Raw genomic sequence first — 72,089 nt, forward strand, 5'->3', positions numbered from 1 at the left:
GTTGCTTTTTTGTTTTTTTTTTTGGCTCTGCGCACCTTGTGTCACTCCACCGGTCCTATGTTGGCAATAATATCAAGCGACAGGCCGGCTTTCCAGTCCAACAAGCCCATGTCCTTAAAACAGGGGACTAGAGAGGAAGGGATAAGCAGGCAGAGAGACAGAGAGGGAGGGAAATAGAGGGATGGGAAGAGAGGGGGAAATCAAAAAATAATGAGATGCCTGGATGGAGGGATGGTAGGTCAGGAGATGACGGAAGATAGGAAGAAACATCACAAAAAGTAATGACATCCAGCCTCCAAAAGCGCTGCCGTCATGGGCTCACCTCCTCCCTCCAGCAGCACAGAGGTCAGCTGTTCTGTGAGAGATCCAGTGACCTTTGAGAGCTGATCTTTGATGTTAACTTTGCATGATTTGTTTGGCTGCTCCACTGCGGTGGTGAAGAAAGAGACAGGATCGACAGAGAGAGAAAGAGAGAGAGAGCATGGACTGTATTCCTGAAACTAGGCCAGTCACTGTCTAGAAATGTGGACTCATGTTCCCGTTTCCAGCCATTCCCCGGAGGAGCTAGCCTGCCTGCTGCCTGCCTGCCTGCTCGGCCAGTTCACTGTCCGCGTCTTTTGTCTGTTTCCTGCTCCTCTGACATATGATATTATGTAGTGCAGAAACAATGATTTGACTGACTATTAATCAACAAAAATGTAGATGAATAACTAGTCCTTTAAAAACTGTTCCTTCCTTCCAATTAGGCGGATCCAGTCCCACAGACTGCACACTGTCCAGCTGCGGTAAACACACCAGATGTGTATTAATCCATGGCTACCCAACAAATGCACTATTTACTCCTGTTTGACTCAAGACTATGGTGCCAGCTGTAATTGCTGAGCTTTTGAAACAAAAACACACTTGTTACCCATTTGTAAAGGGGGACAGACAAACATATTGGTGGTTTTGGCCTTCTCACTGGTATATGCCGTCAGTAAGAGGAACATAACACAATGCCAGCCTCACTCTTTAGGTAATTTATCAAAACAAAAACATTTGATGGTTCCAGCTTTTGAAACAGGTTTCTCATTTTTCAAATCATTCAAAACTGTGTATGTTGGAATTTTTGGACTGTCAGACAATACAAGCAATTTGAAGTCACCTTGGGCTCTGGGAGCATGTGATGGACACTCTCAACTGTTTTAACACTTTATAGACTTTGAAAAAAATGCAGACTGCAGTCTACATGATAAGATAAGAGCAATCATAGCACAATAACTCAGGTGTGAGCCTGGTAAACAACAACAAAGCACTGCGTTGCATCACAGTGGCTCGCATTGTGTTTTGTTGAGTTGCATGTTTCACTGTGTTACATTCTTCTCTTATTTTGGCTGTTTTTCCTCTGTACTCTGGGGTCAGCTGCAACAAGCTTACAAAAATTGTATATCTGCGCTCAACTCCAGCTTCAGTGCTTTTACCTTCCTGCCTCTAGAGGGTGCAGACACAATAACAAGTAACATCTGTCCAGTATAATAAAAGGTAATCCAATACATCACCACAACAAACTATCTGAACACAGACTGAATCAGTACCTCGCTAACACAGTTTGTAACAACATCTGAGCATAATAAACTTCACAAAAGTCCTGTTGATTGCAGAGCTATTGCTTTTGCATTGTATTAGATTGTGCATGTGGTCGACGTGAACACCTTTTTTAGTACCTAGCAGCTAAGGTTACCCTAATGTTCTGGCAGTCTTTTTCCTTGTCTGACAATGAACATTTATTTTGTGTGTCAGGTGAGGCGGAGTAAAAAGTGTGTGTGCTAGAGTGAGAGAAAAAATATATGCATATATACAGAGAGAAGGACAAAACTCTGCACACTATTAGATCAAAAGGTTGATTTCAGGTGGTGTGGCCTGTTTCATAACCCCAGCTGGTGCTACCAAACCCTTTATGTCATTGCTCATCTGTTTGGGTAGAGTAAAGCTGGCTTGCAGAGGGACCGGGGAGCCGTGTGGAGGGAGGGGCCGGGCACAAACATAAAAGCCTCGTGTCGACATCTGCCAGCCTACCTATGCCTTCACTCTGCCTGGCACTGCCAGTCCATTAGCATCATGTAGCGTCTGGCACTAATCCAACCAGGACAGCGCGACCTTAATCTCTGGGCCTGTCACTGAGCTCCAAACACATCTGGCCATCTCCAGATGCAACAATCGCGTCTGCTCCTGCGTGCCCTGCGGTGGGCGTGATAATCCCTGACTGTTTTTACAGCCTCTTCCCAACATCACTATAGGTTAGCCCTTATTAAACTGCACTCCCTAATCAGCTCTGGCATAATGAGTGGCTCAGACTTGTTGTGGATTAGCATGGACACTCGGCACTGTTCCAACCTGATGATACTTTCTTCCTTGCCCGTCCCTAACTTGAGAATTGTAGTTGTAAAAAGGTGGGACTTCGCAGAGCTTATGCACAAGAACCTGCAAACAGCTCAGTGGACAGCAGACTGTCTGAGGGGCGGGGGCAGAAAAAATACAAAGGGCACCAGCTGTGGAGCACCAGCATGCACAAAGGTGTGAGGCATTTATGGTGAACTATTTTCTAGCATTGAGGGCAGCACTGGCATACATTTCCTCCACAAAGGCACCCTTTCTGAAGCCTAAGGGTACCCGAGCGGGCACCTGATCACGTTTTCTCCACCATAGACACCATAGACAACACACATATCGTCACACATTACTGCACATTTGGCCACCATAGAATAAATTCCTATCACTTGTCTAATTCCAGTGCCAATAACCTTGTTGGGAAGGTGAGTAATGTTATCATAGCAATCAATCTATTAGGAAATTAACTGTCCAATGGGGGAAGCTTTCATTTAGAGGCTAATTTGGAATATTTTACAGGTACAATGGTGTCCCGCCAGTTTTATACTTCATACTAATAAGATTGTGTGGCAAATCTGTGCTAACCTTGTATATTTATGTAACATATGTGTGTCTTTTCTTTTGAGAAATTTGATTTCAAAATAAAAAAAAAAAAAAAAAGTAGCTGCAGACAAGAAACTACACTTCCTCTTCCTCTTTCATCACTCCCCATAGACGGGCAGACAAACCGCACTCAGTGGCAGAGACAACAGGAAAAAGCTGGTGAATTAACTGAGGGCATTAGTAGTAGCATTGCCCTGGAGCGTGGTGTAAAAATAAGTCCCCAAAAGGGCAGACTTTTAACGTACGCTGAGCGAAAAACACGTGTTTTATGTTTGCTGTTATTTTGAAGAGAAACCACAGAGTGATGGGAGTTTACATTTGATGCCCACTTCTACAGAGATTTCCCATTTTTGTACAGACGAACGCTTTTAAAACCGTAGCGGTGTCAGGATATTGGTTCTGGTGTGCCATTGAAAAAGGAAATCTGTACTGTGGCTCATCCCTATTTTTAAAACCTCTGTCCTTTGACCCAGAGGCATGGCTGTGCGAGATTACTATCAACTGCTGTCCGTCTGTTATTTGATTTTTTTTTTGTTTTCCTTGCAGCGAGATCAAGGGAAGAAGTTTCCCTTCCCCGCCTCATTTGGATCAGATCAGCAGCAGGTTCCTCGTGGATCACGGGGGGACATTTGAGGATTATGGTCACTCCTCGCTGCCTGTTTCTGTCAGTCTCTGTGTGGCCGCTTGTAACCCTGGGAAAAGCAGCAGAAGTCACAGATGAGCAACATCTGATCCTGACTGATCATTATATCTGGGTATCATTTCCCATTTGCGTGCCTGTGTGCGATGAGTCATTGAGACAGTGAGTCAGAGTGCCAATATAGAGACTGAAACTAGTGACTGAACCGTCGACGCTTGTGTATTAATATAATTTTCTTAATATGTGAGTCACTTCATAACCTCACCGCTATATCTTCATCATCTATCAGTAATGTTGTAGCATTAATTTAGAAGTACTTTCTCGATTTACGGTGTTGAAAGTAAGCGATCTGATAAAATCCTCTCCAAAACTCCTTTGATCTTAAAAGGACGAATCTACAAAGTTCTCATCATCGAAACAGAGTTATTAGATTCCGCTCGTGACTCATTTGATGTTTTCATTCAGCAGATATCTCCTGGTGCTTTTGTACTTGCTCCTAAAAGTAACCTGACCTCTGTGTTTTCTTTAAACTGTGTGCAACTGCTCGTGCAAAGAGTCATCAAGGGCACACTGGCGTAATGGTGACTTACACAGGAAACCCGAAAAGAGATAGAACAGAGGATTCAGGTGGCGATAGAAGCCTAAACCGCAAACTTCCGTCGCCAAGCTCATGTTGTTTTTCTCTTTCACAAAGAAAGAAAGCATCTAGACTGGCAACTGAGGACAAGTCGACTTATCTGAGTAGCTCTCTTCTTTTTAATTATTATAGATTTTGCAATAAAGTCGACAATAAACCAAAAATGGTGACTCTTGCTTCTAAAACTTGATCCCTTTCTGTGAGCCAGTGCTGGGCTTGTTTTTAAAAGTCCCCTTTATTTACTCTCCAGCAGAGTTTACTTTATGCTCGCCCCCCTCCGACACAGTCTCCTGCTCAGCCATGCATTACGCCCCTCAGTTCTCATCACTTCCAGGTTTTCCTCCATTGTTTCCCCTGTTTTTTGTCACAGCATGACGTAGCAATCAATAAGCAATTAAAAAAGGCAACATAGCACAGGGCATTGCTTACTTAGTTCCAGTGTGTGCTTAGCCTTTGCGGGGATATGGTGCAGGGATGAGACCACTGGGGTGTGTTTGGGGCTTTACAGTCACATTGTCTGACACACACCCACTATGAAAAATAAAAACAGAGCTCACAGATTTCTTAAATGTAAGTATGTGACATTTCTAAAAGCTCACTGCACTGCTTTTAGCTTGTATGCGCTCACAGGTACGATCTGTGAGCATTTTTTATTGCCATTAGTGTGCTATTTGCCATTTTCCTGACATTTGAAGAAGTTGACTGTGCACGTTCCACGAACAACACTTAAATCTGCGGCTTGTCATCGGTCTTAAAGGAGAGGAAGACGAGCCAGCTCAAGGTCAGACGATACTCAGCAGTAATCTTAACCAGGAAGAGATGTTGAAGCCACCCATCCTGTGCGAAGGAAGAGCTGCTGATGGTTTACAAGGAATTCACACGCAGCGGCAGCACCAGTCACACTGTTTTCCAGCCTCTGATATTCTGCTGTCACTCTGCATCACAGCGACTGGAGGCCTTTACAGCATTATCTAACAGAGTTGCGCTGCATTGCATGACATGACCACTCATCCCCAATTACAGCCATGCTTGCTGTAATATACACATGGGCCTGATGAGCATATCAAAGGTGTCACTTGACAGTTTGCCGCCGTGCTGTCTGCTGGGTGGTGGGAGTAAGATGTGTTTACAGAGTGGGTTCTTTCTCTCCCTGCACCTTGTATGTTTTTTGTGCATGCATGTGTGTGGGCTGTTTTATCGTAATGCTGACACCTCGTTCTATAGTCTTTGACCCTGACAGACAGCCAGCCAGGGCAGATGTCTCCCATCAGCCGTGTCCAGTCCACCCCCAACACCTCTGATATGACAGACCTGCCTGCCTGTCGTCCTGCATGGCTGTTGGGAGAGGCTTCAGAGGGTGTAGGTGTTTGGGAAGTGAGTGTGTGTTTCTGAGTGTAGGAGGAAGGCAGAAAGAACAAGAGAAAGTGTGTGTGTGTGTGTGTGTGTGTGTGTGTGTGTGTGTGTGTGTGTGTGTGTGTGTGTGTGTGTGTGTGTGTGTGTGTGTGTGAGACGTTCAGTGTTTCCTGGTAATGCATAATAATATTTTATGCTTTTTAAGAGAGTTATTCTACATAAAAATAGAGTATGTGTGTGCTCCCTTGCATTAAATTGAGTAGCTCACCGTTTCTTTGTTTTTGCACGTTTTTTGTGCAAGCCAGGAAAAAGTATAAGCATGGTATGTTTTGCATTAATGCGAAGGATGAAAAAAGAGAAAGAAAAAATTCTGTTCAAGTCCAGAAACTTCCCCTCCTCTACCTCTCTTCCTCCTCTCCTCCTTTCTCTAACACTCTTCGTATTTTACAGGCTGCCATTTCCACTAAATTAGTGCCCAGGGTTTTAATTGCAGTTTATGAAGCTCATTTATTGGCGCGAGAGTCTGTGTTTGTGTGATCTGGCATCCAGCGAGGCAGGCCGGTCCTCTCCAAGCCTCCCTGCGGTTTTGCATTTCTTTTTTTCCGCTCTCTGTTGTTTTTTTCCTCCCCCCTTCCTTTCTTTTTAACACCAGAATGTTGCTGGGCTTAACCGTACATGCTGCTGTTTTTATAGAGAATTAGCACTTCTCTACCCAGCGCTGGCTGTGTGGCTCCGCGCTGGAAGTGTTGCCTTTAAATCAGCCCTCCCCTTTAAAACCGCCTAGGCACGTGCCAAGAGCCACACATTTAGCACACAGAAGCAAGCATTTCTTATGACTTTAATCAAAGCATCGAGAGCATTAAGTAATGTTATGATCTCCATGCATGATACTCAATAAATGTAGTATGTCTTTGTTATACATGAGGCAGGTTAAAGGGCGGACATTGTTTTCATCACCCATGACGATCTCACTTTCTCTAAATTTCTCTTTCACTTCCCCTCTCTCTTTCTCTCTCCCTCCACATCATCCCCTCCATGGCATTCCAGTGACACCCTGGAGGCTAATTAAGCCTTAATTACATTTGTTGGAATTGATTTGTGATTTAGTCTTTCCTCTGTTGTTCCAGCTCATTGGCCCCCATAGAAATGTCATTAATGCACCATTATTTTCACGGGCGGTCTAATTAAAGGGACATACTCTCTGGGTTTCTTCTGATGAGATGCTGGGAAGGGGAGCATGTTGGCGACTGGCACCCCGATGATCCAAAATGGAAGACGCGGTGGGGGGGGGGGGGGGGTGTAACATAACCTTATGTGCGGGTATAAAGGCGCTGTGCAGTTGGAGGCTGCCAGAGGGTTCATTTGGAAAGGATGTTCATTCATGTTGTGTGACATGACATTAGCACAAGACGTGAAGGTGGGAGATTATATTTATACAGCTCAGCCAGGTTTCAATTAATAGTTCAGAATTTTAAGAAAAGTGCAGATGCTGAGATTTAGACGAGAAGATTAATACCATTCTCATGTCCGTACAATAAATATGAAACTACAGACAGGACAAGGTTAGCTTAGCTTAGCATAAAAACGGGAGGCAACGGAAGGAAAACAGCTAGCCTGGCTGACTACAAAGTTCAGAAATCTGCTTACCAGTGACTCTAAAGCTCAGTTATTAGCTTGTGTTACTTGTTTAAACTGAAGTTAGTGTACCTGCTGGTTGTCTGGTAACCTCACAGTAACAACAACGGTGCGGATTATGTGCAGATTAAACAAGCACGAAAAATGTGTTAATTAATGACATTTCCAAAAATGTCAAACTCTGTCTTGAAACTAATTCCTGACCTTAAAGCCAAAGTGGTTGTGGTCTTTGTTTTGATATCTAGCACTTGGTGTCAAATGCTTCTTCGTGCATATTCCATACTCCTCTACCGGGAATGATAACAAAAGCGGATATTTGATGGGAAGAGGTGGAAATGAAACATACACAGATATGGCCCTATCGCACATTTACGCTAATCCTTTCTGGATCCCACGCCTAAAAACTTGTTCTTAACGGGTGACCTGAGTTACAGAGCATCGGCCTGCTTGCAACACAGCACGTCTAAGGAAGCAAAAGCACGCTTGATTCCCCTTCAGAAATAAAAAGCAGAATTTGGAGTTGGCAGTTGTTTGTGCTTCTTTTAAAACACTGGTCTTTCCTTAGGGAGGCTTGTGGGAGGGAGGCAGAAAAAGGGAGAGGGGGTTTTGCGGTGCATTCACATGTGGAAGCTCAAAGCAGTAACAATCTTTCCCAGCCTGCTCTGGCCTCATATGGCCTATGGTATCCTGCTAAGAGCCTCATAGCACAAGACTATTCCCTCTATCTCCCTTTCTCTGGCTGCTCCTCTATCTTTCTTTGCTTGCTCACCAGCTCGCTGCCAGAATGACTGCCTGCCACTCTCCTCTGCCCTCAATTTTAGTGCAATTCTATCAGTTGTCTGCATGTACCCTTTCTGTCTGTTATGATTGTGTATAATGGGAGTCAGTCCAACATGCTGGCTGGCAGTCTGACGGGCATGTTGGACAACTGCTTCACAGTTGGCTAGGCTGGTGAGAGAGAGGGAAGTATAGAGGGAAGGAGAGAGAGGGAAAGAAAGAGAGAAAAGGGCGGAGGGGAGGCGACGGCAGAGCTGAAGATAGAGAGGGAGAACAGGGAATGGGGTCACTTGAGTTTATTGCTCATAGGATATCAAGCGGCTCACTCTCTCCACCCCGTTTAGTAGTTTGGCTCTTCTGTTACCTCCCTCCCTATCTCATCAAAACCGCCATCTTTGGGAGTGTTACTACAACAACAATGTCCTTCATAAAGAGAACTCCGTTTTGAGCCCTGGCTTAATCATACCATGTAAACAATGACGATGAAGTTCATGCGAAGCATTAAGCAAGCTTAAGTCTTGCGTTTCTTTTAAATGACACTGGCAAAGCTCAGCAGACTATATTAAATGCCCTGAGAGATGTTGCTTTAGAGCTGATGCACGAGAAATGTTCTGCTTTGTTGCATGTTGCTTTGCAGGGGGAAAGAAAAGGCCAAGAAAACAATCTGCTGAGCAATGCAGAGAGAAGTTAACCATGTTGGGACTCTGAATTGTCCCTAATAAAGGTGTTTTCCTTAACTTTGCCAGGTCCCTGCAATTGCTGAGTCATCTGGAAAAAGCAGCGCTCTCACATTCTTTATTCTTGGGTAATGCAGCATAAGAGGACTTCCATTTTTAGCTTTACGGCAAATTACATTAAGCCACAGTTCAGTGAGCCCTAATGCTTTGAAAGTAACAAAAATCGACGGAGAGGGATAAAGCATTTTTGATATTGCTCAGACTCTCTGCCGGCAAGGCCTCCTTCATACCTCCTCCCTGCCGCTGAGCGGGAAAAGAATGGGTTAAACCTGTCTGCGGCCCACATCTGGGAATCATTTGAAACATTCCACAAGGCTTACCACATGTTTTCAGATGGACTAAATCCTGCAAAAGGCTCGGCTGTCAGAGGTTTGAAAAATCATCTTTTTTTTCGCCAGGAGGGGAAAAAATGAGAAAGAGAAAATTAAACTGTATAATGGCTTTTCTCTCTTGCAGGTGAGATTAGGTAGGGATGTGGGTGGGTGTGTAGGGCCGTCCCCGTGTGTGGCAGCAGCACTGGTGGTGCTGTGTGTGTGGAAGTGTGTGTTTCTGTGACGTCTTGCGTGTTGGTGGCATGTTATTTGAATGTGTGCTGAGTGAAAGCTGGTTCTTAACAGCCACTTGCAGTTCAAAGGAGGCTTTGGGTCTCGGCTAACTGTTTCCATGCGGCTGATACGATCTCATCTGCGCTCTCTTTCTTCCCCCTCGCTCATTTCTTCTTTATACTTCACAAGCTAGCGCCATAAAGTGAACCAATGTGAGAGCTATGCAGCTTTTCAGCACGCTTGTCCAGATACACTTGAAGACACGGGTGCCACATTCAGCTACTGGCGGGGTAGCTACTTTTGAGAATTCAAATGGTGTGATGTCTTTAACTTATTATGATATATCCAGAGAGGCTCTTTTATTCAGAACGATCATGCAGCCTTCAGCCTTGCCACGACACGCTTTCTATGGTTGCTGAATGACGGATGCAACATTGGACCTTTCCATGGATGACAAGCTAATAAAGGGGAGTCGCAGAGTGATGAATGGTTGGCTTCTGGGAGTTTCAAGTAAATATGTGGTTATAAGAAGGCAGCAGCAGGCTGGACGAATTAAAAGTCAAGGGACTCAGTGGATGGTGATTGACCACCAAGCCTTGGCACCAGGTCTCAGATCCTCTCCAAATGTATACCCAAGAAAGGCTGGTAGGCTGCCGGCCATTCTGACGCCAGGCTCTCATGTTGTCCCGTTGCGCACTGTAATTGTCCACTGACATTTGGGGAACTGGAAATATTTCCTTTGGGTGTGGGTGACACCGTATGCAGAGGAGGGGCCCCCTGCCTCCCTGTCACCCTCCCTTTTTTTCTGTGAACCAGACCGTGACATGTGGTATGTGACCCCATGCCGGGGGTGAAAGCATTGATCAGGCTGGCTAATGTTACCACACTTTGGAAATAGCTCTGGACTTTCACACTGGGCAGTAAATAGGCACCCGATGTTTAGAGGCGGAAAAGGAGCACCTGCTATGGGGCTCACCTGGTGCCTTGCACAGAGAAACATCACACTCCACTACAGTCGTGTAACAATGACCATATACAGGGACTATTTTATGTCATGGTTTTCATAAGAGGGGATCACAGGATTAAGGCAGCTCTGTGATGCCGCTGAGAATTCAGTAATGCAGTGGTTGCCAATCACTTTGGGTCTGCTGACAAACAAATAATAATGTGCTCATTAGTTAATCAATTAGTTAGCTTTAGTGGTACTGGCAGGTGGATTTTGTTCCAGTTGGATTGAGCCAGACTTGCTGTTTCCACCTGTTTCCAATCTTTATGCTAAGCTTAGATAATCAGCTCCCAGCTCAAGCTTCATACTTAATACAGACATGAGAGTGGTGTCAATTTTTTTCATCTAACCCTCAGCAAGAGATCAAATTTCTCATTTGAAACAAAGCAAAGTCTGCTTGTGACTCGTCATCACAGGTTACATATGGTTACAGGCCATAGCATCAAAAGAGTGATATTTTCACCTCACCCTATCCAATTCATTTAGAGGTCTTTCTAGAAAGGTTCATTCTAGAAAAATACGCAGTTTTTTTATGTTGTCTGTATCATATTTACCTATCCTGTAAATCACCTTGGGTCCCCTAAAAAAACGTTGTCATGGGAGATTCTGATCCTCAGCTTAGAAATAACTGGATGTATCAATGAAAGTATCAAGGAATCAATGGATATAGCTATTGTATCTCCATTTGAATAGAAACATCTCATCTGACCAAAAGCATAGAGTCATTCTGTATGTGCACTGTACGTAATCCTTCATGCCCATGACACGCCTCTTTGTCACTTATAGTTGCTCCTTTAAAGCCTTGAAAATTCAGCATTAGAAATCTTGGACCTTCAAAGCATGCCCAAACTCTGATTTTCTGACTCTGTACAGTAGCCAGAAACCAAGCTAATGCATGTGTCTTACAAGCCACTGTATCTGCATAGAGGGGGGCTATGTAACGCATTAAATGGAACATGGGTCACAAGGCTTTCCACTATGCTTGACATGTCAGTACGTACGCTGTACAGTACATTCTGAAATGCAGTCTATATCTGCATCCCATAGCAGAGGGGAGCTATACTAGACTGGAAAGCCATTAAGATTCAACTCCAGTGACTTCCAGTGTAAACCTGGCTACAAGTGGAGGATGCAGCTGGGCTAAGGAGACCCCAGAGGCCTTACTATCCAACCTAGAGACATGTAGAGGAAACACAACACAACATAATACAAATCCCCACACTGCAGCTGAGTGAACGAAGGCGTGCCCATCCAGTTCACATGAGCACATGCTAAATACATGCATGCTGGGCCCCAGGTCCACCTGTCAGAAGGCAATGTCATGTCTTCAACCACTCTGCTATGACAACGACTCCCTCCGTCCACAGCTACTCGCATGCCTGTGTGTCCCATGTCACAACTAACCCCCCCCCCCCCAGGATTGCATTCCTCACTTGTGTGGTGATGCGTGACAACTGACACAGCTTAGTGCCACTCACAGCTTTTGTATGAGAAAGCCTTAAAGGCAGCAGGGGAAACAAGGAGGATACTGTCGGTGGCAGTCCCGCTGTAGCAGTGTCAATGCTCCCAGGGAAAAAAAAAGATGAAAAGCAACTGAGAAGGTACTGTGGAGGCAAAGTATGTCGCTAGCTGTCTTGTGGCCTTTGTCCAATCATATGGGACAAGTGGTTTCACATCTACCACCTGTCACAAAACTTTGCTTTCTGGGGCGGAAAACTATTGAGTGTTGCAGTCATACTTGAGAGACAGAAGAGAAGCAGTGCTTTCCCATCCTACTCCTTCGCATGCTAACATCTTCACAGATGCACACACTTCTTCGCACCTACTGTATGAGCACGCTTACGTATACATGGAAACATCTAAACATGATGTCTCAAAAAATCCACAGCCATCAATCATCGTTTTATCAGTGGTGAAAAAACTACATGTTTTTCCATTTATATTAGAAATAAAAGTGAGAATTCATCATGTTTTTGAAGCTGTAGATGATTATCAAAATTTCCACCAATTACCTTACAGTTGATCGACGAGTAAATATGCTGGTCCATGTGTATGCGTCCACACAGAAACCTGACACCCTTATTGCTGGTAATGTCTTACATAATTGCTTACATATTTATTTTTAAGCGATTGATTGATTTATTTTAAATGAGCCATTTACAGTATCATGTAATCGCCTCAGCTGTTAAAACTCTCAGCAGGGTGAGAGTTTATTTTCACATGCAGTGTCTTTGCAGGCACAGTTAAAAACATGCACCCAGTTATGACATCCATCACAAAGAAGATGGATAACATAAAGACATACACAACGGTCCATCACGTATAACATGCTCAAAAATAGATTAAGAGACATTTAAAAGCTAGCTTATGTATGCAGCATAAAAGTATAATGCAGAGTCAGTGAGCACCCAGTTGGGCTGCTTTTAGACAAATGTATAATTTGGCTTTAGATATAAAAAGAGCAGCAGCTCTTTATGTGATCTGGCACAGAGTTTGCCTGAGCAGTGCATTTAGCAGAAGAAGCTGACTGCCCAAATGCAGTGTGACAAAAGGGTACAATACAATCTGTGAAGGAAGATATTTTAGAGCCTTTAATGGTGTTCTCAGCAGGAAGGGGAGGCATAGTCACGCAATGGAGGACGGGCCCGACTGTTTAAAGTTTTATACAAATGATACATATTTGAATAAAATCACAACATTCTCCGGTTTCTCTTGTGTCCCTTCGTGATGATATGGAGTTGGCTTTTTACCCAGAGCTTCAGAAAAAAAGGAGAAATGACTGTAAAATTTGATTTTTTATGGGATGTTCCTATCATGCATGATTATAATTAGCAGCATGATTACAACAGTCTGAGATGTGTAGAATTTGAAGTTATGTATCTTGAGTATTTCAGTGGTTGTGTAATGAATGCATAATTGTTGTGTTGGTGTTCTTGCATTCAGAATGCAGCATTCTTTATTTTCCTCGCAAAAGTAAAAGCACTTTTCATCTGTTTTGCCAAGATTCCACACATTTTGAGGCTTGTGTAAAATCAGTATTACATTTTGCTGTGCTTTCCTTTGGCTTGTTGCACTCTCTGTTGCAAACTCGTGTGTGGTTGCATTACTTTTAAAATATCACAGGTTACATAAGCAGACATTCACTGGAGACACCATTGACTCTAACCTCACATTAAAGGTTAAGTACAAAGTTAGTTCTTTTGCAACTCAAGAAACCGTGTCTTTGGCTGCCAGACTGAACAGAAAAGGGAATTTTTGCAATTTAGTCAGTACATTTACTCAAGTGTTCTACTTAAATAGAAATTTCAGGTAGATGTATTTTACTTGAGTATTTCCAGTTTTTGCGACTTTATACTTCTATGAAGGAAAGGGGATATTGTAGATTAATTTTTATACTACTACATTTATCTGACTTTCTCAATTTATATAACACGATAACTACGGATTAAAGTATCCAACAGTATATAAAACAGTTAAAATTAGCTGCATGTGTGTTAATGCCTATGACATTACAGTACCATGAAACGGAACGTTATGAGTACTTTTACTTTTACAGATAGTACTTTACTTGTTTAAGACTTCCATAATGGCGATGCTACTTCTGGTTAAACACATATACGAGTCCCTCCACCTCTAATCTTAGTGCAGCATAAAGGAGCTATAAAGAAATGCTGAAAACGAACGTCCTCCTGCTGCCTCGCATCATCACAGCAGAGCTCGGCGCACATCTGGAGAGAGCAGGACATCCACTTTTGAGGACTGGCCCCCTGAAAAGGAAAGGGGCGGGGTCGGCGCGGGTGTTGGATTTCACAGCCAGAGAACGTGACTGCAATGGTTGCCTTCGCGAGAGCGCTGCCGAACTTGCCTGCTCTCTGAAAAGCTGCTCGCCGTTTCTCAGCTACGGTTTGCCGAGGGCAGGGGCGGGAGGGGGGGGGGACCAGTGTCACCCGGCGCGCGTGAGAGCCACCGTTTGCAGATTTGAGAGTCGGCAGCAAACTTTGAAAAGAGTGAGCACCGCGGAGAAATACAGCTGCGCGGCCAAACTTCAGCAGCAGCAGCAGCAGCAGCAGCAGCCCGAGGGGACCCGGAGGAGGAGTCAACAGGTCCCAGGTATTACCATCCACTTGTCATTGACAGCTTGTCAACATTTGACAACGTGCGTCCACGTCTCGGCCTCTGTCGGGAGGTCAACCGGGCAGCGCTTGTCGGCTTAACTGTTTCACCTGGACGGTTTTTAATGCGTCATGCGTGGCTACGGTTGATGTACGAGTGTGACAGGGTTTTTAAACGCCGTTCAGTGTCAGATATAAGTGGACTGAACAACTGGGGTGTGAAACTCCTGTCAAGTTGCTAATTCACGGGGACCAAAAAAAAAGAAAGAAAAAAGAAAGAAAAAAGGAAAAGGCATTTTACGAACAGACACAGTGAAGGTGTTTGTCCGAGCGACAGTATGTTCAGTGGATTCGACGTCTGTTCGGGCAGCTAGCATGCAAAGCTAACGCTCCCCCGCTCGTCAGTGTCGCCTGTGAGGACGCTGGGGATGTGCAGTGTTTCAGCGCTGACACTTTTCTACAGTCAATTAGCAGAGACAACCCGCTAACCATCCACTTTGGCACTTCCGAAAAGTGTTGCTATGTGGCTGTATAATCACACATTGCTGCGTGCCCCAGCGCCCGCACCCGCTCCTGATTTGTTTTTGCAACGTCAGGGCAGCGGAATGTGGAGAAATATGTATTTTGTGTCATCGTGCGTTTGCAAATTTGGCTCAGTTTTGCTCCGTTGTGGGCTGTTTTAGGCTTGAGGTGAACTTTGCTCGAGTGCACAGTATACTTCGCTGTTGATACCGATCATATCAGGAGCCCACTTCCTCCCAGTGTGCTGTAAATGGATGAAGAGGCATAGCTCGCAGAGGGGCAGCCACAGCCTGCATTCTTTTGATGTGCTCTAATACTGAGCTGGAAACTCGATGACCCAAAGCACGCATGCATTCTTCTGAAGCCTTATAGCACCACTACAAATTGACAGATATCTCCTCTAATTTGTTATCACCCCGGATTAACACCTGTCAGGGTAGTGTGGCAATTTCAGCTGTCTTGATTCCAGCAAATTAAATGTCAGGGCTGGGGTATAACATTTGAATTGCACACCCTGCAGCATCAGAAACCTGCACTGTTATCCGACAAATTGTTGTCATGTCAAACCACAGATTACAGTGTTTATTGGCCTCTGTTTAAGGCTGGAACAAGTGCTTTCTAGGTGCTTCCTTTTAATTTGAGTAATGTGTGCACTCGATGCATCTGGCACAGGGTGATTTGTTGAATGATATTTTATGATAGTTCAGATTTATGAGGCCTTACATAACTTCTCTGATATGCAGACATGGCAGCAGACTGATTTCTGTGTGGGGTGGGGCTGGGAGAAGAAGATGCCCTTTCCAGTGACAACCTGTGACATTCAGATGCATTAGCGGCCCAGTCACTCAGTGGGAAATTTGGTGTGTCTGAGGGTATTCCCACCCTGTCACCTCCCCTCTTGGTGTGATTCACAGTTAAATGTTGTGCATTATAATTGGGAAAGCTTGGGCTAAACGAAAGATTTCATACCTGTCCAGTTAACTGTCACATATTCCAGTAATTTTGATGAGAGCCATTAGCTGTGCAGTCTAGCACTCGTCATATCTGATCCCACGTCATGCCAATCGATAGCTGTGTTTCCATATAATTGTCAAGCGAGTTTGAAGCTAATTTTTTAAAATAAGAAAAATGAAAATTGTGCATGAATTATTTGCATTTCCATTAACTGGTTTGGAGCAAATAAACTAGGCTAAGCATAAGACTGTAATGGAAACAGGTGATCGATCATGTGAGTTAAATGCTGTCAGAACTTATTAGAAAAGATGTTTCCATCCCCCATTAAGTGCACTAACTTTTTTTTTAAAAAAGTCAAAAACCAACTCAAACGAGTGTAAAAAAAAATCAAAAAACTTTTTTGTGTAATTGAGCACATTTTCTTTTTCATCAGCCTTTTTTAATGCGACACTTTAAAATGCACATAAAAATACTTTGATCAAAAAGCAGCTATTGAATTTTAGAAACATAGTTCCTGTCTCATTGGCAGGAATAGGTTATCTGAAAGGTATGATGTTCTGTGTTCATAAGTAAATCTCACATATTAACTCTTTAAGATCTAATGAGAAGGGTTTGGGGTTAGGGTTATAGGGCTATTATGTCCTCAAATCATTGTACGTTACAGCTCTGGTAACGTATCTTTTTCTCACACTGCTTCCTTGCTGCAGAAATTAAAGTTTAGCATAGTTTCCTGTAACAATATATTCAACACCGACTAAAACAGAAGTTGCTTAACTTCTCTGTAAAAACACGTTTTTTTTGTTTTTTTTTTATGTGTGACTGCCCAGTGTTCAGTGTTGTACTGTAAAAAATGCAGTGGTGTTCTGTTGCGTAACACAAGGCAAGAGTTTTCTGTGATACTGTCAACCCTCACTGACAAGCGCCCACGGGAAGTTGGTTCTCTCCCCGCGTGTGCAGTGCCAGTTAAAAGCCTTGCACGCTTCGGTTTCACATGGCACTAAATGTGTCATCATCGCTGAGGCAGTGGCACACTCACTTTGTCCCCTCACATCCCCCACCCCCTCATTGAGTCCCTCTCCTTCCCCTGCAGATTGTAAAGTCAATAGTGAATGACACTGGAAAGGAAATTTTGTCTTCTTCATTCTTTGAAAACACGGTACTGGTGAGTCAGTAGCTCCTAGCTCTGACAGTTTTGTGTGTCACATTTGATAACAGTTTCTTTTGCTCATCATGGGCGGAACAAATGACTCTACAAGATGGAAGATGAGGAGTTAATAAAGGTTGGTTGGATTGTTTTCATTTAGAGACGTTTTTGTACATGTAATCGGGCGTTGGCCAGTTTTGTACACTTTTCTGTGGAACAACGGTCTAAAATTCTGAGTGTCCTGATTTGATATTGCATGGCAAGTTAGAGAGTGGGTGCAGTGCGTCTTTCCATCCTCTTGTTATAGATGGTGTCATCCATACGCCTCAGTAGGTCACCTTCTTGCTGAATGAGGCAAATCGGCTTGATCTGAGTCACAAGATAGCATCCTTCCAAAATCACACTTAAACCACCAATAGTAGGATGTGAAAATGACAACTTAGTAAAGTCAGGAGGATGTATTTTGAGACAAGGTTGCATACTCTTGGCTGGATTTGGCAGTGGACCTAGATTTCTCTGAAAGAGGCGGTGGTTTAGTTTGGTTTGGTTTGTAGTGGTCTACACACAGCCCCAAAACAGCAGCCTGCTCCCCTGTTGCTGACAAGTCAGGCTGACTCACGAGGCTGTGGCTACACAGCACAAACTCATCAGGCACTGACAGATGAGGCGTGCTCCCCACAATGGCATGGCACCCTGGAGATGTCACCCAGCGCTTGCCTAACGGTAAACACCTCTACCCAGTCCCACCCACACACTGCCAGATTATGACTGCCAGTGGCTGTTTTGGAAAAACTGTGCTGCAGAATCAGTTTCATTCACTGCATATAGCACAAACCAATGGACTAGGTTTTTAGAATTTATTTGGATGTGTGCATGTGCTGTTTACCAATTTACTGATGTTGCCATGAAGAATAATTTAGTTTGGCCTGATAAAGAAAAAGTTACTTCTACAAATGGAGTCCAGTGGAAACAAGCAGCGTACGTTTACGCTAATAAAATCAGCCTTGACCTAAATGAAACAGGCCCCGACTCTGTCAGAATAAGTAGAAATAAATTGGGATATTACAGTGGTCTGGCTGTGGTGCCCAATGACGTCGTCATTGCCTTAGGGACTGGGGCGAGTGTGGGAAAAAGCGGGAGAGAAGAAGGGTGGGAGCCGATACCAGGAGAGAGTAGCCGAAGCCGACTGGGATTTTTTTTTTTCGAAGGGGGAGTTCTGGAGCTGCTGTGATGTTGGGATGTGGGAGCTCCACTCATGTCGGCCGGCGGCAGTTAGACAGGCCTGGTTTTGCATGCTGATTCCCTTTCCGCTGCTTTCCACATAGCTCTCTGGACTGCTCGGCCCTGCCAGCTTCACAACAGTTAACTACCCCCCCGTCTTTCACACCGCCTCCTTTTATTCCTCTTTTTATGGCTTTGATGGTATTAAATAATCTTTACGTGTCAGAGTGCACAGCTCCCAGTGTTCATGTCGGGAGAGCGAGAGAGCAATTAGGTCAGAGTGGTAGAATAACTTGGTTTCATCCCAGCCTTAAAGCGGCAGGGTACCTCACTTCAACTTGCGCTTTATATTCACCTCAACCCTTCAGAGTGAGATTTTCAAAGAGGTCCAAGGCCAGTGGGGTTATCAAAGCACTCAGAGAGAGAACTTTGTATCTCTCTGTTGTATAGTCTCATGATAAGATGTCCCAGAACGGATCATCGGTTGTGATATTTTAGGTTCCTCACTATGTTAATTTGCCTGAAGAATCAGGCCACGTTTGTCTCTTTTTTCCTAATGAGGCTGAGCTAAAGACCCATATAGCCTATTATCCTGGTTATTGATTTGGAATGTGTTCCAAGCTGCAGATTGTTTTGGTAGACCTTGAAATCATTGACATATTTATTCGCAGAGTTGTTGCGCTGCTTTTATAAAACAGTAGCAAAACAATAGTAAATTGAAAGGCCTGTGTCTCTGTTTGACTTGTTCTCACATGATCTGCGTTGTAAAGTTTCCCATAGGCTGTTGTTCCATGTTCGAGATTGCATTTCTACCATTTGGCATGGGAATGTTCTGGCCCATGTCACACTGTTTCATTGCCCTCGTCACAGTGTTTCATACTATTTTCCACACTCATTTTGTACCTTGGCTTTTTACGAAAGTGTCTCTGCCCAGTCGGACAGTCCCCCAGCGTGACGGCTGACATTTCCAGTGAAAGAGCCCTATTGTTGGTTCTTAATCCCCCTCCACCCTCCTCTCCATAAAACAATGGTATCAATTGCTTCCACTGAGTACATCCACAGCTCTGTGTGAGAGACAGACTGGCCAGGCCTGTTAGCTAGCCTGCCAGCCATCCTACCAGGCAGCCAGGCCCACCTCGTCATTCCCAGTGATAGCTCTGTGCTGCCCACAGATTCCTCTTCAGGCATCTGCGCTAATATTATCTCCGGAGCATGAGAACCTTGATCGTGGCTGCACTGCCACCTCGTAAATGCACAAATAATGGCTTGTGTATATATTTATTTTCCCGGAGAGACAGTGAAGCAGACCAGTGGCTTCGACACACCCCCATCCCCCACCTTCTTAATGAATGGTCTCCATTCTATTTTCCTTCATTTTCCCCAGGACACTGCCATTAACTTTGACAGATGATATGTTCTTTCACTGAAACAGTGATCCTGAGCACACTGTCACTGGAAATTGGATTCGTACACCCACCCCCTTGCTGCTTGCCTTTTCTCCATCTCTCCTTTTCTCTCCGTCCTCCTTTTTCCTGTTGCTCTCTCTCAGTCTGCACTGAGGGACATGCTGTTAATATTCCATTTAGAGCTGCACTGTACAGCCGAGCTGCCAAGTTAACCCTCTGCTGCCATGAGTCAGACAGCTAGCCAGAAAGCTGGTGTCACTTACACAGATGTCTGACCAGCCAATCTGTCCTTAAGCGCTCCTCGATAATACAGAACTGCTCTGTGCCCAGTGTGTGTCTGCAGTCAGTTATGACTTTGTAGTGATTTGTGGTTCTTTGCAAAGAAGAACAAACCTTCCATTTTCATATTTGCTTTGTTGACGCTGGTATAATTTTAATCTCAATTTTTTTAGGCAGTTTGAAAATCAGACAATGCAGTTTTAGAAAAAGACTCCTTAGGTGCCAGATAGAGAATATCCATGTAGATAAAAAAGAAATTGGACTTCTCACAATGGATGGCTACAGAGAATGACTGCAACTAATACTTGTTTTCACTATCTTTTAATCTGCTGATTACTTTTCCAATTAGTCTGTTGTTTGTTTATAAAATAATGAAAATGTCCATCCCAGCTTCCCGGAGTCAAAAGTGACGTCCTCAGATGTCTTGCTTTGTTCCGACCAACAGTCCAAAACCCCAAACTATTCAGTTTAAAATGATGAAAAACAGAAAAGCTGAAAATATTCACATTGGATAAGCTGCGGCCTGACCATGGTTAGTGTTTTTCCTTGAAAATATCACGTAAACAATTAAACAAATCCACCAAGTTCCAACAGGAATCTGTTAAAAGTAGTCGTAGTTACTTATTAGCTGGACTGCTCTTCACCATTGCAAATCTAATCACCCTAATGAAGAACGTCCTGAGCAGCGTCCATGTCCAGTTTCTCAACACAAACCAAAGCATCTTAAACAGTGGAACAAATCCACTCTATTGTGCCTCCTGTGTGGGCGTATGTGACACTGTATTACCCAGCTGCTGTGGTTGCAGCTGCTTGCACATTAGCTCGAGTTGCTAGGCCACATTTATCAGTGTGAAGTGAACATCACGGTGGAGAGATAATGGTCCTGAACAATGATACCACTCTTGCTGCTGCTGCTAGCTCTAACAGCTAACTGGTCGTAAGCGGCTCAGCTCATAGCATCGTTATCATGCTGCTCGGCTGTCTTGCCCTGTGCCCGCCAAGTCTATGCAGCTAGTGTGCCACTGCTACTTATTCTGTCTCCATGGGCTGTCATCACAGTGCAGAAGAGCCATCGCACCAAATCACTGTCATGCTGAAAACTTGCAGCACAGAGTCTGTTAGATGATAGGATTCCTGTGTGTGCAGCGGCAGGAGCAGACTGCAAGTCAAAAGTGCCCCCCAAATAGTGCAGCAAAAGATGATTACGAGCTGATTACATTTACCTTTATATAGCTCTAATCAATCTTCTATTTTTTGTTCCTGTAAAAGCTAAATACATGTTTCCTGTGTTGCTATTTTCACATAAATTGACTGCATGCACAGTGCATGTATTTGTGTTGCATCTCAGAAATGTACCCAGCAAACTAGGCGTCTGCCTGAAGATGGTTGTCAGCGAGGAAACACGACTCATGTATGTAAATGATACTCATTCAGTCACTGAGACCGTGAGACTCTATCAATAAAGGCGGATCCTTTGATTGGTTTTGTACTTCGTTTCATGTCAACATAATTTCCATTTTTCTTGGCTTTTTGTGTCACAGTAATAATTCTGTAATATGGCGCACCAGGCAGCATATGGCTGCCATTTATGATCAACAGCCTCTGTAAAGAGGTGACTGGAATATGCAAATGTATGCAAGCTAATGGAATAGTAATGTAATGAAGTACATTGTAGATGGACAATAATGAGCTCTGGTTATTGAGTGTTGATGGCTTCTTCTCTGCCAGCCTTTGTTGTTTCACAAGCTGCAGCTTTCTTGTTTGTTCTTTTTGGCACAGATGCACACATCACCCAAAACACGTGCACACACACACAGACTTTGATACATCAACATTGCATTCTTATTGATTCATGGCATTGAGTGAAAAGCATATTGATAAATACCTGGAGTAGTTGCCCAGTGAAATTGTGAAACTAAATTGGGCAGAACTGAGACAGATGCGGCGCAGTAAATTAAACAAGCAATCTTCTCTGTTGGGTGACAGCACAATGGTGATTAGGGCTTCATGTGAGCTGCCCTACATTATTTATGGCAGTGCTGTGGGCTGCCTGCAGTTGAATAAACCCACAGTCCATTGACTGGGCACATTACGGGAGGCCGTCTCGTAGTGAGAGGGGGAGTTAAAAATGGCTTTATTTCCTCTCGAGGAGGTCCATTTTCATCTAAATGAAGGTGGAAGCCCCAAGCGTGTTGTTTCCAGGCCCTGTGTGTATGAAATGTGTTGACTGTGTTCCAGGAGGCTTATCGGCACCGCTCTGCTCCTTGTTCCGGGGCGATTCCTGCAGAATCTCTCATTTGTACACATCAGCCATTACTAGTTTTCTTAGTCACTGCCTAGTCAACACGGAGTCCACTGCCATTTCACAATGTACTTGTTTTTTTGTCCACACCGCACTGACCCAGGTGTCACTTAATATCAGGTATCTGATTCTTTATTTGTGTTTTCCAACAAAGTAAGATAGACTGAGTTATTTTGCATTGAGAAAACACAGCCTGCCTCGCTGCATTCGTTTGGCTGTTTCCTATCAGAGTTTGTGGTCTGTATTGTTTTGGATGGTATCCAGGGGTAGGGGTGGGTGATAGGACCTAAGATTTCTATCTATCTAGCGGTCTATTTTTTATTTTTTTGCAGGGACAGTATTCTATCACAGTACCACAAAAATAAAAAAGGATGCAATGTAAGGGAACAAAAGGGGTGGGATTAGGCATGTCGGCAGCATTTGAGCTTCAGAAATACTACTTGATCAATAGAAGGGCTAAGATACTGATAAGTCGGAGGACAGAAGCTGAGATATCAGTTTGCTTTGCTCGTAATTTTACCTTCACATATTCGTGTTACAGGAGTCAGTGTTATAGAGAAAAATAGTTGTTCTATGAGTATGTGCATAGCCCTTTAACTGCTTGTTATCACGGCCACAGTAAAGAACTTTTTTTTTAACAATTGTTAGTATATTGAAACTTTTAACATGGTAATGATGTTTTGTCGTGGCATGTCACACCGGTGTACCGCCCACCCCTAGTATCCGCAGAGAAAAGAGTGCTTATCTTATGTGGCAGGAAGGTATGGATCTCTCCTCATCCACAGCATCAAAGACATGAAATAGAGGCAAACAACCTTATATTATAAATCCAAGCTGCTTTACATGCTATCGCCTACTGTCTGTTTGGGAAGTATTAATTGGAAGTCTTGGCTGGTGTTTATTTGTACACGTTACATTGCAGTTCACTCACTTGTAATGCAATGTTGTGCCTTAAGGACAGGTTCCAGTGTTCATAGGAGTGCAACGGATTATGATAAACTAAGGATTGGAAAGAGATTGAGCTTTATATAATCCATTAAAAAAAATGCCTTGGTGGCCTCAATCCCCATTCTGCAGATCAGCTTGGGACACACCTAGTTGAAACTCACGACAGCCACAAGCTTTTTTGTTCCTCTGAAACCAAAAATCAAAGACAAAGTGAATGATGCTGGACATCCTGTAGGAAATCTTCTACATCAATACAATAATTGTAAACCCTATTAATGTATCACTGATTTTGTTCGTAAAGCAATAGCCATGTACATTAATACTAATGAGGTTATTTATTGATGTTAGTTCCTTTGTGGATATTCTGTAAAACCATGCAGAGTGTGTGTGTGGGGGGGGCACAACTACAACACATATGGACAAATAATGATCACAGACAACTGCTCTTTAAATGTACTATAGTGTTAATTTAACTTTAACAATACAATCAATAATCCTTCAGTCAGTCAACATCTCTCGTCCAACTTCAACAGCACAAGGAAGGAACACGAGGAACAACACTGTCAAGCATAAAGGCAGCAAGCAAACGTGATGCACATGTAAATGCCTGTGTGTGTGTGTGTGTGTGTGTGTGTGTGTGTGTGTGTGTGTGTGTGTGTGTGTGTGTGTGTGAGAGAGAGAGAGAGAGAGAGAGGGAGGCAGCGAGCAAGATGGCGGATGTGACCGTGTCAGTGGCTATGTTATGCGAGGTTCAAGACTGTGAGGTTTGATAAAGAGATATGAGAAGCACAATGGAGAATGTGTTACACGTCTCTGACGACAAGATGGTGATGAGAAGGCAAGGTGGAGGGGGCCGCGTTCATTCTTCCATCCTTGATAACGTCATGGCCGTGTCACGGGGTTTCCCCTGAGTCCTGGCGGGTCTTGTCCAATGGGAAACCAGGCTTTGGATTCCAGCCAAATCAGACACTTCGGTGATTTGTAAGGCCTGGTGGGGTCTTGGTGGTATTTCTTTGTTCTCTGTCCTGTTTTTTTTAAATCATGCTTTAGTTTTTACAGGCAGGCCTGTCTTTGTTCGTCTACACGGTGATATCCCAACATGATGTTAGCTGACATGCTTAGTTTGTGTTTCCCTGTCATGAAATAGTCCAGCCTGCATCCTGCACCCTCTGTCCACATGTCTTCTTACTGTCATATCTCAAGAGAACCTCACACATTTGGTGTTTTACATACCAACTGATTCGTTATTGTCTGCGTTGATGACTAAATCAAAATGCCTCCAGACTGTCAATTTCCCTGCACATTTTGCCTGCCTATATTTCATTAAAAGAACTTGAAAGCAAGTTCCATCCGTACCCAATCTGTCAAGCTTGGGTCAGGTATCCACACCCGAGTGTAAAAAGAGTCAGGCTATCATTGCGTATCTGTCCCGGGTGAAGTAAACCTATTTCACTGCAGACATTTTGTTTTGCCAATTGAAGGGCGTGGCGTTGTGCATAATGGCTCACTGTTATGGCTTGCTGGGACAAAATTGAGCTGCGCCACCGTTAATGTTACTAGCCTTGGCTTCTTCTTCTGCTGCGATTCCAAATGTTGGCTGTGAAACAGTTCTGCTCAGACGTTGATCCTGATTTCGATTGCTCGCCTTCTGTCCCCTCTCTGAAACCACACCGACCCTCCCTCACTCCCAGCACAGAGAGGTGACTGGTGTGCTTCATCAGTGAACAAGGACAGTGGTGGAAATAGGAATGTGAAAAATGAGGTGAAAACAGTTTGCAGAGCATTTGGAGCTCTGCCCATTGTTACACATACGCACATGTGAAAAGGCTGCTCTCTTGCCTTTTGACTTCACCCTGTCAGTTGTTGCGTCGGACAACATCTGCTCTCAGTGTTTTCAGTGCCCGCTAACATCTCTACCCCCGTGAGATGCCATGGCAACAGCGCCTCATAAACTGCGGATTAAGTGGTGCTGATTGTCAGATTGTAAATTTCAGAAAAAAGTTAAAGTGAAAAATAACATTTCACTGCATTTGGACCTTCCAAGCGCTTTGAGTGGTTCCGAGAAAGTGCCAGGGAGTCTTGGAAGCTTGTGTTTGCAACTGAAAACTGTTAATCGCCTCTGTGCGTTGGAGGCGTGGGATATGAAAATGGGATGCCATCTCTAATTTGTGTTTTGTTTGTGCATTTCACTTCGAGTGGGATCATTATGGCTTTTCTGCCCATGCAGTTATGAAATGGCCAACAAGAAGGCTATGTTTGTTTTATTTGAGAAATTAAGTGTCATCTCCACTTTGATGGATGCCTGTTGCGTGAGTGTGTCCTAATTGTCCTCCCGCACAACAGCATTTTTTCATTCTTAGTTGGCCTCTGGCCCAGGATACCCACTCGAACTCTGGTCCACTTGTACACAGCAACAAAACAATGCAAAGCTGCCGTGCTTCTTTAGAGAGCCTCTGTCGGGCATTCCCCTGGGGGTGGAGTGTTCTCTGATAAGTCTGTGCCAAATCTGCTCCCCGCACTCAATTGCTTCTTTGTCGTTTCCTCCATGTGAATGTCAATGCGGCTGAGCTGTGGCTCCATGGATTCCCTGTGTTCAGATACCTTGCATGGCTCTCATCAGGACATAGACAGCGCTGCTTGCCTCCTCCTCAGCCACAACCGCAGCCCCTTCATCCTCCAACCATTGTTTTCATATCGAATGAAACTTATTTTTTAGCCTCTCTCATGAAGCATGAAATACAAGCTTTTTTATTGGCATTGGCAGGTATTTAAACTTCTGATGTGATCCAGGCTGTGCTCATTAAATCGTCAAAATGATGTAACGTTTCACTGCTGCTCCTGTGTGCCAGCATGGCATGTTTTTCCACTTAGGGATTCCAATATTTGTCTCTGTCATAAACACAGGGCATCTGGTTGCCAGTAGTGGGCCCAGCCTTCATTTGGACTTTGACATCGAAATGTGGCTGAATTCTTCAGAGAGAAGCTGCGTGGCTTCTCATTTAGCAGCTTGCGTAGGTATGATAAATGTTACTAATCACCTATTTGACCCCAAGAGGTCAAGCCTTTGGCCTGTTGCCCATCACCCTCCTCTTTCCCGCTGTCTTCTCCCTGCCTCCATTCCCTGTGGATAGCCTTTATCTTGCTCAGCCAATAGTTTTTCTCTCCAACACTGCTTGTCCACCAGCAGATAACAGGCAACACAAGTATGCACTTTCCTTGTTTGCAGTCAAGTGTGACATTTTTTTCATCCTCCAGATTTATCTTTCCAAAAATATCCGTTAGTTGGCCTTCTTGTGGCCTCGGAAATACGTTTATGTTGTGAATGTGATTAGATACAGCGAGCCAGAAAAGATATGCTTTCCTCTCAATGTTCTCGGCTTTAGTTTTGACCTTTGCACTTATAATATCGCAGCCAGTTTTTGGGACCTCGCTGAAGAGATAAGTAAACAGAAGAATTGTTATCGGGGAGAAGATCTTTTGGAAGAAATGAATTTGGTTGAAATATCAAGGACAGGGGGTATAAATGTGTATGCACACATGCACACAAACAGACACACGCGCTGAGTATCTATCCTGGATGGGGTTTCTGTTCAGTTTTTTTTTCCACTGGCAGTGTAAAGAATCGCAGAGGAGCTTTTGTTCTTTTTAAAATCCACCTGATAATGTCGGTAGCTGGCTCCTTGCCTGAGCTGGTTGGATTTAAAAGGCTAAACAAAAAAAAAACCCCAGTCTCCAGTGCCCAGCCCAGTGTTACACATTTTACACACCCAACACAGTGGCCCAGATTCTCTACAATGCCCCAGTGAAAGGGCTCCTCTGTTTGGAGCCTTTAGAAGTAGAAGGCAAATGTCATTTTCAAGGGGAACCCTGAGAGTTGAAGAGTGCAGCACAGGTAGGAAAACAATGCTGGCAACACAATAATGGCACCAGCATGATGCCAAGTTGTCTGGGTTCACAGATAGGCCCTTACTCTATCCTCTTCCCCCTTCCCACTTCAGTGTTTCACATGAGACTGATTGAGCCATTTCGTATTGCTAAGCTGCGTGAAGAGTGCTACTTTTATAATGAAAGAATACTGCTAAATCAAGGCTTGACAAATCTACTTTCTCCATGTCCCCATATTGAGGGTTGGTGGATTAGACTCTAATTTTAGTGTCACTTATCTCTTCAGCTGCTTTTAAGAATTAGTTCCAAATAACAAAAAAGTGTGAAAATGTGAAGGGTTTTGGGGGGTTGGATGGGAGGGTGGTGGGAGTTGGGTATTGTCAGAGAAGCAAGGCTGTGAAAAAGAGATTGTCTAGAGGCAGCGACTGCCTTTGCATGAGAGTTAAAATTTAAATGCAAATCTCCAGAAAAAGCAGTATTTGTGGCGGTTGGACAGAGGGCAGTTGTTAAACGGAAATCTTTGGGGAGTTTTTCAAGTGGCTTCATGAGATCACAAAGCTTGATGGAGCTTTCAAACAAGCCAGACCATGAAAAATTGAACACAACTTTTTTTTTCACCTCTCCATCTCCCCCACTCTCTCTCTCTCACTCTCTCTCCTGTTTAGTTTTCCAGAAACGGGAAGTTTACAAGAACTTTTGTGATTTTAGCGTAACATGTGATGAATGAACAGTTAGTGGGAAAGTCACTGAGTGTTTGCTTCAGTGGTCTAGTTTCTAGATGACTTACTGCGAGTCAGCAGCGAGTTCATCTAAACACAATCACTTTTCTGGACCTACTCTAAAGTCACTAAAACCCTGATAGTTCAAACCTTTCCACCTCATATGTATTTGGCTACTGTGACACGTCATCAATAGTAAACAACCATCAATACCCCACTGGAGGCAGTTGCATTTAAAACAATGGAGGACGCAGCATTGGTGTGCATTCAGCACTTTTTGAATGGCCGTCAGCTTATTGATTCTCCTTCAAGGTCAGCATCAATTCCTCGCTGCCCCGTCTTTTTTGTTTGTGACAGCGGTGGGCAAATTCATGTTGAAAAAAAACTTGCTGTTCAATTGAGTCGGGAGGGGGAGACCCATAAAAAAACCCGCCATGGCAGTTTCCACCATGCTTCTCTTGGAGAGGAGGCCTTTTCGTTGCTGTCAGTGTTTGGGTGTGATTATGTAATCCATCAGGGTATTACCATAAAGGGGAGGGGGGGAGGGTGTTGAGGGGCTGGAAGGTAATAGTGGTGCTACTGATGATCATCGTCTAGCAACTGCCCAAGGGCAGGAATGTTTTGTGTGCCGATGTGTCCGACAGGTGGCTAGGAGACGCTAATTGATTAATGATCAGGGTGATATATGAGCCCCCGCGGCCAGCCTAAACATAAAGGCTCAGAGCACCGGTGTCGCCCTAAATCATTTCCAACCAGGCCAGTAAACCCAAAACAGTTCCCTCATTAGCATATGAAAGACCAATTGGGAGGGAGACTGTGCCTTCCAAGCCCTTTGTGGACCTCCTATTGTCAACATCCTGAGTCTGAATTAACAGGCTAGCATTTTACGCCAGATGAATGATGACAACAAAGATGATTTTATGATTAAAGGTCACTCAGCATTAATGAATGATTAACATCTAAGTCTTTGATATCGTTGGGATTTAACCCTGCTTTGACAAAAGCAACTCTCACGTAGACTAACCCTGTGCGTATAGAAAGAACTGCTGCCTCCTGCACCGCGGGAGATGTAAATTTCTGCTATTCTACTTCAGCGCGTAAAATATTGATATAAACTCAAAGCTGGATGGATGTGTTTTCACCATTTGTTATAGTAACTATAATTCCTTATACCTTGAGGTGAGATAATTTACATTCTTTCTTTACATGGCTGTTTTGGCTCTCTACATCATGGAGCTGACGTATTTTCCATTCAAGCAGTGACAGATTCCTGTTGAATGATTGAGCGTTAGTGGAATTCACCTGCCCCCAGATGATCATATTTTGCACTTGGTGTTCCATATAACAGTCATTGTCAGTGGATTAGTCTCTCTGAATCTCTCTCTCACTTCCTCTCTCTCTCTCTGACTCTGCCTCTCACTCTCTGCAGTTATTTACCATTCCACAGGGGGCCTTGCGTGACCCTCTTCATTGTTTTGTTTGGATGACTCTGAAGGACAATGGCAGTCTGGAGCCTTGGCCAGCGCTCAGCGTGTGTGAATCTGCATCTCTCCATTGGGAGTGCTGTCCTCCGATGTCAAGAGAGGTTATGTGATCTATGTGTGACTGAAGGGGGTTTCCACCACTGAGAGTCGGAGTCTCAAGGAGAGGGGTTTATATTGTGTGAATGCGCGTGTGTGCACGGGCGCGCGGCCGGTGGAATTTTGTAGAATCAAGTGAGTTAAAACAACACATTGTGTCTGTTTTAATGTGAGCCCGTGACTCTCGCTGCAGGGCTGTCATTCCCAAGTAACTTCACACTTGGAGACTGCTGGTCGTACAATCAGTTTTTTTTTTTACACATTTGTACTGAGCAGCGGAGGGGTGCTGCTGTCACAACGAGTAAGTGAATGTCACAGGACCGATGAATGATTCCGTTTGAGAGCTGGACCGCCTCCCATCAAACCTTTTTAACCATCAGCACTTGAGCAACCCAAATCCCAGTCCCAGGTGCCGATGCTAGGCTGTACATTGAGGATCGAGTGACCCTGCTGTGTTATCGTTTCAGGCTCTCCGCTTGGTGAGACTGTGGGTCCCTGAGCAATTGGGGCCTTCTAGGACCGGTAAATTGGCTTCCATTTTAAAAGCAGATGGACTTGTCTAGCAGGGCCCCCTCTCCTCCTTGTATGTGTGTGTGTGTGTGTGTGTGTGTGTGTGTGTAGGAGAAAGGTGTGTGTCTACAGTTAGTTGCTTTCACCCATCAGCAAGGATAATGACGTGATTACCCCAGGCTACTCCTGTCCACTCTCATCAGGGTTTAGGCTTCACGCTCACACATGCATGCCCACACACACATGAACATGTGCATAAACTCCTCTCATTTCATCCTACCTGTCCTTTTATTTAAATGAAGTCATTCTTTGTCTTGTGAACTGGTAAAAACCCAAATTCAGACACCATTCAGATTCACGAACAGGAAGTGAGTGTGTGTAATGAGACAGGAAGTGGAAGGAGGAGTCATTCTGGGTGTAGGCACAGGACAGCTGATTGGCCGACTGTCAGGTTGGTATAGCTATCAGAGGGAGCAGCACAGAGCCAGAGTCCTAAATGTGAAAGTGTTGTCAGTTGGAGGAGCAAGCAGCATCTCATTAATGAGATCATGTAGGCTGGTTAGCTTGCAGCTGAATGCTGGAGCCATGCTTACACTGAATGGCGGTATGGTCTATGCAAAGCCATCACTTAATTGGCTTTTATTATAACAGCAAAATGACAATAAAATTGACTATGACATTTTGAGCTTATTGAAAGAATATTTTCTGTGTAGTTTTCAAACCTTGGCAAACCCACATTAATACGTTTAGGGACACTAACAAATAACAGCCATTCATGCCAGTATTAGCAGGAGCATAGCAGCACCCATGACTCTCACAGTGTTCAATTTCTACTCACTGTTGTCTATTGACCATGTGAAAGTGATGTTAATTCAAATATATGGTACTTTTTGAGGCTGTAGCTGGTGTGTTGTATTGGATTATACAGTATATTGTATTATAAGGTATATTACTGTATATTTTGTCCACTATCATGTTTCAAAATGGCAAGGAAGATCCTCCTCACAATACAAGGTGATACTTGTTTCAGGGCTAATTTGTGGCATTGTATTGTAAGTGTTCGTGATGTAAGTGTCCACACCCTGCTGTGAATGGGTTTTGTGGTATTAGACAGTACAAATATTACATGATATGCTTGTAATGCATAGGTCTAGAATTACAATAATTTTCGGATCAGCAGAGGCACCACTTGGCAGTGATGTTGGCTTTGCATCTCTCAAGTCTGGTCTTCCCTCTCCATCTTTGTCAAAAAGATAAGCACATGTAGCAGGAAGGCAAGCATACAGCCGGTGCATTTGAGCCACATTTGCATGGACAGAAACTGTAACAAAGCTTGTTGCACTCATCTGGTGAACACCTTCTGTGAATTTGGAAATTTCTAATTAGCATTGAGATGAAGTTTGGAGCTGGGTTGCACCATCTATAAATAAAACCAGTCTTTGTTGTAAAAATAAATGCATTATTTTTTGTCTTTGCCATTTGACTGTCCTCAGGAGCTTGTGGTAGCAAATTAGTGTGAAATTCCCACAAATGAGTGAAAGAAAATTGTGAAAAGGTTCTTTTGCTGCTTGTAAAATGGCCTGAAGGGAGGCTTTTTTTGGAGGGGTATCATGACCCTTCTGAAGAGCAACCATTACCGGGATTTGCTTTCATTGTTAACTGAAGGATCGCAACATTCACTGTGAACACTGCATAACCAAGTGTAATAAAACAGACTGCAGGTTTAAATGTCATTGGTTTCTCTTGAACATGCTTTTGGTCCACAGCGCTGTGTTTTGTTTGTGTGTTTATTGACAAAGGGACATTGCATTGACAGTGTTTTAAGCAAGGTACAAACGGGGTGTCCACAGTCAGTCAGAGGGAATGCTTGTGTGTTGAAGCCACTGGAATTAGAAAGTGGGTATATGGAGTTGTGTCTTTGAAGAGTGAAGCATATAAGTCAAGCATTCAAGAGTAAAACGCTCCAGGATTATCTGATGCCAGTTTGCTTTAGTGGGAGGTTTGTCATTTAACCATGACATAAAAAGATATTCTTCCTTGTGGTATATGCAAGGATATCATACAGTCTGCCAGAACGACCATCAACAACTGCATCTTGACTCAGATGACCCAGGAGCATAGAGAGAGAGAGTTCATATGCCACAGCTCTATATTTTCTGGGAACTGGAGGGATGCTTTAGCCAGCGTATGCTAAAAAGAGATGGTCTCAGTTTTTCCTCAAAGAGAAAGGCAGGATAAACTCACTGCTTTCGACACAAACCAATTTTCTATTCAGACATTATTGACCATGATTGTGCATTTTGACATTTCTGTTCATTCCATGAAGTCCAACAAAGTGCCTTTTAACATTTGCAAACCATCCTGTTATTTTCATCCAGTTGTCTTTGGTTAAAAACACTCCCGCAAAACATTTTCCATACTCTCTGCTGCGCAAATGTGGCATTTATCAGAGATCTTGCCGTGTGACTCTCTTAATTTAGATTTGGAGCCAGAACTACTGTTAAACACTTCTGATAATTTAGCAACACACATAAACAAAATGACATTGTTCACACTCCACGTCTTCGGCAGCCATTCATCTGTGCAGTACAGGCCTAGCTGTCTTTCTAGAAGAGATGACATGCCACTTTATATTTGTCTCCGACTTGGCAATGAAGGCGCCTCTGTGTTCCTGTTTGTGAATCAGGCTGAGGGGATTTTTAGGCCGCCACCTGATTCACATTGCTGTAATTGAGTTGTGGCCATAAGCACTACTGTGCCTGCCTGGGCCCCAGGTAATTCACACACCACAAAAGCACTGTTTTACTCCACTTTTCACATGATGTCTGGACCACAAATGTAGAGAGTGAGAAACTCCAATCTATTTGAAAAGGGCACTGAGATTACAGGGAGTATGAGAGGGAAGGAAGGAAAAAGAGCGTAAGAGTTTTCGTGTAGTGAAGCAGTTCTGTGCCAGAGAGGCTAGGGAGTCACTGAGTCTGCAGCACGTGGATAAGGACCACAAAGCTGCTGGTTTCAAATATCTTTTTCTCTCTTTCTTCCTCTCTCCTTAGAGCTTAGGAGCTGCAATCGATTCAAGGGGAGATTTCCTTGGCCAAGGACAGGGAGATTGACGTTTTTGGGGTAAGCCCGAATTTGTCGCTCCTGTCAACTCTGGGTAATTGGACTTCTCCACATTCCACACTTGTGTCTGTGGGTACCAGCACCAACACCATCTTGCTCTGTACACAACAGCATTGTTCCTTGTCATGTGACTGCCATATTGCTTTTGCGGTCGTACCAAATGTGAAACTCATGATTCTTTTGTCAGTGTTTTTCCCAATGTCATGCCTTCTGCTTTTCACCGTCGCTGCTAAGGTCATCGTCTATGTACAGCTGAGATATTTTCAAACCTGTGGAGTCATTTTCACACACATGCACACAGACACACACTCTGTTTAGAGGAGGTACTGTGTCTTGTGGCCTGCATGCCGCCAGTGGTAGGATCAAGTCTAATCCTGGGTCTGTTGCATCAGAGTTGGAGCTGGCAGCAGGGAGATTTGCTCTGTCATGTTCAAGCGACAAAGACCAAACAAAAACAGCCATTCATCATTAGAAACTGGCTCAAACAACTTGGATCATCACGCAATGAATATAGACTGATTTACTGAGTCTGATTCATCTTCCTTTTCTTGGCTACAAAACTTTGTGGCAGCAGACAGAATCTTAATGTACTATTTATTTTATTCTGTCCTTTCCCTTTATTTAATTTCATGTTGTTTTGCCAGAATGTTGCCACCATATAGACTCGCAGGAAGGAGCTGAAAAGGTTGGTCAGGTCCTCCTGACCAATCAGTCTCCAGGAATGTGGTTTTACACTTATAGTTCGTTTGCGCTGGTCCAAATCAGTTGATGAGTTAGTGAACCTGGAGCATTTTCCCCTTTATGTTGGTTACTTTTCACACGGAAAAATCCAAGCAAATCAAAATGCAGCACGACAGATCATGTGAGAATGTTCTCTTCACTCATTGGTCAGATGTGTCCAGGGCATGAGCAAGAACGTGAGCAAAGGACAGCTTACTATGTTGCAGTAGTCCAGGCCCAACCTCGATTCTTTCACTGATTAATTGCAAGCAACTACTAAATTCGCTCATTAGCATCCCACGATGCAAAGCACACATGGCTACTGGAGCCATGTCACTCAAACCTTCAGAATACACCTAGTCATTGGATGGGATTGAGGTCAGATCACAGTCCTGCCATAAACAAACCACTCCGGACTTCGTTTTGGGGCCAGACTGAGACCACTTCCTCACCTGGATTCAATTTAACTCAACCAAACAGGTCAGGTGTGAAAGCTTAGCTTGTTCTGTCCTATCTGATTTGGTCTTCTCCTGCCTGCACACACTTGTTTTCCTTTCCTGTCATGTCATTTCACGTCTTGTCCTGTCTTATCCTGTCCTATCTTTTCCATCCCTTCCGGGACCTGGGGAAAGGTGATCTCTTCTCCAAGGCGAACACCTTGGCTCACACCAGCCTCCAATTAAAAGCAAACAGGATGGTATGCGTACCAAGATGCCAGCCAGTACCCAGAAGAATGTAGACTGCTTTGACAAACCACCTCCTCCATTGGATGCCCACACAGAAGAGGGTGTTTTTTTTGTGCACGAACACATATTCACACCCACAGAAGACGTCCATGTGTCGTAACTGACGATAACAAGTGGTCTGGCAGACACTTCCTTAGCAACAAGTGTGGCATACGGGTAGCCTGATGGACAAGTCTAAGGCTGGCACTTTGGTCCTTCATACAAGAGAGCTCTTCTCTCTTCTTTTGTCACACATTTGTTCTATGAGGGAAAATTATCCCACAGTGTTGTCTCAGCTTTTGTGAGTTTAAAAACTGGCAAAGACACCCAAAAAAAAAACATGTAGGAACAAATGTAGGTCAGTGTTCGATTCAGTTTGGCTCTCCTTTTAGTTGTTTAGAGGGCATAAAACCTTGGTCACTTCATCTGTTCATGAAAAAATGACATACTTTCTGGAGATCTTGCAATTATTCCATTAGCTGCTTCATTGCTGTTTTATTTTGTGAACTGGCAGAGGGTACATGCGGTACTTGTATGCAGTCATTTTCCATTGCAGTCAGTTTCTTTCCCTCTCTTTCTTACTCTCTGTGTCTTGAAGGAGCAGGTTTGGGGTTCTCATCTCCACATAAAGCGGTATTTAACCCTCCTTTTCCCGTCATAATTTAGACCCAGTCTCATACATGGGTTGGGAAGCGGCCCCGCCAGTTGATGTGGAACACATGCCTTTAATGATTCACACTGTGTGTGCGGTAGGTCGTGGTGGCTGCCGAGCCCGCTGCCTCTCCCTCTGTCTAGAATTGGACTCCTGTGTTTTTTTGTTTTTTTTTTCAGTGTTGTTTTTTTTTCCTCCGCTCCACACATGGAAACTTCAGGGAAGTTTAAATGTGTTGTTTATGCACAGTTGTTCCTGTATAATGGTACTTCTTATTCTTCCTCAAAGCTATAGAGAGTTGAGTAATCAGCACTCTACACCTTTGTTGTTTAGCCAAACTTGGTCTTTTTTGTCTTGCCATAGTGCTACAGCAGCTATTGTACTCTTTATTTAGATTTCCCCTTGTTAGACTAAAACTGCCTCCCTTGTGTGACTGTGCCAGTTTCTTTCAGAAACTCTAATGGCTCTTTTTTGCTCTTTAAGTAAGATAAATCTGAGTATAGTGTTTGGTGTGATTGTGTTGCATACTGGGGCTTTCCAACACTTTTACCTTCTGATTAACCAATTTGATCTGCCAGATTTACACAAACCTGCAAATTTGGAGATTTATGGTTGAGTGAACTACTTCAAGCTGAGTTGGTATTTTGTGCTGATGAGCTCATTTATTGTAAGACATTTGAATAGCAAGTTATTGTGCAGCATTTTACTTCCTCACCATCAGCTAAATAGCAGAAGTGTGCTGCAAGTCCTGATGCTCATTTGATTTGTATTTGGCTGTGAGCGTGCACTCCACCCACGAGAAAAACTGAGAATTACGACAAGACATCATGAATCCCATTCAAGCTAATGCAACCAGTGCCTCTCCCCTGTGAATTCATCCACTCAGCCATTGGTTTACTTCTCATTGTGTGCGTAAATGGGGAGTTTCTGGCTTTACAGTCAAAGAGCAGTGAAATGTGCCAGCACGTGACAGGGAGTGGGCGCTGTCCCGCCATCCAAGCTGACATAAATGGCTTCCTGTTTTTGCTTTCACCCAGTTCCCTCAACCCCAGCCTACATCTTTCCATCCACGCTTCCATCTTTTGTTCTTTCCCTTTTTTCTCTCTATCTCTTCCTCCGTCTTACCATCCTGGGTCCCACGCCCCCTTTGTGTGGCCCTGTCTGACCTTTCCTTCCTCCACTCACTCACACATACGCACATCTCTCTGTCTCTACCACACACACTGACTGGACAACACACGTGCATGATTTGAAGACGCCTCATGTCCTTGACATAACTGCAAGTAAGCGGCTCTTTCCTTTTACACAGAGACAAACTTGTGGGTGGCCTCAGCACTGAGTATAGAGACTAACACACTTGCTGACCTTGCTTGATGCTTGAAGGGCTCATACGCGGTGGATGAGTCAAGAAATCGCGTGTATGCCAGGCACAGGCATTGTATTAATGCGCAAAAGTGATGCAGTCTTTGTTTCACTGGCAGCAATGGATCATGCTCTTGTTATGATTCGAGGAAATGTTTGTTGTCTTATTGGAAGTCAGAATGGTTAGCTCTTTTGCATTTGTGGGAGTAATTTAGATTTAGCTCTTTTCCCACAAGTGCTTGACTTAATGCCCATGAGTTTACCAATCCACTTTACTGTGTTTTTATGCGGTGGTGCTCAGTTTTTACAATACCCATAATCCGCAGTATAACAAAGTGCCACTCGTAAAGCATTCCTTTAATGAAACTATGCCTTTGTGCAGTTTTATGTACTGTGTTTTGAGTAAATTGGTGTTAATCTGTTTGGGGTCATAAATTAAGCTTTCTGTTAGAACTTGTTTTATAAAGTTTGGTGCTCTCAACGCCAGTTTTGGAACAACAGAGTCAGTGCTTGAAGTGTGTGTGTGTGAGTGCTAAAATTGATGAGCAGACCTCCCTGGATATGAGTGTTGCTACAAAGCACCACCCGATACTGTATGCAGAAAACCCCAGCCACTCTAGGCGAGAGGGCGTAGCTAACAGTACTGAGTAGTCTGCAGTTCCTCTTTGGGGCGCCTCCTGACAGGAACTTGGCAGCAAGGAAACATAAACAAATTCCCTGTGGTGGGCTGGCAGGCTGGGCGGCGCGGTTCCCCCCTGTTACCATACATGCACAGCGCAGCGCAGCTCAGCTCAGCTCAGGCTAGCCCGCTCAGCTCAGCACCCACAAGCTGTGAGAAATGGATCTTAAAGGGACAGGTGCCGCCAGCGTTCCTTAAAGGGGCACACACCCACTCCGTATCTGCAGTCTGTTTTTCTTGTAGTCGTCACAGTTGCATACGCCGACATGTTTGCTTTCCACTGTATTGTTTCAGACTGACAGTGATGTGTGTTACTTCTGGTGCACTGACCTCTCGGAGGTTTCCAACAACGCTGCCTGGGGGAGGGAAACTGCTGCCAGGGGTCCCAAAATGGTTGTTTGTGCTGAGGTAGCAAAAAGCTGTAGCAATGATGATGCAATGATGGAGGTTTGGGAGATAGGAGGGAGGCCTTGCAATCCAGTATAGAGGAGAAAGAGGGTGTGGTGGGCCCATCAGTCATAATACACACATGCACATGCTCACACATACTTGTGCAGGATTGTCACAGCCAAAACATACATGCTTGTGCACAAATGCTTATTTATACATACAGTATGTGTGAGTATGTGTGCACACAGTGACTCACATGCCTGCAGTTTTCTCTTTCTCTCTCCCTCTTTCTCTCTCACTCTACAAACACAGTGGTGTATTGTGCAGCCTGACCTGGTCCCTGTCCAAAGGCAAAGAGAACCCAGATTGCTGAAACAGAGGGCCCACTACTAACAGGCCAGCCAGGCTGTAGTTGTTATAGCCTGCTGTAGCCTTCCAAACCAATGGGGACTGTTAGCTGAGCCCAGACACTGTGTGTGTATCTGTGTGTGTGTGTGTGTGTGTGTGTGTGTGTGTGTGTGTGTGTGTGTGTGTGTGTGTGTGTGTGTGTGTGTGTGTGTGTGTGTGTGGACACTCACATGCACGCTCTTTTTGATCAGCCACAGAAGGGTTTTTTTGGACAGTACTTGCAGGAGCCGACATGGCACCTCAGTGTAATTTCATAAGCACTGGTAAAGGCATTTGCCTGACTTTTAATAGTCCTTCGTCTCCGCAACATCATCCAAATGCACTATTTTCAACCATCCTTAAATGGCAGTGCTGGTGGAGATGGGCCGCAGAAAAGAGGGCGATGGCGAGTAGGAGGAGGAGACCCTCCTCTTCCTCCTCCAATTCTTACAAGGAGGATTAAATTTGAATCTTTTTCATTTTTTTTCCCTGCAGTGGTGACGAAAGCAAGAGCCAGCTCACAGTCCGCCTCACTGGCTTCAGTTGCCTGCCTGACTGGCTCATTTTTGTGTGCTTTCATGTGATTAGCACCTGTATAAGTATGGTACAGTTACAAAGTATAACAGCCTGGGCTTTAGTTGTTAGAGTTGGATTTTTTTTTTTGACAATGGACATCAACTGAGTGCCTGCCCACAAGTCATTGCAGCTGCACTGGACCACGGGTAAACCTTTATGCAGTCTGCAATCTTTGCAGACGCCTCAACCACATGTAAAACTGGAAGTGGTGCGGGATTATGTCACTGCCAGACATTTTGTGCAAATAACAATGCTGTTGTTTCCCAATCTCTGTGTGCGCATTTTTGTGTGAGTGTGTTTATGTGTGAGAGAGAATAGAACAATCAGTGCTCTCACTGTGAGCAGTGGAGGGTGAGAGGGGTGACAGTTAGTTAGTTCGTTAGTTAGACTTTATTGTTGCTGCAGGGAAATTCTTTTTCACAGCACTTTACATCACAGGGAAAATCAACATTAAACTTTACACACGTCATCACACAACAGTGACAGACAGAAAAACATGAAGAGCAGCACACAACAACGACAGGCAAAACAACATGAAAACAAAACTCGTAGCTCCTTCAGGGAGTTACACGGCTGACAGGAAGTCTCAGCATCCACTGACAGAGCACAGCACAGGCAGCTGTGGTGACACTGCAGAGCACAGGAGGAAGGCATGGCACCAAAAGTAAGTTAGAGAGACAGAAAGAATCTTCCCCCACAGGAAGATTATAGATGAGGACACTGAAAATAGGAGATTAAGAGAAGGAGGTGAGGATGAGCACTCCTGGCATAGTACCAGGTCTCCTGGGACACTATTAGCTGGTGTGTGTGTGTGTGCATGTATGCATGTGAGGGAGCAAGTGCATGTAAGGTACATTACATTCTCCATTTAACTCAGTATGCAAGGATCTTCTTAATGCACGTACCTGGCCACGTTTCCTTTGTGTGTATGTGTGTCCCAGTACTCACGTGGACTAAAACCTCCCACCAATGAGGTAAAGAAGACAGCAATAAGGGCCTAGATGTATCCACCCCCCACACCTCCTCTCCCAGGTCCCAATAGGCACATCTCTGTAATGGCCCCTTATCGATCTTGAGGCCTACTTGTCCACACTCAATGCCCATCGATCGGCACCTCGCAAAGAGTCTCAGAGGGCTGCTTCACATCCTGTGGCTGGCTGTGTGTGGTGTGTGCATGCGTGTAAAACAGCAGTTGCTTATATTTTAAGAAAGACACCTGTGTCTGCATGCCTGTGCCTTCACACATATGTATACCTCTTTGTGTGTTTGTGTTTGTGTGTGTGTGTGTGTGTGTGTATGGGATTGTACATTTCCCCATTAATGTAGCTGGAAACCTTCACTGAAATGATCCTGTTGCACCATGAAGTGATGGCCTTATTCTCATTAAACCATGAACGATGCAGGCCTCCACGTCTAAAACCTTGCAGCATAAAGACATAAACACCCAACATAAAAAGACTCGCTCAGCCACTCTGCAGTCTCCCACAAGAGAGACAAGACAGAAAAAGAAGAAAAGACTCCCTCGCCTCCCATGTCAAAAAAAAAAAAAAAAAGCCTGATTAATCAGTCAAGCCACATGAAAACTTTACTTGTTATTGTTGCTGCTTGATTTATTGAAGGCCTGGATCTGGGTCAAGCATCCCCCCTTCTCTCTCTCTCTTCTCTCTTCCTTCTTTCTTACCCTTCCTTCTTTCTTACCCACTCTTTTTTTCTACCTAAATAAGGGCCCACCCCCCACGTCTCTTCCCTTTGTCTCTCATCTGGTTTTCTGTTTTTGTTAAAGGACAGTTGATTAATGGTGCCACAGACAAAGCCCGCAGTCTGCTCTCAGCCCGGGCTCAGATAGGTCTCCGCTCTAGGTAAACCAGAACACATGTGCTCTGGACAGCCACTGGGAACCCCTGAGGAGAGAGAATGGGAAAGAGAGAAGAAATTAACGACAGTAGTCGCTGATGTATTATATACTGTGATATAGGGTCCTTCCTGCACTGGAAAATGTGCAGCAGAAGTAAGAGGAGAAAGCCTGAAGGAGTTGTGTAGAATATGTACCGAGCTGGGCTGACATGCTCAGGGTGTGGCCTTTTACACCGTTTGTGTGTAACTAAGATTTAGTTGCACCATCCTAGCTTCTATGTGTTCATTATAGCATGAAGTTATCCTTCTGCTCAGGCTGAGCTTCACCTCTCCCAGTGTGAAATTGCACATATTTACTGATTTTAATGTAACAAAGAGACATTTCAACACCTGAGTATTGTTTCTTGCCTGCAGGCTCCTCTGCAATGAATACAGTGCCATTGAGAGTCTTGTAGAAGAGAATTGCTTTATTGAATGATAAAGGAACTTATTACTGTGACTGCCGTGAGAGCTTTATTGTCAATTGTCTTCATAATGGCGGGCCTTGACACTCATGTCATACGTTATGGCTGCACACTGCTGTGTTAGTGTATTTATATTTGTATGGCTTGACGTGGTCTAATTGGCTGTGCTTGCAGCCTGAGGTAAACATGTCTTCTTAGGAATTGTTACCCAGAAGGTATATTGGTTAATAACAATAAAGTGTTCAGTTATACTATATCGAACTAACCTATTCAATCATTCCACTCTCCTTCAATTTAGAAGCAGACGCCTTCATCCAACTATGAGCCCATATAGAGAATAAATAATATTGATTGTGTTATTTGAGCAGAGATTACAAATGCTCAACTGTCCCTTATGATGTCTTTTGCTCTTGAGTGTGTCTGCTATACCTGTATGTAGACCACCCGAGATGTTGCCACAGTGATTTGCTCAGTGTTTATGCTGCATTCACGCAATGTCCATGAAACGGGAAGAACAGAAAAGCCTCTTGTCATTTGGCATTGTCAGTGCTCATGCTTGCTGCTTTTGCAGTGTGATGTATTTGGAGCAATTTGTTGACAAGTGAAACCAGATACAAACATTTCAAGCTTTCCTTTTGACCGAGCTTGGTGGCTGGTAGCTATGAAAACATTGAAGCCATTTTTCATAGTTTTGTTGGCGCTTCTGTAGTTGTTTTCACCAAGTGTGAGAAATCATCGCTGTTATAAGCCTTTTCCCTCTCAACTGGCTTTTTGTTACATGAACTGAGCTACTGCCCAACCTACAGTACATGAGCCAAGGCAAGCAGGGATTGAGTGTTGTTTCGGAGGCAGAGAGATCTACAATTCTAGCTGGTCAGCGAGGTTACCGTCCAACAGCAACACCACCAGCGCTTTGCAAAATTGTGCACACCCAGAGAAACGATGGAGCTCTTCTGAAGAGTTTGTCGCAGTCATCCACTGCGTCTCACCCGGACAATATGTGCCTGCCAGCTTCCTGTCTTTGCCAGCTCACACACAGGGATGATCCTGAAGCCCTCCTCTGGGTGTATGAGGGATTAGGAGTGGCATGTGGACTGCCGTAAGAGGAGGCAGGCAGAGAGCAGCCAAGCAGTGACTGTAGCCCTGGAGCAACGCTGCTTTACCAGCAAAAAACTGTTCTCTATCTCCTCCATCCTGTCCTATGTCCCATTGACCTATGCATGTTTAGTACAGCTGTATATTGAAGGGCGATGTTAGACAGCTTGGTTATCACTGTGTAAAGCATTGCTCCTGATTAAGAGGGGCTGTTCTATATACTTTGGGCTTAGTGTAATTCAGGGTGAGGGAGACATTCACAGATCAAGCTGGGACACTGATGAAGGTGTTTCGTATTTCACAGCAGTGTGTAGGTTGCAATATTCACATAGTACTAGTGAGTTATAGTAGTATACTACAGAGAAGGAGAAAACTCCTGTAGTTCAAATCCCTGAATGTTTGACACAGATCTGCATGATTTTAGAAGGCTGATGACAAGATGCACTGGGGACTGTTCACGATAGGCAGGGTGTCTGGGACTCTCTGTGTACTGGGATTGAGGCGGGTGTGTTCCTTTTCCAAAAGAGAAGGGGGCTGCATTTCTGGCAGGCCTCTCGCAGTCCAGGAGTGGAAGTGCATTTGTGAACTTTGCCTTTCTAGCTCTGCACGTGAAGTACAGGCTGCACCAGAGCGCTTGCTTAAGTTTCCTTCCCAGTGCCATACCAACATCAGGAAACAGAAACAAACTGTGTCCCATGCTCCAGCAACACTGTAATAAACCTGTGGTCAAAAAGTCAGCTGAGGCTCCCCTGATGGTAGAAACCAGCTGAGATGAAATGTGTGCAACACATTTTTTTTTCCGTTTTTTTTTAGTTCTCCTTTTTGTGTGCTCGAAGCTGCATGTATGATCATTTTATGTATAAAAAAATGTAATTTAAATAAAATCTATTTTAGACTAACGTCACACTTTTAGGGAGATGCTGAAAGAAAAGCCCTGCCACTGAAATTGAACAGTTTTAGTCCAGACATAACAGTGGATGAATCAAATCTTTTCCACTAAATTATTACTACTGGTAAACTCATGAATTCTCACTGAAGGCAGCTAGCAATGTCCAGGCAGCGGCAGAGTAATCATTTAATTTCATTTTTGTGAAACTACAGTTTGGCTGATGCATACAGTGGCGAGGCGAAAAGCAGCTAGAAATACCACCCATCAGGCTATTATGCGCTAGATGATTGCAGTCATTTTTTCACCTGCAAAAATACCATTGTATGAATGTGTATCTAAGTGGGTGAATGCAGACTTGTGTTGTAAAGTGGTCATCAGACTAGAAAAGCTCTATATAAATACAGTCACAGAATATACATCACGCTCCTCACACACACACAAACACACATACACAGAGATAGAGGGTGAGAGACACGGAGCTCACAAAAAAAGCTGTTGTACCAAAATGACACATCAGTCTAACAATACGCAAACACATCAGCAGCAGGTCAGATATGCTACCTAGACTACCACGTCCACAGTGAAAGCATGAATCAGTAGCTGAGGCCACACAAAGTCGGCACAGTTTCCAAATCGACTCTATTATGAAGAATCAAACTCCCCACTGACATTTTCAAAGGAGCACAGTCCACCGGTTTTTGTTTGAAAGTTGTTATCCTGTGCACCTGCAGTCTCTTTAGTCCAGGGACATTTGAAAGCAACTTTCTTAAGAAATTCTGCTTGATAATTTTAAACTGGAAAAATTAACAGTGGCGGCACGGTTGCGCAGCAGGTAGTGCGCGTGCCTCATAGCAAGAAGGTCGCTGGTTCGGTCCCTGGGTCGGGCAGGGCCTTTCTGTGTGAAGTTTGCGTGTTCTTCCGTGCATGCGTGGGTTCTCTCTGGGCACTCCGGCTTCCTCCCACAGACCAAAAACATACTCATTAGGTAATTGGTGTCCTTGACCTTAGGTGTGAGTGTGAGCGTGAATGGTTGTTTGTCTGTGTATGTTGCCCTGCGATCGGCTGGCGACCGGTTCAGGGTGTACCCTGCCTCTCGACAGCTGTGATAGGCTCCAGCCCCCCCGCAACCCCGGAATGGGATAGTTGGGTATAGACAGTGGATGGATGGATGAAAAATTAATAGCAACAGCTCAACTGCCAGATTTAAGCTCCCCAGCTAACATTAGCTTAATAGCATTAAGATACCCACTATGTGGCAAAAGAATAACATTAGCTCAAACTAGCGGATGCCTCATTAAGAGGTGTAGGTCTGGAGCTGCTGCGTCCAGAGCTGCGGTGGCTCTCCGGCTCTGCAGCACGATGTCTCTCCCAGAGGCCACTCGCTTGAATGCCACCAGGTGGGACGGTTGGCTGCATAAAGTCTAGAACCCTAAGTATAGATGTCTTGCCCCTTGTTGACACTATAACCTGCTGTGGGGCCTCAGGACTTTAGTACAAACAAGCATGGTTGTCTCCTCAGATGAGTATGGAGCCAAGTGGCTCATCTTCACTTCATTAGAGCAAGCGCCTCTTAATAATTCATGTCCCGCTTTCCCTGGAAGCAAAACGAAAGGCTCAGCTGTGCCTGTCTGTCCGTATTCCTCGTCACTGGACATTTAAGCCTTTTCCCATTTTGGACTGGGAGTTATTTACTCACTTACCCCCCACTCCCTACCCTGCAATGTGCACCTGCCTGGATGAGCAGATGATGCCATAGCACCAGAGGCAGAGGTAGAGCAGTTTTGACATATATATATATTTATTTATTTTGATTTTTTTAAGGTTGTTTTTCTCTGTCATTGGCTTTCTGCTCCGTTGTTACTCAAAGATGATGTGTACCCTGTACCCAATGTACTCGTTCTCCCTCCTGTCATCCCCAGGGAGTGCCTGTTCTCTTTATATTTTCGTGTTGTTTTGCCTGTTTTTTCTCCCTGCTCATCATCTCTTGTTGCACTATGGTGTCAGATTTAGTTATGTATGCACCCCATGTGTTTGATCCCCCCCTGCACTCCTGTGTTGTGTACATTGCATAACCACCCGCTGCTAACCCTAGAAGTGTACCTCAACTGCCTCCTTTCTCTTGCTCTCTCACACACCCTCATTCCTCTTTTTTTCTGACACCCCCATCTTCCTCTTGCTTCTTTGGCAGCAATCCAGGTCATCACTCCTATCCTTCCCCCTCCATCCCCCTTCCCCCCCCTTCCTCCAATCCCAAACCTTGAAAGTTGGACTGGTTGGTCTCCTTGCCTCTCGTACTCTCTCTGTGTATTTGTGTTTTTTTTTTTCTCTCTCTCCCTTCTTGCCGTCGTTGTTCCACTCCTTTTACCTTGCTCTTCCTTTATTTCCCATCTCCCCTCTCTACTCTTCTCCCTCTCCCTGCCTCCTGCTCTCCACTCTCCCAGTGGTCTCATTAGGCATGAAGCAGGCTGCCTGGTGTGTGTGTGTGTGTATGTGTACGTTCTCTTAGGCAAAGTCTCACTTGACTGAGCATGCCACTTGCACTAGCGGGGGCCTGGGCTCCATTATTACCACAAAGCTGTCACAAACAGTATATAAAGTAGCCTCCTGTTGCTGAGTTGTGGGTGAACACAGGGTACTCTCTTAACAACAGGAGCTACCACTGTTCTGCCTTCCCTGTACTATAGGCTCGCTACTGTTGCCATGGTTGTAGGAATCAGTGTGCACCTACACAGACAGATGCACATAACCTGGCTATAATTTTGCCAGCACCAGATCTTGACACTCAAATCCCATACCAAACATCTGTCTCCTATCTAGAATGACACCCCACCTATGTGGTCCAACCTGTGGGATGCCCCTCTGTCTTCTTTTCTATTGAGTGAGTGAGTTAATGTGTGTGCGTGTGTGTGTTTGCACCACTGTTTTGCTAGTGTCTAGTTACAGGGATGGGGCCGTGTGCAGGAATGGGCCTCTCTGCTGCCTCGCTGGCAGGCCTGACCCCAGCAGGTCAACGTCCATTACCACATGAAACCTAAATGTCAAGCACGGCCCCCTGCTATAGCCATTTGTCTTTCTCTGTGGGTCAGTCGGCCTGAACATTCAGATACGCACGCAAACATACTCACCTGCTCTTACTTCTGACATGCACAGACATCCTCCACAACAAGGACTTGCCCCTTACTGCAATGATTCCCTGAAATATAGGTGTATTTGAAAACATTTAGCATATGTCTCCGCAAAAAAGGATGACTAAATAGTAACTTTGCTCTTCGTGAAAACCAGGAATTTGTTTCCTCCAACAACTTATCAGTGCTATTGATTGACTAGCAGCCTGACTGGACCCAGCTGTTGGCCAACAGTTGTTTAGCTTTAGCTTATCTGTGAGTGGACCTTTGGTGTCGATAATGGCCACAGACTCCGTGGACAGACACAGAAAGCGGTGTGCTGTTAATGTGGTGCTCTTTTTCACTTTGAAAAATGCAGACAAGTTTAACTGTAGCTGCTGCTTTTGACAGTCAAATGAGCTTTGACAGAGTGCAGCAAACTACAAAAATGAAGAAAGTGGTTGAAGCTTCAAGGACGAAAAAGAACGATTTTCTTTCGTCACGAGCTCTTGGTGAATTTGCGACAAGGTCACATCATGATTCAGTCACTACTCAAACATCTGTTGCCTTGTAGGTGATTAAGAATGGAAAACATCTTGAAAACCTGAATGCCACCTAATTTTTCCCCTCTCAGCCGCATGATGTCCTTTTCACATCTCGCTCCACCAGTCGAAATGGAAAAACCTTTTTTTCCCTCATCTGTTAAACAACCTCAGTCTCTGTATACAATGATGAGCCCTAACAGCCATTATCAGAAAGCGCACGGCTAACTCCATCACTTGTTCTCCACATTACGGAGCAACAGCCATCCATTTTAACAGATAACGGTCATGAAAGCTTGTGGAAGCTGCAGTGAACATCCGCACATACGCATACACATATATAAACACACGACTTGTTTACAGGAAGCTGTCAGCCATGTGTCCTTATGATAAATAAACAGGGAAGCGTCCCTTTTTAATGATGGCGTATACAGGCCTGCACGCTGAATATTGATGGAAAGATTGAAAGCATTCTCAAGGGCCTTTCCAACATGACATATGGCTCTCGCTCTGTATTTTTCTCTCCTGCCCTTCATTTTTAGCCCTCCCCACCTCCCTCCCACCCCTCTCAGCTCTCCTTTTATTTATCTTAGACAGCGCCTTGTGGAGCGGTTTGCAGACGTGAGAGATGCCATAAACACATTTATCAAGTGGGGCTGCCAATAGGGAAAACATCAGGAGTGTGAATGAAAAGAGTGTGATAATAAATGCAGAGAGGATCACGTAGCAATGCAAGCGGAGTTCCTCGGGGATAGCAGAGGGCATCCGCAAAGTATCGTGCCAGTAGGGAACAGGCTGCTTCTGAGTTTCTGACAAACCCTAAGCACAGCAGCTCACCGCCCGCTGGCAGTGGCAGCGGCGGAATACCTCAACAACAATGCCACCTGCATTAGCAGTCTGCCCGTGCAGTGCAGAAGATACCGCGCTCCTCGCTTTGATAAATGTTTCATTGTTTATGCTGTCTCCGTCTCGCTTTCTTCTCTGTCTCTCCTTCTCTCCCCTCCTCTCCATCCTACATGTACAGTGGTGAGTGTGTTGAGAGACTGGCGAGCTTTTTACCGAGTGTTGTTTCAGTGTTAGTCAAGCGTTTGATGTCTGTCTCAGTTGTTGTTCATCGGCCTCCCTGGGCTGAGATCACAGGCAGCATTTATTAATTTGCAGGTTCAGGCTCTCAGCTGAGGGACTGCTACCAGCAGGTCCTCCACATGTCTTTCTTTTCATTTCTTTTTCTTTTCTTTTTTTAACTTAAACACTATATGCTGCCCCCTTTTTTTAACTATTAGCAATTGGCCTACTTTCTGAATCTAAAGTTAGCTGCACTCAAGGCAAAGGAGTGAGCTGATCATTTTGCTTGTGAAAGGGGGGTGGTGGGGGTGGGGGAGGGTCAGAGTGTTATCTATGCTCCACAAAGACACAGGGTTAATTGATGCATGCTGGTGTCACTGTGCTGATTGCTGGCTTTTTTGCCTTGTTGGCTTTTTTAAGATGCTATTTAACCCCATTATCTGATTAGCTGTATGTGTGGAGGGTTCGGGACTATTTTTGTGTGTGTGTGTGAGAGAGTCCTAGTTGCCTCACAAAGATGAAGAGCTCTCTCTTTACTTAAGGGGGATGGGGTTTGACAGTACTGTAGCACCCCCACCCACCCTCCATCCTTCTATCGAAGCCCCCCCGTCCGCCTCACCCACCATCCCCCACTGCTGATAAATGTGTTTTTCTTAAAGGAAGGAGGTGGTTGGTTGAGAGGAGTCTCTTTTAATGTAGCTTTTTTTACTCTCTGTGTGTGTGTGTGTGTGTGTGTGTGTGTGTGTGTGTGTGTGTGTGTGTGTGTGTGTGTGTGTGTGTGTGCGCGTGCGGCTTGCTAATGCAGTGCGGGGCCGTGCTGCGGGGCTACAGGCAGGCAGACTCGGAGGCAGGCCTGCAACCTCGACCCCAGCATCATTTGTTTGGACGAGGGCCGTCAGCGCCTGTCGCACGGCCCATGATGAAGTGTCAGTCGGTAATTGTCCCTGCGAAGCATCCACATCTCAGGGGGTGATGGGGAAGGGAGGGAGGATGGGGGAGGCAGGGAGCTGACAGAGAGAGAAATGACACCCTGGGCTCCTCCTATTTTCTCTCTCTCCCTCTGTCCCTCTCTCTCTCTCTTTTTCACTCCCCCTGTCCCTCTAGTTTTTCTTCCCAGTCTTCCTACAGCTGCACCTCATGTGAAGGTCTGCTGTGTGCCTGGCCTGGACCAGTAGCTCCCATGGAGTTTCAGCTGGGGCCCAGTTGTAACATAATGTGTGTTTGTGCATCTACTGTGCATTTGTGTGTGTATAAAGGACAGTATGCCTCTGCCTCTGAGTGTACTGTATGCACAAACCTTGTGTATTTTCCTTCCTCTACTATCCATCAACCACTCCACCTCCTCATTCAGCCCTCCATTTTTTCTTTCTCATACTCCCCACATCCCAATTATCTCTTGTGCCTTGTACTTAAAATGGGCTATTTATTATGTTAAGAGTCCTCTTGAAACCTCTTTGGTCAAAATAGTAGCTGCCTCCATTTGCCTGATCATCTCGAAAATATATGTATATTTTTTCAGTCTTGGTTGTTTTGGTGATTAGATTCAGCACAAGGCTTATATTGATCGACTTATATCTTTATGTAATGAAAAGCTTTTACAGGACGCACAGCAGCTATTTATAGTGCGATCCATAACGTGATGTCGTACGGCAGGGGGCCTAATGCACATCGCCCGGGCTCCTGTGCATAAATCGCCAGCGTAGGTATGAAGTCAGAGCCCAATATAAGTAGCTCCATGATGGAGGAGTGGCGGGGTCGAAAAGACAGATAAGAGGGGTGAAAAGAGCGATGGAGAAGAGGGAGGGATTAAAGAAGAGAAAAAGGAGAAGAAGAGGGAGAAAGTGTGAAAAACAGCATGGAGGAGTGGGGACCAACGTAGAGAAGAAGAATAGAAGATGAATACTGAAAGGTGGGACAGACGGGAAAGGGAGATGCAGAACGAGACAAGCAGCCAAGAGAGACGAGGATATGAAGGAAACCACCTTGAGATATGAGTCCTATACCTCCAGTTTCCTCATTCCTCCATAAGACCCCCCCCCACCACCACCACCACCGTTATCACCACCTCTACGATGATGGGCTGAACACTGTAATGCATGCACATCAGCATCAGGATTCCTTATAGAGGAAGAGTGGAGATGAGGAAGGAAGAATGAATTAAAGAACAATGACAGGAAAGAAGAATGAAGGGTGAAATATGGGATGGAAGCAAGAGAAGAAGAGTTAAAAAATGATGTCATATAACAGACCAGGAGATGGAGACTCCATTATTTTGCCGAGTGGCTCCCTATGACACCCCAAGGACAGCAGGAGAATTAGGAGGGGGCAGATGGGAGGCCTCCAAGTCCTTGTCCCACTGTCTGTCTGTGTCTGTCTGTGTCTGTCTGTTGGTTGGCTGCAGGTGGAACAGCCTGCCCCTCCTGTCGTCTATATGAGCCCCTCTCTCTCTTTCTTTCACACACACACACACACACACACACACACACACACACACACACACACACACACACACACACACACTCTCTCTCTCTCTCTGTCTCTCTTTCTCTTTAATGGGGCACTGGCCTGGGGCGCTAAACCAGCTCCCTCCAGAGCAACACACACACAGCATGCACACACACTGATCCCACATTACAGACACTCCTGGATGCCCTTGCACATGCCATGATACACATACACACACACAGAACAGAGAGGCAAGGGAAACCACAGCCCCCCAAATTATGCCCCAGTCTGTGAGATGATGAATCTGGTTGGTGATTAGTTAGCTGAGGAAGGAGGCACACTGCTTAGGCCCTTTAATGGGCTATAATTTGGAAGATAACTGTATTGTCCTATCTCTCCTGACATTTAAATCTAATCAGACCCTGCTGCTTAGCACTGTGGTCCAAGACGAGGGAGCCTGGGAGGGATGAAAGGCTGCTAGCAGAGAGGGATTGGCCCATAGTGGGGCATTCTTCCCTCTGGGCTGAGGCTAAGCAATTAGCAAAAAAAAAGGCTCAGGCACAGACATTATTTCTTTTTCATTTATTTTTGTTTAACTGACAGTCAGTTTACAAAGCCTTCAATACAGCCACAGAATAGCACGCAGCTACAGATTCATACAAGTCACTTCCTCTTCCACACGCACACACACTTGCCCACATACACACAAACATCACTAGGGAGACTCTCCAAGGCCTCTCTTCTGCTCCTTATTACCACAGATGAGATGCTCAGTTTGATTAACACTTCTCTTTCATCCTCTTCATTAGCACAGGAAAGCCACTGCAGCAGCCACGGCCCATGAAAAGAGGGCATGAATTAGAATCCACTTACTCCATAGACTGCCACTAATTCCACACAATGGCGGTTAATGGTGGGAAGTAATAGGAATAGGGTGTTTCTAATTGTTTCTTTGGATGGTGCAGTGCACGCCGCAGCAGCTGTTTCTGTACAGCAAACCAGGCTGCTCAAAGAGCCTGAGCAAAGGCCAACGCCAGCGTTGGAGGGCCCGCACCACTCCCCTCGATAGCGCTCATGAGCAATACACGCGCGTGGACGAGCCAATTTCCTCTGGCGAAGCGCTTTGCCGAGTGGAGGAGCTGGGCCCCAGTCAATGAGAACCACCTGGTGCTGAGGGAAGTGATTAGAGTTGGCACCATAGTGAGTGAAGAGTTGTTTTGTTAAGGAGGATTGAGATGCGGGGGGCGGGGGGTTGGAGGGGGTTCACCAGAGTTTGGTTTGTTGGAGAAATATTGACGTGAGGTTTTTGTCAGAGCGAGATCTGAGGCACGATGTTGTTTTGTTGGTACCCAATTAGAGGGAATTATTTTGGTTGGAGCATGTGTTTTGGGGTTTTGACACTGGTGCTCATTGCCGAGCGGGTTGGAGCACGGGACATGCCATGACAGTGGGGTTGTGGGTTCAGCTCCCACACAGACTACACACATACCAACTTAGAAGTCAAAATAGTTGACAGAGTGGCTAACCATGGAGAAGATGAACACTTTGTCTGCATTGACAGGAATTGTATTGAAACCACAGAAATTTGTCTGTAAATGCACAGAGGATTGCTGCAGCCGGGCCCACCCATACTACAAACGGACTCTTTGAATAAAAGTCCCCTCAAATGGCATTCATTGTTTTTCTTTGTTACAGAACACCACTGTGACATTAATTTGCAATAGTCATCTTGAATATATTAGTATGTACAGTGTAAACCGGTTCTGGCAAGGTGATCCCAAAGGACTCCAGGGTAGAGACATTCAAGGCCAAAAGCCCCATTTGTGAATATGTACTTGAAGGAAGTTCAATCTGATCAAAAACCTTGTTTGCCAGCTGTCATTCCTACAGAGAAGATCTGATCAAAAGATGTTCATTCTTAAGGGGATGACTTGCCTAACGGGTAAAGGATTCCTATTTATTTCCATTTCGGGTCTTACTTTCATCATTTAGCACTGTTTTCACCCAATTAGTTGCAGAGATGTAGGAACACAAGCAGACAGATGAGTGATATAAAGAAGCCAACACTGTAATGGGTATTTGTAAAGGACAGTTTGGGGATTAATTTCACCATTTGCCTTTGTTTTCTGCTCCGGCTAACCTGCTGGTTTGTTTTAAAGCTCTGTAATTGTCTGACTGCTCATGTTTTTAGCCCCGTCTGACTTGTTTTTAGTGATGTGGCTGCATTCCCAGATCTCAGCAGTCAAACTTTGTGAGTACAGTGTTATTATTACCCATTACCCATTGCAGCCAAAACTATGAAAATAAGAGACCCACACTGGAATTATCCTAAATTAAAGTTGAATTAAATAATACATGATTATGGCGCTCCTCACTTTCTTGGAGGCACCCCCCCATAGCTCAACCTCTGCGGCGAGCCACAGCACCATTCATCTGAAGGCTTGCTCACTTTGATGTTTATTTAATTTATTTGACCTTTTAAATTAACCAGGCATGTCAGATTCTTCTCTGCTGGTCACAGCGGGCTCACCCTGCGTGTGTGTGTTGTGGTCAAAAGGTCCAGTATTTGGTTGTAGAAAAGTGTCACCGTGTGTGTGTGTGTGTGTGTGTGTGTGTGTGTGTGTGTGTGTGTGTGTGTGTGTGTGTGTGTGTGTGTGTGTATGTGTGCCTTCCCACAGGGGTTATCACGGTTGAGTGAATGTTGGCTCGCAGACAGTAGAGCTGATCGCATTTGATGATGGAAATGCATACCAGAGAGGATTGTGTGTGTGTTTATGTGTTTGGGTATGTGTGTATGTGTGTGTATGCGTGTGTATGCAAAGGCAGAGCGACGGCAGGCAGGTCAAGGAGGTGATGATACTCCTGGTTGTGTGTCTTTTTGGCATTAGTCTCTTTGTCTGTGCTTGTTTGTCTCATCATTTCTGCTGGATTCACCTTTCTTCCACCACTACATTCATATCCTCATTTCTCATTTTCCCCTATTCACCTGTTCTTTCTGGTCATTTTGCATTTCCTTTAGGAGATCTACGTGTAGTCATCATTCCTCTCTTCATTATGGCCTACTGCTCCGTCCTGCCTCTGCTTAGTGTCCTCATTCTCTCTCTCTCTTTCTCTCTCTGTTTCTCTCTTAATCTCCCTTCATCTCTCTTCATCTCTTCATCCCTCCCCAGTCTGGATCGTGGCATTTAGGCCTCTAATTGAGCTGGCGTCACTTGAATACCTCATAAAGCAGGAACAGCAGAGAATCCTGTCATTGTTTTCTGTGCCCTGCACAGAGAGTGGGCAGGGCTACTGTGCGTGTGTGTGTGTGTGTGTGTGTGTGTGTGTGTGTGTGTGTGTGTGTGTGTGTGTGTGTGTGTGTGTGTGTGTGTGTGTGTGTGTGTGAGAGAGAGAGAGAGAGAGAGAGAGGGAGAGGGAGAGAGTCTAAAAGAGAACGATATAAAAGATACAAGATGTAGCAGTTTTCTGAATGTGCATTGTATATTTATTTGTGTTTTGCTTGTTTGTGCTGAATGGCTTGTTGCAAAGGACAAGATACCCAAAATAACCACCATAAATACATTAATAATACATTTCAAAGCAAGGCTGTAGAAGATTTTCAAATGTCTGTTCAGACAGAACTCTCCAGCGTGAGGATTTGCTGGTTTTCTCTGTATAATTACGACCTGAATGTCTTCAGGTTTTAAACTGTTGGTTGGACAAATAAGATGTTTGGAGGTTTCACCTTGAACTCTGGGAAACCGTGACGGACAGTTTTGCTGTTGTCTGACGTTTTATGACCTCAACAACTGATCGATTCATAGAAAACAAAGCTGCTAGTTGCGGTTCGACGTGTGATTTGCTATTTCGCCATGATTGAGTCAGCTCATAGCCAGCTCATTTAAGCTTACACCCAGTCTCTTGAAAGTCTTTCCTTTGGACAGTTCGAGTAACGTGTTTCACATTTTCATCTGCAAAACCTGATTCCATTTTTTCTCTCAGCTGACACACCATCCCCTCCCCCACTCCCAAAAACTGAAATGAAGCAATAGCCTGCTCCTTTTCCAAAATGTGTTTGACAGCTACTTCAGCTCTCCACTAACAAATCCCAGCACACACTTGCGCGCACACGTGCACAAATACCTTGGAACAAATCCCTGGCTAGCTGCACAGTGCTGCAGAGGTACTGATCAATCAGGGTAAGGTTGTGTGGTCTGCTTTTTTGATGCAGCACAAAGTTGTAATCTTCACCTTTCTAGGCCTTGGGGCAGAGTGTGTGTGTGTGTGTGTGTGTGTGTGTGTGTGTGTGTGTTAGAGAGAGAGAGACAGAGAGAGAGAGAGAAGTTGCTGTACTTGGGGCTCTCAATCTTTCAATGAGTTTGCTTTTCCAGGTGAGAGGCAGAAAGAGTGTGTTAGTGAGAGAGGAAGATGGAGAGAGAGAAATGGTCTAAGTTCTCGAGTTGCAAACGGAAAGAGGACCCACTGCAGGATGCCCTCCAGGCAACTAATGTAGCTAACACACACACACACACACACACACACACAGAAAAAAATTGATGGAAAAAACTGAAATATGAAACAGTGGCAGCACACATCAGCACATACAGTAAGAGATAGAGAGCCCACGCGCACACACACTGACATGTACACCGAACTGTGTGTGTGTGCATGTGTGTGTGTGTGTGTGTATACATGTCTTTGTTCTGTCTGGCTGTCCTCTTGGCACGTAAATCATAATGGATCTCATTATCCATCTGGGCTGGCTTGGTGGGGCCTGTCTGCCGGGGGATGATAGCTGCATGGCTGAGGTTGCCACCATGCACACACACACACACACACACACACACACACACACACACACACACACACACACACACACACACACACACACACACACACACACACACACACACACACACACACACACACACACACACACACACACTCAGCTTTATTCATGTATGCATGTTATGTTGCTGGCATAGCTGCTGTAGGAGCATATATGCTTCATTCTCCCTGGTATAATATTAACAACAGGACAGGCAACTACACACACATGCGCACACACATGTTTGCAGCCCATCCAGACACAATGGACATTAGTGGCTCAGCTTGCCGTCAGACAGAAAGGGAAGTGATGCAGAGCAGAGGGAGGGACGGATGAAAAATGGAACTTATCCTCTTACTCCCTCTCTCTTGTCATCTCCCCTCTCTGCTCTCCCCCCCTCCCTTTATTTCTTTCTGTCTTCCGTCCTCCCCATCTCTTATCTGTCACTTGTTTGGAGGACACCGGCAGATGCTGGTTTGTCCCTCGAGGTGAGCGGGGCTTGTGCTGCCATCTTTTTCCTCCTTATCACAGCGCAGTCTCCCACATAGGACACAAGCAAATCATGAATCACCCGTACAGGCCATGCAGAACACGCTCGTGAAGTGGAGAAAAAAAAAAAAAGTTGTGTCCCAGTAAATCACATGTTTTGTGAGTCTTGTACACAAACACATACACACGCTGCAGCCGTCCAGTATCCAAGCAGTGCCGGCTTTTATGTTGTGAATACAGGCAGAGCAGTTGGTTGCTCGTAACACGGTTAGGGCCTACACCATTTGTCTGGACATGACCATTACCCAAGCCAATTACTGGCTGGTGTACAGGCGACTTGCCAACAACCTAATGTTTTCCCGTCATGCCTGCCCCCCCCAACCCCTCCCCTTACAAACACACACACACAAGCAAAAAAAAAAGGGGGGGGTAGATAGAGGAAGGATGGAGGGCCTGAGGCAAAACCCCCACCACACCCGACTGACTGACGGATACAGCTAATAAACTTTCATTTAAGCTAATGTTCCCCTTTTTTTCTGTTTTCTCTCTCCTCCATTCCTCCCTCCCTGTCCTTATCTATCTCTCCTTGCTCTCTATTTTTACACCGTTCTTTCCTACTCTCCTCCTCTCTCCATCTCACTCTCTACTTTCCTGTCCATGCGCCAGAAGAAGGGCTCGTCCGAGCAATCGATGTGGGCAGTCCACCAGCCGGAAGCCCAGCTGGCCGAACAGCACACCACTCAATCAGTCTGAGCAGCAGCACAAAAGGGCTGCCGGCGACCAACAGAGGTAGACACACTCTCTGTATACAGCAGTTGATCCTGAGCTGAACTTACTTTATAAATCATGCACACACCCTGCAACAGCAGCAAATGAGTTCAAGAGTTTTATATACAACAACACATCAAAGATTCAAAGCCATCTTTGAAATAGCACCGACTGGCCGAAGTGTTTTGGCTCACGTGTCCTCACCACTGCCAACCCTTCTATTTTTGAGTACTCTAGGTCCGATGCTAATTAAACTTTCAGACAAAGCGGCTGCTATGTTCCTATTCTATTTTTGGCAGCTGAATGGGCTTTGTCTGAGACCACATTTGGCCCCGTGAGTACATGTGTGGTTTTCCCTGTGCTGGTTACCGTGTCAGTATGTGTTGACAGTGGACATGCGTCATACAACCACACCGCTCACAGTCGCTGTACTTTCACTGTTTTGCTCGAAGCGTGTGTGTAGCAGATGCAATGTGTGTGTCACTGCCGTGATTGAATTCGAGGATTTGTGTGGGGTCTCATCGCACTGTATATCTTTGTAGTTGTAGTAATAATATGCTATGTGAAGCCTGTGTGCATGCTCACATGTGATCTCTGTTAATTCTCTGTTTTTAAGTGTGTGTTGGAAATGGGTTTGCGCTCTTTGTCTCCCCCATTTTATCTTTTGAGCAAAAGACGAGTACTTTGGTTTTCTTTCCCATTCTCTCCTTTTACCAATGAACCTGTTTACCTGTGCAAAACAGGTGCTTTTCGAGCATTACACAACTTTCCCAGTCTTTTGTTGCTCCTGTCCCAACTTGTTTGAAATGTGTTGCTGCATCAGATTCAGAATAAGCAGATATTTCCAAAATGTTTTACACAGTGTGCCAACTTTTTGGGAATTTGGGTTGCACTACAGTATGTACAGACACTGTCCACTGGTTAGTTTTATCCAGTGTTACATGTTAAAGGCTAATCTTGGCCATTCTCGACATTTTTGGCAGAAGTGGGAGCTTAAACAACATTAACATCTGATAATAATTTGTGCCTTGAGATGTGCATGTTTGAAATGTGCTAGCTACAGTCTTAACAACAACATCCTGAGCCTCACTAATTGAAATCATCTCCTTGTATGCCACAAGTCAGGATCCATTAAGACAGATTAGGCCCCAATGAACAGTTGACCTCAGCAAATCAGGGTCATCAGATGGCATGGCCAGTGAGAGGAGGAATCCCTCTGCACATGTTCCCTCAGCAGACGGACTGCAGAGGTGTGCTGTCAGGGAATGATTGGCCTCAGTGTGGCTGTTAAGAACACTATCTGGCTCGCTCCCGTCAAGGACCTTTGTTAGCTTGTGATATGTGAAAGGAGAGTGTTTGATCTATGGAGTGCACAACAGGCTGAAGTAGAAAATTTCCTCTTCACTCACTGACCTACAAGTTAAAACACCCCCAACGCTCTATATACTCTTTCTCTCCCTCTGCTTTTGATGCTTAAAGTGAGCAAAGAGAAGTATCACCCCTCCATCCAGAGAGGAGCGGGGGAGAAATCTCCTGGGTGTGAATTAATGTCTGTGTTTTGTTTTTTTTTTTCATGGGTATGCACAGTATTACTGCATCCAGATTCCCTCCCTGCATCCTACATGTTTAGCTGAGCCGGATTTCTGCGATATGAGCAGACTTCAAATCACTCCTCCACCCTGAATCCATATAGGTGCAGCCCTGCTGTGTGCTCATCCTTCCAAAGATGTAGGGCCCTATATGCTCTGTTGCTGGAGGTGTGCTAGAGTAGGTGAGGCAGACAGTCTTAGTATTTTTTAATAAGACAGCAATAACAATAAATCCTACAGGCTAATCACCCACCCGCCACTCTTCTTCTCTCCTCCCGAAACCGGGAGCGATGCAGCATTACCCTGCTGCCGCCTTCAATTACGCCATTCATCATGCGTCTTATCTGGCCGCCGTTTTGATTGAGTGTGCACTGGGAGGCGTCGCAAACCTCGCATTCTCTACACCAGCGTGTGTGTGTGTGTGTCCGTGTGTGTGTGTGTGTGTGCTGGGGGTTTTGACAGGAATGGAAAACTGCATTTGGGGGTGCGTGTGGTGGCAGGGGTGTATGGGATGTATTGGGATGTATGAGTGTGTGTAGAGAAATGCAGAGAGGGTGTGGGAGTGTGTGTGTGCGTGCATGTGTGTGTGCCTGTGCGCGCCAGATCTACAGGAGTGTATAAATCAGACCAGATGATCATCCTCCACTCTGATCCTCTCTGTCTCTGCAAGCACATTTCTCTTTTTTCTCCTCCTACTGTCCCTGTACTTCCTTCCTTCCCTCTTTCTCCCCCTTCCTCCTCCTCCTCCTCTTCTTCTTCGTCTCTGGAACAGATTTGTCTGGGGGCCCCTGTCTAATCTCCAGCAGGGCCGGGTGTTGGGAGACGGGCGACAAATTTTAATAAGCAACTGGGCGCTGTAATTTAGCAGCCTGGGAGGGAGATTAGGCTGATTGATGCTGGGCTCGCCTAATGGTCCAGCCTACGGCTCCCAGCCCAAATTGGTGGTAATGAAAGTTTTGTGCAAATTGAGATGGAGGAAAATAAGGCATCCTCTCATCTTCTCTCACTCTCTCCGTCGTCATTCTTTGTATTCTTCTCTCAGTTTCTGTCTCCCTGTTCATTTTCTCCTCTGCTCTCTCAATCTTTTTGACAAGGCGCAGCTTTCTCTCTGTCTCCTTCTATCACATCCTTTCCTTTTCCTCTTCCCCTCTTTCTTTTCTCTCTCTGTTTCTCTTTCCCTCTTTCAGGCTGTCCCTCTTTTTCTCATAATTGTTCATGCTCTCTCGCCTCTCCGTCTCTATCTTCCTTCCTTTTTCATGCCCACTGCTCACTCTGCCTCTCTACCAAAATATATTTGTCCCTCATCTGCTGTCTCTCCCTCTTTTCTTCCTCTCTCTTTCACTGTTTTTCTCCGGCGTTTCTGAGTCAGTTTCTGTGACTGCTTAACTCGATCGAGTAGGTTATTTACTTTTGTGTGTGTGTGTTTGTGTGCAGATGGGTTGGGAGGTGTTGTCTGAGTCGCTGCCGTGTTGTCAGGACAGACTCATCCAGATCTGCAGAGAGATGGGACGACAAGGCTGATGACTGTCTCCTTCCACCTCCTCTGTCTGTCTCTCTTTCTCTCTCTGTGTCTCCCCCGCTTTTTCTCATCGTCCCACCAAATCACTTTCAGCTGGCCTGCCACTCTGACAGGCTCCGTCTGCCATGCATTATTAGGCCATGGAGGTTTCCAGGCTACTTTTCAGGATATGGCGAATGCGTGTCAGTGTCCAGCACCTTGTCCCACTGGCAAACTCAGTATTATTCCACGCATTTGTCAGCCTACTTTACAATATTACATATTCCAGTTAGTTATACGAAGCAAATCCCACTTTAGTCATAGTTATTTTGCAGTTGGCTGTCTGATGTTTGAATTTAAGTTTGTTATAAACACATTGCTGCTCGCTGTTACTGTAACAGCACTTTGCTTTGAATAGATCAAAGAATAACGATAGCTAGAAAAGGATCCCGCATACAGAAACACAAACTTTCTAAGCATTAAATTGAAGTAAGGAGACATCGTATCACAAGATATGTTGTTATGGAGGCACTGCAATAATGAGTGCTCTGCAGCGAATATGTAATAATACAATCAGCGTACATTTCTGCCTGTGTGGGTGAATGTGAGTTTGAGTCAGGCACAGGAAAATGGTGTCATAAGTCACACATGAGCAAAAGTGCCCTTATTGAATCTTCAGCTTCTTCCGACCACCACTCCTTTAAGAGACAGGGCGACAAAAAAGAAACAAACCGTAGCATATGAGCACTAAATGGAGGGAATTGAAGAGTAGCCTTGAGGAAAAAAGAGGAGGCAGCTAATGGTGTAGGAGGTGGGCAGTGTAATCCAACAGTAATAGAAGACCACAGTACATGTATGTTACATTTGATATTCCCACTGTTAGAAAATCCCCTGGGAGTGGATGTAGTGGTGTAAACTCACACGGGACTTCTAACCCTCTCAGAGTTCTGCCTGTGATGTGTGCATGCATGTGTGCACGCACACGTCCCTGCGTGCCTGCGTGTGAGTGGGTGTGCATGTGTGTCAGCCAGCTATCCAGCTCACACTCCCCAACAACAGAGCGACTGTCTTCTGGCACTTTTTCAGTCCCCCTTTCTCTTCACTCCCACACAGCTCTCTGCTCGTGCTTTTTTTTTCTTCTTCTTCTTTTTTATAGACGATGCTGCCGAACTTGTCCTCCTCCTCCCTCGCTGCCACATTGAGTTATGCACTGATCTATCATTAATAGCTTCATTAGCATTTTTCTCCCTCTGAGGTGCTTGTGTATATAGTTCAAACTACAGCACGGATGCTCACATCATTAAACGAGCGAACATCCTGAATTCTCTCTATGACAAAAGCAGAGGTGGGTAGGAGGAGGTAATTACACCAATGCACTTGAAGAGTTCCCAACGTAAAGCGTGTACACAGTCCCCAAATAAGCACTCCCTCCCCTGTTCCCCTTCAAGGCCTCCTGTAAAGTGTGTTTCCTAATTCATATTGCACAACCAGTGTCCTTTTGCAATATCCTGGACAAATGTGAACAAGAAGAGCATTTATTCCAAACCCAATCTGCACTCCAACCGCGGCTAGAGAGAAAACTAGCAAGGCGACCAATTCGACGTGAAACGGTTATGATGCAGCAGAGTCGGGTAGCTCAGCCTGTAAATGAGTGGCAACCGCCTGTGAAGTTTATCTTGGCGTGAGGCGGCCCTTGTTGATTGCTCACCAAAGCCTGTGGTTGGGATCGCAGACAACACAATATAATCTTGCTCCCCAAGTCCCGACAACTGCCTAAACGCAGTGTGGTTGAAGAGCTGGTGTGGGTAATTTCAGATTGGATGTGGCCTCTCTCCACAGGAGCTGTTAAGGCTTTGTAAGGTTCACACCCGGCTGGCCAAAGCGGTTTGTTAGAGTTGATTGTTTATTTTTCTCGGGGAAAGAGAGCGAGAGAGGGAGAGAGGGAGAGAGGGAGGTTTGTATGTGTGAGATGGATGACGGAAACACAGAATGTGGCTTGGACCGTAGACTCGTGGGAATTCTTAGTTCCTGGTTTCCTTTTTACAGTTGTAGCTTGTTTAAAATGTCCGGTGGTCAGGCGTGCAGTAATTTGGCACCATTTAGAACGTTGCACAAGTGTTTATGCAGGGCAATACGCCTAGCTGTTTCTTGGAGAGGCAGTAAGACGGGGCCATTTTAATAAATAAGCCCTTGGGATGCCAGGAACAATGGATAATGCTTGGCTGCTCCCTGTGCTATTTTCTCTCCCGCCTTTGCCTCACTGGATTTGATTTCAGCACGATTTGTTTGCAGGTTTTTTTTTTTAAGATATGGTGCGTTCACTTTGATTGTCTACTTCCTTGTGATAATCTTCCTCCCATGATACAGGCTAGTGGGGGAGCAGTAATGCAAGAAACCAAGAGCATATGAATAGCCTCTGTTTGCTGAATGCTCTCCTCCCACCTCGTAGTTTTATGGTGGCTGATGCTGTGAGATATTAAACGGGCTGACGGAGCGCTTTGATGTTCCCCTTCATGTGATCATGGGATATGCCTGATAGTGTGAGCTGCAGGGGAGGAGGGTTTGTCTGTTCCCCCAGCTGGTTGCGGAGATGTGAAGCAGGGTGGGGGCCTTATGGTGGAGGAGGGAAGGAGCAGGGCGAGGTGCTGATGGGAAAGAGACGAATGGTGTGCCAGTGTCAGAAGTGGTCATGTGCTGAGGAAAGAGTGGGGAAGAATGAGAGGGAGGATGGAAGGAGGGCTTGACTGATTAACCTGTTTACCTCCCTGAAAACGCTCCAGGCGCCATTCTGATTAAAGTTCAGTCTTTCATCTATCATCGCCATGGCCGGGTTGAACCTTCAGAGCTGCCGATACCAAACACTGTCAAAACGGTCGAGCCTCCGACACCCTCCAACAGCAAACCTAATACCCTCGACCAGTGGCTTCATTTGCATCTCATCAGCTCTTGACTTGCCAGGAACTCAGCTCCTTATGATTCTCTTCTCCCTCATATGTTGAGCTTATATATTCCCTATGCCTCTCTTTATCCACTACTCCAACTCTGCCTTAAAGCGTCTTGCGCTCAAGACTCAATGGGAGCCGCGCTTGTGTGTCTCACCCCGTTTCCTCTGGTGACGTGCTTTCCCAACTCAAGGCTTTTAGCACCTCCAGCATAATACGATTACACTCGTTTGGGGACGTGATATTGTCAACGGCTTTCTAAAAATATCCCTCCTTCCAGTCGCAGTCATGCACCAGCACTGTGAGTGGACTGAATGTAGCGACGGGCAGAGGCAGTGCTGCACACAATGTTCTGGCCAGTCAAGCACAAATGTTAGCCCTTTAAAAGCTTTTTGCACCGTCATAGACCCAGTGTGTGTGAGGACAGCCAGATGGTAAAGTAGAAGACAGGGACTGGCAATTAGGTCCGGCCATGGACCATAGGGGTTAGTGAAGGCAACACAGTTGCAACGGAAATGCAGGCCTGACTGTTTGAAAGAGACTGTCCTCCAAGAAAAACAACAGCAAACATCGGCCTCCTCTTTTTCAGTCTTTTCTCCCCAGCGTTGATCTTCTTAGATCTCTCGTCTCCACGCTTCTCTGCAACGGGTGGCAGAAAATTAGGTCAGCGCTGTGTTTGATCATGCTTTCACTCATTCCCGGAGAGCCATTCCAACCATTTTATTTTAAAAACGCTTCTTTGTTTTCCTGCTTATTCTCTGTCTCTTTCTCTAATCCTTGCTCACTTCATCTTCCACATTCTGTCTTTCCTCCTGCCAGGGAAAGTTGACTGAAAACACATGGGCATCAGCCTGCCTAGTGATGCCTCAGCACACAAGCCTCGTTGTCAGTCAGGCCAAACAGCAAAACACAACCAGCTTTCACCAAAGTTCTGCCATGTGCCACTTCTTACTCTGTGCTTCCAAAATGCCAGGGTCGACCTGGATCGCCTTTGTTTGGCATTTCAGCAGTTTGTACTACAAGGAATGAATTTGTTGTACATATAGTACAGTACATAGTACATAGTATAGATATGAGTGGCAGGATGCTTCAGGTTCACGTCTTTAGAAAATCAAATGTCTAAGCAGGAAGTCGTGCTGAATGGTATGCAAAAGAAAAATTCACATTGTGATTATTTATACAGATACTGTGATATGAGTCATGATTTTAGTAGGAATCATAATTTTTGCATTTCATTTTTGGATCTGTCCCAAACAAGCATGTTCCCTTTCATCTGGAGCACAATTTTAGTACCATAATACTTAATTTATGTATGTTGTGACATGTGACAAGTGTATGACACATTTTACAGCCCTGGTAGGAGGTGTATATGTTGCTGTTTTTTATGTGAATATGATAAAATTGGTGCAATTGAGATTTGGTTTAAGATTGGATGGAAAACATTATTTTCATTTGATTTTCACAGCTGTTTATTTATTTATTTTTTTCAATTTTGCTGCATCTGTTTCATCAAACTGACATTTACACACAAATGTGGCTTAGTGGTGCGCCGCTCTGAGGTGTGTGTGTGTGTGCGTGGGGGGGGGGGGGGGGTATGTAAACGCATGTGCACATCTGTGTACACAAAATTAGCTTAGGGATTGCCATTATTGGTCTATATGGACCCTAACCCTGGGGGCAACAGGAAAGGTTGAGGTGATTTCACTTCAGCGCAGACAGCCTATATGGTGTTACAGCAGCCTGTGATGGACTGATTTAATCCCACTGATGGTGCTCAGAAGACACAGGAAGAGGGTCAGACATGTGTGCACGGAGTCACCCTTCAGTCATACATGTGGACATAAAAGGAATTGTGTGTGTGTGGGTGTGTGTGTGGGTGTGTGTGTTAAAAAGAGAGGTCAGCAGGGCTAACACAGTCCCCTGGCTGTTCTCAAGGTTAATGTGGGACTGACAGCAACTGCTATTAACGGCCTTCAGATGGTTTCCACCCCCCATATGTGGATCTGATTCATCCCGGTGGCAGCAGTGCATTAAGATGTAACAGCTTCACTCCCGGGTGTCACTCACCCCTTTAGACAGGGCCTACATCATAATTTTACATTTCCTATTAACGCCTATTGTCTACGCTCAACCACAATGGTCCATTAAAGGGGTAGATACTGCCGTTACCACCTCATTCTCACATGTCACTCAACTCTTCCTATATGCCGTCCCATTGTCTGTTAATTGAAATACCACAGACATTGTCTATATGGTCCATTAAAGGGACAGGAGCCTTGTTCCTAAGTGTCACCACTGCTTTGGGTGCTATCTCATTAATTTTCATAGTCTGTGTTTGACTTACACGTGCACAGAGAGGTGGGGCTGAGGAGAGGAAAAAACACCATCAAGAAGAAATGCACACATGCATGTTGAAGACCCGAACCATCGAAAAGCTCATTTACATTTTAATTCAAAGACATTAAGCAGATGCTCGTATCAAGTGCAGGTTGATGTTTAGTGTCTTGCTCAAGGACGCTTAGGTGAGGAGGGTTGCACAGTTAAATGAAAGCAGTCCGATAAAGCCATTTTCTGTTCTCATGGTTAATAGTCACATTTTATTTTTAGCTGCTGTGACAGTCCTGGTGTAGTGTATTTTTGTGGTTCCATCATGTCTAATGACCAAAGGGGAAGCTGGCACAGATTGGCAGGCAGCTTTGTTGGAGAAGACTGGGAAAAACAACTTCATTGCAATTTGAAAAAAATAGCAGAGAGTGAAGTTAAAAAGAGCAGATACACCCAGCATTCGAGAGGAAAAGCCCTTTCCTGTGTCTCAGTGTCTAAGTATTGTTTAAGTTCTTCAAAGCAGATCATCTTTGGTCATTTAGAGATACTGAGGTTTGTCATGCAGATCCCCGGATGACCAGCGCTAAGCATTTAAATGTTGTAAAGGATCATCATAAGTAAGACTGGCAGACGGTGGGGAGAGGAAGGGGGTGTTCTGCGCCTGGGTCCATATGAAGAGTGATGATGTTGTTGACTCACTGTCGGCCGGATGCCAATCAATCAATTAACCAATCAATAGTCATCTGGTGAGCACCTAAGGACACGGGAGAAAATCTCCCAGAAACACTCGAATCAATTACTTTTCACCTCAGCCTCACACACAGGTGCGCAACCACACACACACACACACACACACACACACACACACACACACACACACACACACACACACACACACACACACACACACACACACTTTCATTGATACAGTTACATACTTATGCAGGCTTACATGTGGAAGTCACTGCCTCCCCCCTTCTTCCACATACCCAAACGCGCAGGCATCAGATTGCAGTGCCATGGGAAAAAGAAAAATGAGTAAATTCTGTCTTTCCCCTCATTCCTCATCCCTCATCCCCTTTCCTCCTCCCCCTCCTCCCCCTCCTCCCCCTCCTCCCCCTCCTCCCCGCTCTCTCCCTCCCCTAATGGAAAGCAGCATTCCCTGACTGCCATCAGCAGCTATAGCCAGCCACACTATAACACAGTTAATAGATAGGCCTGGCAGCTTATGGAGCCCATGCATTTTTAAATGTGAGTTTTATGACTCCTGGAGAGCAGGCAAGGGAAGAGAGGCAGGAATATGCTCGATATTCGTTCCCTGAGTTTTTGAGGCTGAGAGTGTGTCCGTATGAGAAAGAGAGACAAGAGAGACAGCAGGATGAGTGTCACAATCCTGCTCTTCTTTGCTTTCTCTCTTGGTTTCCCTGTTCGTCACTGTCCGTTTTTTGTATTTTGTGACCGTCTCTCACTTCATTTCAATGAGACTATCTTGCTTGTGGAGTACTTACACATGGGCACGTCTGTAAGGTCATTCTGGTCATGAACCCTGTAACTAAGCAGGATGTGCTGTATTTGTAAGCTGAATCCAGCTGTTACTTTTGCATTTGTGCTATCTTTTGCATGCTGCCAGATGTCAGATGGATTTATGTGTGTACATTTATATATAGTGTGTGTGTGTGTGTGTGGATAATGTATGTTCTTAATCTGGCAGCTTTGGTATTTGTGCAATGACCTTTGGGCATTGTCAGGCAAGTCAGTCTCATATACATGCACACATGTTGTATATCTTGTGCATGTGTGTCCTAGAGAGGTCACAGCATGTTGACCACCACTGGGTAGTATTGTCTTCCCTGACCCACAAACCCCTGCCTCCTCTTCACTGTTTCATATAAACACAAACACACATGAATACACACAGCTCACAGGCAGCGCTTTAAGTGATCTCTTTGTGCCCCACATACTGCTCCTGTTGGCCTGCTTGTCTTGCTGATGGCGCTGTCAGGAGCTATGGAAATATGCATTTCCCTCCAGGGGGAAGAATGACATTCAGCATGAAGTGTAGTTTGCTCAGGGCCATTAAATGCAGACAGTACCATGGCGGACAGCAGTGCTGGATTATGCTGTTATCAGACATGTGTCCACACTGGTGGATGGCTAATGATCACACACTGCTGTGCTCAGCTGACATGGAAATTTCATCCCATATTGATATGTGGAGAGAAACATCACTGACTGCTGAATTACTGCAGTCTGCTGATATTGATCTGTTGTATAGTTGTCACTCACATTCCCACACATCTGTCAATGCCAATGATCAGTGGCACTAAAGCTTTGACCCTCAAAGTTTACAATGTTGGTGAAGCAGTGTTCATTGAAAGTGACTGAGTGTGTTGGCTAAAGGCTTTACATGTAAAATGATGTATGCTGTAATACTGTATTAGTTATAGTGCAAATAGAAAGCTTCGGTGATAGTGGGAACCATGGTAGTGCAGAACGTAGTGGGTTGTGGTATGGTAATGAGAAAAACCAGCAAAACAGAAAGTTCTGTGTAAAAAAGATTTATGAGACAGTCATTTATTTATGGTGGAGCGGGGAGGATGAGTTGAGGGGTGGAAGGGAGGAAAGAAGCTGCTCTGTGGTTTGGGGCTATGGCAGCGGATGCTTCTGTACGGCTTACCAGAGGACAGCAGGACGAACACGCTGTGGCTGGGGTGTGTATTGTGTTTAGTATGTGTTTGGCTGTGCAGGTACCTCACCTCACTGATGTCACTGATCCTCTGCGGATGGGCACCGGTGTTGTTCTGGCCTGTTCCAGTCCATGTTTGCAGTCAGGTTTAGTGCAGGGATAATTAGCAAGTTATTGTTGTTAGTTTTACTTATGTTGGCAACAAAGGGAAATTAAAGCAAGATCTCTAAGCACTAGGCATCTCTATGCATTGATGGGTCCAAATGGCAGCAAGCATTGTCAGTTTTGCTCGCCTGTGACAGTTTTTCCACCAAAGGATACCGCATTTAGGTAGATCATAGTCCTGCGTGAATAAAGGCAACATAGTGGGCTTAGAAAAAGCAAAAAACTGAAACTGGCTCTGCTCTTGTCTTAACGCAATGTGACGCCATCTGGCCAGTTGCTAATCAAATACAGATTCCTGTTAGGTGAATTTGGAACTTGAAGGCCGTATTTCTACTGTTTACCTGCCGATCCTAACTAAGACAGGTAAAACGTTAGCCACTGTAGTAACCACCAGCACAACGCTTGCATTATTTAGATGTAGCATTGGCCTGACAAAAGACAGCAGAGGCAATAGATGTAAAAGCGGTGAGTCCAGTTCTTGTCATTGTTACACTGCTGCTCTTAATTGCATGCATTTATATGCATTTTGTTAAACATCTACTCTCGGGCCAGAACAGAAGTGTTGTGAAGGCCGTGCTTGAACAAGGTAGGTATCTGTCCTTGGTGCGAGTTGAGGTGGATTATCTCTGGTCTACATGTATGCGTTCGAGTGTTTCCCTACTTCATCACTGTCATTGTGAAAAGCAGATGAAGCCCCATGAATAGGCAGGTATACACACACTATGGTAGATCATTCAAGTAATTGAATTTAACCTTCTGTAAACAAGATACTAACAAGCCCTCTGGAAATACAGTGACATTTAGGCTGCTGAATCAAACTGGCTGTTTGTCTCAACAATCCTTGATCCCAGCATGTTCACAGTTCCACAGTCGTGGCTGCGGCACACACAGATTCACGTGTAAACATACTGCTGCGCACACATTCGCCTTTACAATCACAGGTATACATACAGGCAGAGAAAAATGTGCATACAGACACAAGTGCACTTCAGCTGAACATATATACACGGATTCAGATTTGCTTACGCTTTAATAAACCATTAGTTGTCCTTTGAATTATAATCCCCCGCTCTTTGTGACGGCGCTGCTTTGTTTATATACTTTAAAGAAATAATGATATGTCTGTCCCTTTTAAGAGGGCACACCCACTGTGAGGAGCAAATCTTGTTTGATCCTCCAGCAGGCGAGTGGCAGAATAAACAGGAAGGGGCCCTGCGCTTTAGTGCGTCATTAGCTCTCGTGTCATTGGATCTTCTGTGTTGAAATGTGCCAAAAGTGTTTCGCATAACATTGTTAGTCTGATATCCTGGATAGGTACACAAATGTGACACAGCCTTATAGGCAGGCACACACACAGTGCATATGCTGAAGTGATGAGTGCACACACACGCGCGCACACACACACACACACACACACACACACACACACACACACACACACACACACACACACACACACACACACACACACACAGTTGATTAGTGTGCAGGCAGGAAAGGAAAAATGTAGGAAAAATGAAACATCCTCTTGAGCCAGCTGTGTTCTGTTCTCTTATGAGACCAGAGAGTGATGTAAATGTCTTGATGAAGGTGCATGCACCCATCTATGTTTATGCATATGGAATGCGACAGCTTAAGTGTTTTGACTGTAGATATTCTGCGTGTGTGTGTCAGCGGGTGGGATGTGTTGAGTCTGTTGGGGTCCTCCTCAGAAATATGGAATTCATTTATGCTGGGCCTCTCCTGTTAGCTGGTACAGGGTTGGAGGTGGACTGAGGGAGCCACCGCGCAAGCGCACTCACACACACACACACACACACACACGCACACACGCAAGCTAGTGCATGTGCTTATGCATGGGTTTGGAAACACTCAGCTCTCTTCTCCTTTACAAAAGAGTGCATTGTATTGTTACCGGCCAGTAGACAAGTGGACTCTCGACCTTTGCAATTATAACTAAGACTCAGTCTCCCATTTACAAATAGCTTCCACCATCTTACTCTGAATGGGATCCTGTAAATTATTATCATTCACAATACAGTTTGTCCTTCAGTTACATAAGGGAGTGCTGTCCTTATGTCTTTTTGTTTATTCTTTTAAGTAGGGAGTGCTGCTCTATTGTGTTTTTTAATTACATTACAAAAAAAATACAGTCACGGGTTCTTAGTTCTTTTTGTTACTACTTCATGACATTTCATAACCAAATAATAATTAAAAAAATTAAAAAGATTTATGTAGTATTTGTTTCGGTCTGTATTGTTGTGCTCTATGTGTTTGTATCTAAAGACATTGGCTCCCTTCTACTCTAAGAGAACATGAGAGTTTTTATTTTGATGCTGTCATTTATCCCCCATCCTCCGTTTCTTTGGGAGAAAAGACTGATGAACGAATCCAAGCAACATTTCATAGAAACTTTATAGCCTGGGGTTTTGTCAGATAAAGTGTTAAAGGAGGAAGGTGAAAGAGTTGTGGAAACCAGGACAGTACCAGAAGGTTGGTGAGGCAGGGCTAAATGGGAGAAGGCAGGGTGCAACTGTTGGGAAAGAATAACATGCACTACAGACCCCAGACCGCAGGAGGCATGACTCCCTCACCACGAGGAAACCTCAGGGCTTTCTGCTACATGTTCTGTTTGCTCTCCCTTTGCTTTCGTCTCCCTGGACCTTCTGTGTGCACTCTTCTTCTCCTCACAGATTTTATGTTGTTGTATGCTTTCTCCCCCTCACTGTATTGTTTCCTCTGGAGTTTTTGCCACCTCTTTTCCCCGCACATTTCTCTCCCTGTATCTGTATTTCTCACCTACTACGTCCTCCAATCTGGAGCACATTTATCCTGTAACTCTCTCTCTCTACGATGGCCCGTTACCCACCACCACCCTCCCACCCCTCTCACTTGGCTCCCTTCCCTCTTTTCTTCCCCGCTCTCTCCCTCTAAACTCTCCGCTCTCTTCATATTTCATATTAAGCAATCCTTTCCATGGAGCCAGCTGTGTAAACAATAGGGACCGGCCCTCCATGTTTTCTCAGAGCGAGAGAAAAATGCCGGAAAAACCTGGACACAAGGAGCTCGCCGCACGCCGTCCTCACCGATGATGTATGGCCCTTTGTCTGTCCGACCTCCTTTGAGCGCGAGTGGGACTTTCTGAGTGGAGTGTTGGTTTTTGTGCATGTGTGAGGCCGAGTGTTAAGTGTACGGGGCAGTGTGTTTATGTGGGTGTGGGAGCTTTCTGTTACCATAGCCCCCTGCAAATATTGACCGAGCTGAATAGCTACAGTGAGTAGCTCGAAAGCAAACACCCCCTGTCATGCTCTGCCAGATATGCCTGGAGTTTTATCACCAACTGCATTCTGACCGGAAATAATTTGGCTTGCTCGATGCGCAATCATTAGAAAAACACCACTCGACTTCCGCTGATTTGTAGATCTGAAGTTTTGTTGTTGATAAAAAGAAAATCAGCTTTGCGTCACATACCTGACCCATATTTCACAGAAGCACTGACCCATGCTGTTCTTCTATCTCTCGGCATATAATCTGTCTACCTATTCTGTCAGCTGCCTATTTTTACACCGACGTTTGAGAAGCTGCTGATGTTCCCGGGATTTAACTGCCTTCATCTGATACTCCTTATTTAAAGTGAGGGTCGGTGTGCAACTTCAGTCTGGGTTTTACTGACTGCTGGACACAGTTAGTGCGTCTGTGGCATCTGTCAGGGTTTGGCCGTGAATGTGTGTTTATGGGTATATATGCATGCATGCATGCAGGTGGGCAGATGGTCCAGTTCTGCACGGACAGCCACAGTAGCACTCATTATGTGTGAAGGAAGCTGACTACCATCTTATGCTCACACACACACACACACACACACACACACACACACACACACACACACACACACACACACACACACACAGAGCTCATCCCTGGGTTTATTTTTTGCAGGTGCAGTGCTTGCTGGCATTTGAGATAATTAAAGGCTGACCTTTCTGAGGTGAGGCAGAAATGTCACCCCGCCTGCTTCACTGACAAGTGGATTCACCCCACAGGGGGCCTTGGCAAAGCGGCTGAGGATTCTCACCGCCCAGGATGTGCACTTAGCATCCTTTAGCCATCTTGTGTCACACTTTCTGGCTGTCATTAAGAAGTAGTTCCCACCTTTTGCTCTCTCACCCACAGTACTTCAGCTCGCTATGATTCTGACAATCTTGAAGCTGCACAGGTGGAAGTAACGCTGAGGTGGAAGCGTTGTTGGGTCATTTGGGTGGGGCATGAACTTCTCTTATTTCACATTTGTATTAGTAAGGAATTAAGAAATAAACCAAAATACAGTGTAATGTTTGTTGCGTAATAATGCTGTCATCACTTGCAGCAGCTGCTTCAGTTTCGGTCGTTTTTATTTGACAGATGTTTGGAAATTGTTGCTTTCAGGCTATTTGTTATTCAGGGCTGGAGTGGATGGCTTACAATGAGGCTGTGGCACTTTGGCTCTGTGGTTTGGGCAGAACTAAACAAGTTATTCACTCACCAGTGTCCAGCAATTGTGCCCCAGTTAAGGCATCACGGTTATTTTTCATGGAAAGGGGAGAATAGATGTAGATAGATAGATGCAGGTGTGTGTGTGTGTGTGTGTGTGTGTGTGTGTGTGTGTGTGTGTGTGTGTGTGTGTGTGTGTAATTCACAGTAATGTAAAAAAAAAAAACAATCAAAGAACAGTATTAAATGCTGCTCATTTATTGCAGAAATAAAGAGTCTTTTTGTAAGAACATAATTCAAGATAAGGTGGTGCAAACTATTTGTGACTTCCCAGTGTCTCACTATCCTCGCGTGACCCTTTCTGGCACATCGCTCAGCTGGAGTCCTGTGTTAGCG

The 72,089-nt window shown here is 44.9% G+C and overlaps 1 long non-coding RNA gene across 1 annotated transcript; it reads left to right on the forward strand.

Moving 5' to 3' along the window:
- Positions 1-14,157: 14,157 nt before the first annotated feature.
- Positions 14,158-56,044, forward strand: LOC139349257 (uncharacterized). The gene is made up of 3 exons (XR_011603447.1): positions 14,158-14,410; positions 32,936-33,005; positions 55,917-56,044. It is a non-coding gene; the product is annotated as an uncharacterized lncRNA (long non-coding RNA).
- Positions 56,045-72,089: the final 16,045 nt, after the last annotated feature.

The sequence above is a fragment of the Chaetodon trifascialis genome, chromosome 21 (genome assembly GCF_039877785.1).
Source record: "Chaetodon trifascialis isolate fChaTrf1 chromosome 21, fChaTrf1.hap1, whole genome shotgun sequence".
Classification (NCBI taxonomy): domain Eukaryota; kingdom Metazoa; phylum Chordata; class Actinopteri; order Chaetodontiformes; family Chaetodontidae; genus Chaetodon; species Chaetodon trifascialis.